This window comes from Stenella coeruleoalba (assembly GCF_951394435.1).
Source record: "Stenella coeruleoalba genome assembly, chromosome: 6".
NCBI classification, from domain to species: Eukaryota; Metazoa; Chordata; class Mammalia; order Artiodactyla; family Delphinidae; genus Stenella; species Stenella coeruleoalba.
Window position 1 is genome coordinate 120,649,396 of NC_137151.1, and position 62,506 is coordinate 120,711,901.

At 52.0% G+C, this 62,506-nt stretch overlaps 4 protein-coding genes across 9 annotated transcripts; all 4 read left to right on the top strand.

The window, feature by feature from the left end:
* Positions 1-578: 578 nt before the first annotated feature.
* PRSS56 (serine protease 56) lies at positions 579-5,784 on the top strand (the record flags this gene model as incomplete). Its single annotated transcript, XM_079924376.1, has 11 exons — positions 579-678; positions 1,323-1,425; positions 2,021-2,681; positions 2,769-2,928; positions 3,170-3,312; positions 3,559-3,721; positions 3,919-4,095; positions 4,181-4,345; positions 4,425-4,487; positions 4,866-4,972; positions 5,322-5,784. 11 exons carry the CDS (start codon positions 579-581, stop codon positions 5,517-5,519), a joined length of 2,040 nt encoding a protein of 679 aa, XP_079780502.1. The 3' UTR covers positions 5,520-5,784.
* A 541-nt stretch (positions 5,785-6,325) lies between these two features.
* Positions 6,326-12,836, top strand: CHRND (cholinergic receptor nicotinic delta subunit; the record flags this gene model as incomplete). Of its 3 annotated transcripts, none has more annotated exons than XM_079924451.1 (12): positions 6,326-6,377; positions 6,607-6,761; positions 7,174-7,218; positions 7,622-7,731; positions 7,899-8,054; positions 8,271-8,380; positions 9,177-9,377; positions 10,446-10,557; positions 10,636-10,750; positions 11,561-11,765; positions 11,855-11,973; positions 12,654-12,836. In XM_079924451.1, the coding sequence occupies 12 exons, from the start codon at positions 6,326-6,328 to the stop codon at positions 12,834-12,836; spliced, it is 1,563 nt and encodes a 520-aa protein (XP_079780577.1). The 3 variants fall into 3 exon arrangements, with proteins under 3 accessions (XP_079780577.1, XP_079780578.1, XP_079780579.1); XM_079924452.1 differs by having other exon boundaries at positions 6,616-6,761; XM_079924453.1 differs by lacking the exon at positions 7,174-7,218 and having other exon boundaries at positions 6,616-6,761.
* Positions 12,837-17,607: 4,771 nt separating this feature from the next.
* Positions 17,608-23,486, top strand: CHRNG (cholinergic receptor nicotinic gamma subunit; the record flags this gene model as incomplete). Of its 2 annotated transcripts, XM_079924098.1 has the most annotated exons (12): positions 17,608-17,662; positions 17,860-17,999; positions 18,211-18,255; positions 18,426-18,535; positions 19,071-19,226; positions 19,996-20,093; positions 20,419-20,619; positions 20,795-20,909; positions 21,127-21,241; positions 21,971-22,187; positions 22,397-22,530; positions 22,814-23,486. In XM_079924098.1, the coding sequence occupies 12 exons, from the start codon at positions 17,608-17,610 to the stop codon at positions 22,985-22,987; spliced, it is 1,560 nt and encodes a 519-aa protein (XP_079780224.1). In that variant the 3' UTR covers positions 22,988-23,486. The 2 variants fall into 2 exon arrangements, with proteins under 2 accessions (XP_079780224.1, XP_079780225.1); XM_079924099.1 differs by lacking the exon at positions 19,071-19,226.
* Positions 23,487-24,784: 1,298 nt separating this feature from the next.
* On the top strand, positions 24,785-54,985 carry EIF4E2 (eukaryotic translation initiation factor 4E family member 2). 3 transcript variants are annotated; one of them, XM_079923600.1, is made up of 8 exons: positions 24,785-24,983; positions 32,039-32,153; positions 33,111-33,245; positions 37,526-37,630; positions 39,082-39,234; positions 39,334-39,470; positions 46,189-46,267; positions 51,478-51,615. In XM_079923600.1, exons 1-7 carry the CDS (start codon positions 24,964-24,966, stop codon positions 46,232-46,234), a joined length of 711 nt encoding a protein of 236 aa, XP_079779726.1. In that variant the 5' UTR covers positions 24,785-24,963; the 3' UTR covers positions 46,235-46,267; positions 51,478-51,615. The 3 variants fall into 3 exon arrangements, with proteins under 3 accessions (XP_079779726.1, XP_079779727.1, XP_079779725.1); XM_079923601.1 differs by lacking the exon at positions 46,189-46,267 and having other exon boundaries at positions 24,787-24,983; positions 51,478-54,985; XM_079923599.1 differs by lacking the exons at positions 46,189-46,267; positions 51,478-51,615 and adding an exon at positions 41,200-46,134 and having other exon boundaries at positions 24,791-24,983.
* The last annotated feature ends 7,521 nt before the right edge of the window (positions 54,986-62,506 follow it).

The window sequence follows — 62,506 nt, forward strand, 5'->3', positions numbered from 1 at the left end:
AGACACCCCCTGTCTCCTCTCTCCAGGAGCGTCTGCCCCCAGCATAACTGTAAACTCCTCGGGGAATAGGGGCAGATGGGAATCCCGCCCCCCGCCCGTCCCCCCCAGCTCTGAGCCCTGGAGACAGGGCCAGCCCCTGCCCACCAGCCCCCCTCTGCCTGGCCCCCAGCCCAACCGTCAGCTCTTCTGGCCTGTCCAGGCCCCTTTGATGGAGCCGCAGAAACAAGGGCTCCTTTGACAGAAGGGGGGCCTCAGAGCCCGGATGATGAGACTTCAAAGGTGAGGGTCGAGCCCACTATCCCGTTCCCTCCCCCCACCCTGGCCCTCCTCCCGTGTCCCCCCCCAGTCTGTCCTCTATATAGCCCCCCAAGCCCCATTTCCCCTGTGGGCTCCTGGGAGTTAAGGGCCAGGTGAGGAACAGACCAAGGGAAGCCAGTCATTTTGATGTAAAAGAATAGAATCAGATGATTTGAGGAACAAGAACTCAGCGCCCAGGGGCAGGCGCCAAAGGATAACGCCTGGAGGGTGAACCCCGAGGGGGAAAGAGCACGGGCCCGCTTGCCGGGGCCCCGGCCACCATGCTGCTGGCTTTGCTGCTGCTCCTGCTGCCCCTCCCAGACCCGCGGTCTGCCCACGGGCACCCACTGTACACGCGCGTGCCCCCCAGCACCCTGCAAGGTGAGCCCAGGCTGCTCTGAGGGAGAGGCCGAGGTGGGAGGAGCACAGAGCAAGTGGGTCTCGGGCAGGGGGACGTGAGCTTGCCCTCCCAACTCACAAGGACCTTTGGCCCTTTCTGCCCACCCTGCTGGGAGAAGGGGCCAGGCACTGAGACACAGGTGGGAGAAGAAAGGGGAGGACGAGGGTGGAAGGGGAAGGGGAGCCGGCAGGCACTGCCCAAAGGCATGCTTTCCAGAAGGTTCTGGGTTTAGCAGGGAGGAAGGGGCCCAGGGGGGCATCACCTTGGCTATCTGGACCCCAAGGTGGGCAACTCGGCCATGGTTATTTTGTGTCAGTAAGCCTGAGTTCTGTAATATCTATACCTTTGGGGTGCTGTTTTTCAAGGTTTCTAAGGAAAAGCTGTTTGCAAAGATTCCAGCCCAGCTCAGCTGAAATTACAGAGATACCTCGGGCTGAGAATCTGAGACCGTCCGCTCTGTGTGCCGGGGCCTGGGACCGTGGGGCTCTCTGACCTCCCCATTCTGTCCCAGGGCTCCTGGAGCCCAACCTGCTTCCCCACCGGGTCCCCCAAGGCAGGGCACAGGGCTGGGGCGAGGCGGAGGAGCTCTTCCCCCACGGTGCATGACTTGTGCCCCATGTCCTAGCAGCTCTGTCAGCCCAGGGGACGAAAGTGTTGCAGGCTGCCCAGAGGAGCGCCCAGTGGGCAGTAAACCGGGTGGTGATGGAGATCCAGCACAGGCTGCATGAGTGCCGAAGTTGTGCCAATCACACCCCTCCATGCCCGGGTGAGCTGGCGCTGACTACCCTGGGCCCGTTCTCCTGTCCACCCCGCCCCCTCCCTTCAGACTTGACCCCTCTTGGGGACAGAGACTGGGTGAGGCTGCAACCAAGATGACGCTCAGGAAGGTCTCCTCGAGTGGAAAGGGCACACCAGGCACGGGCACAGCGTGTGCAAAGGCAGGAGGGCAGGAACAAATAAGTCTGGGCTTACTTGCTGAGCAGTGAGAAGTTTATGGCAGCTGAAACAGACCCTGAGTGCTACCGGGCAGGGTAAGGGGGGTGGGTATGTGTGCAGGGGGTGCCGGGTGAGGTGGCCGGAGGGCTCGGGCCCAGCCTGGGCTGGAGAAGAGTGGAAGGCCGTCCGTGAGGCTCAGGGGTCTGTTTCTCAGCAGCACCTGGGCGTCCCGGGCCTCGAGCCCCCCTCCTCCAGGATCCACCTGAGCCAGGTGAGGCTGAAAAGGCTCGAGGCGGGCAGGGCTGAGAGCAGGGTGGACCCTGGAGGGGTCTCAGTGGTGAGGATGAGCGGGACTCGTCCCTCCTGACGCCGCTTTGGCCTTTGTAGGGCCGTGTGGCGAGAGGCGCCCCGGCGCTGTCAACGTGACGCGGGCGCACGGCCGCATTGTGGGGGGCAGCGCGGCACCGCCCGGGGCCTGGCCCTGGCTGGTGAGGCTGCAACTCGGCGGGCAGCCTCTGTGCGGCGGCGTCCTGGTGGCGGCGTCCTGGGTGCTCACGGCGGCGCACTGCTTCGCGGGGTACGTCGGGCCTCAGGCCCCTGCCCAGACCGGATCCCCAGTGCGGGGTCCAGCTCTTCCGGGGTCGGCTGGCGGGCACCAAGCGCGAGGACCGGTCTCTGCTGCCCCCTGGCGGCGGCCGTCCCCTTTCCCACCTCAAGGCGCCCAGGCCGCCCAGCCAGGGCGCGGATTCTCCGGGGACTCACCGTCCTGGGCCTTCTCCCCACTCGGCGTCGCGGCTTCTCCCGGGCCCGCCCTCCCTGCCCCCAGGCGGAGAAACAGCCCGGCGCGCGGGCTCGCTGGGTGGTGCCTGTGGGCGGAGGGCAGGGTCTCCACCCCTGGAGACCTCTCTGCATCCTTGTGCTGCGTGTCTCCCGCCGCTCGCCCCGCAGCGCCCCGAACGAGCTTCTGTGGACGGTGACGCTGGCCGAGGGGCCCCGGGGGGAGCAGGCGGAGGAGGTGCCGGTGAACCGCATCTTGCCCCACCCCAAGGTGAGAGGGCAGCCCCCAGGCCCTCAGAGTTGGGAACAGCACCCCACCCCCACCCGCGCTGACGCTGCGCCGCCACCCCCTCCCCAGTTTGACCCTCGGACCTTCCACAACGACCTGGCCCTGGTGCAGCTGTGGACGCCGGTGAGCCCGACAGGGGCGGCGCGCCCCGTGTGCCTGCCCCAAGAGCCCCAGGAGCCCCCCGCAGGCACCGCCTGCGCCATCGCGGGCTGGGGTGCCCTCTTCGAAGGTACTAGGCAGGGCAGGGCCTGGGTGAGCCGCGCGTGTGCGTGGGAAGATTGGGGGGCTGGGGTGATGGAGTTTGGGAAGGCTGGGATGTAAGAATTCTGACCTACACCCAGCTGTCTTCACAAAATGCTGCCCATCTCGCAAAGGGGGGGGGGAGTCAAGGAGGGCAGTGGGGGGAGGGAGACCTTCGAAGCAGGACCCCTGCCCTCCAGGCCTGAGCCCCTTCCACTGCTTCCCTGTAGATGGGCCTGAGGCTGAGGCGGTGAGGGAAGCCCGTGTACCCCTGCTCAGCGCCGACACCTGCAGAAGGGCCCTGGGGCCAGGGCTGCGCCCCAGCAGCATGCTCTGTGCCGGCTACCTGGCTGGCGGCATTGACTCGTGCCAGGTATGAGCCCCGACCGATCGGAGGATAGTAGTGGGCCACTCCTCAGGGGCGGGACGGCCTCCTTTCCTTCTACAATCAGGCTGTCACTCAACTTCTCTGAGCCTCTATATCCTCATCTCTAAAATGGGTCCAAGAGTGGTAACCCCAGTAGAGCTCAGAGCTGCTTTACCCTGCCAGCCATAAGGCTGTCATTGAGGGTGACATGGATCGATGCAGTGCCCTCTCTCTTGGCTCGGATCCTCGCAGGGTGACTCTGGAGGCCCCCTGACCTGTTCTGAGCCTGGCCCCCGCCCCAGGGAGGTCCTGTACGGAGTGACCTCCTGGGGGGATGGATGCGGGGAGCCAGGGAAGCCTGGGGTCTACACCCGTGTGGCTGTGTTCAAGGACTGGCTCCAGGAGCAGATGAGCGGTGAGCGCCCCGTCCCTATTCCCCCCTCCCCAGAGTGCCCGGCAAACTGCCCTGGGACGAGCGCCTTTCCACCCTGCCCGCTCCCAGCCTCCCGCGTCGGGAAAGCCTATTCTCCTCCCGCGGAGGGCTTTGGGGGCTATAGGACCTGAAGAGGGGAAGCGGGGGTGGAGTAGGCTAGCCCCTGACGCCCCTCGCAGCCGCCCCCTTCAGCCGCGAGCCCAGCTGCAGGGAGCTTCTGGCTTGGGACCCGTCGGAGGAGCCGCTGGCAGACGCCGCCCCGCCCTGTGCCTTCTACGCCCACCTGTGCCCGGGGCCCGCGGGCGCCTGTGCGCGCCTGGCGCACCAGCAGTGCCTGCAGCGCCGGCGGCGATGTGGTCAGTCCCGTTCCTGGGGCTGGGCCGGGGACCCGAGGGTCTGGCCCACGTCTGACAGCCGCTCGGACCCTTGTCGCGCCCGCAGAGTTGCGCTCGCTGGCGCACACCCTACTGGAGCTACTGCGGGGCGCCCAGGAGCTGTTCGGCCCGCGCCCGGGGGCGCGGCCCCTGGCCCCGGCCCTGGCTCGGCCCGCTCCGTCGCTCCGGGATCCTCCCAGGCACCTCTCCCGCGAGCAGCGGCTGCACTCAGGTAACCCAAGCGCTCGCAGCCCAGCCCCCGCCCCACCCCAGCGCGGCCGAGGCGTTCCCCTAACCCTGCAGCTCCCCAGGATCGCGGGCGGCAGGCACTGGGTTCCCGAAGCGGAGGTCGGAGCAGCGCGGGGAAGCGAACGGTAATGACGTCCCCTGCCGGCGGTCTCCAGTGGAGTAGGCCAAGGGTGGGCCGAGGCCCGCAGGGGATTCTCCCGGGGTCTGCAGCTGGGAAGCAGTTTCACCCCGCGGGCAGACCCGGTCTCCCCCTCCCTGGCAGCAGGGCGGATGATTCTTTGGGGGAACTTGTGAGTTTGGGCCCTCATCAGTGTCAACAGATGCTGGGCTTTGTGCTATCATTTAACCTCTCTGAGCCTCGGCTGCCCCTCGGCTGCCCCATCTGTAGCAGGAGGAGAAATCTGCCCACTGGGAGGTGTCCAGAGGCACTGGTGGGAACACCACCCCGGTTCCATGCTAGTGTCAGTCCCCTCGTATTCCCAAAGTCTCTCCCCTTCCTGCAGGCTGCCCTGGGCTGGAGCCCCTGTGGCAGAAGTTGGCTGCCCTCCAGGGCACCCATGCCTGGATCTTACAGGTCCCCACTGAGCGCCTGGCCATGGACTTTCACGAGGTGGGTTCCTGGGCCTCCCAGACTCCTTCGCAGTGGCCGTGGAAGGCCTGATGGGGAGGGAGACAGGAAAGACCCTCCCCCAGCAGCCTGGGGTGGAGGTAGTGGGTGGTGCCCAAGGGGAAGGGGATGGGGAGGGTGGCTGTGTGTGAGCTGGGTGCTAGCTGGGTGTGAAGGAGTTGGGGGAGGTGTGAGTGAAGGAGCTTGGGGGGTGTCCACGTGAGCAGAAAGTGTGCAGGACTGGGGGAGGGGGCTGGGGAAGGGCTGGGTCTGAGTGAGAGTTTCTGGGGGCGAGGAGGAAGGGGACCAAGAGGGGGGTTGTGGGCCCCTGAGTTGTCTCCTCCCTCTGCAGGTCCTGGCAGACCTGGGTTCCAAGACACTGACCGGGCTCTTCCGAGCCTGGGTTTGGGCAGGCCTGGGGGGCCGGCACGTGGTCTTCGGCGGCCTGGTGGGTCTGGAGCCAGCCACGCTGGCACAAAGCCTTCCCCGGTTGCTGGTGCAGGCCCTACAGGCCTTCCGCTTGGCAGCCCTGGCGGAGGCAGAGCCCTAGGGACCCCGGATGGCTTCAAGGCAGGGCCGAGGGCTGGGGAGGAAGGGGCACCGCCCACTCAGCCCTCAGGTTCCCCCAGCCAGGTGGCCCTGAGCCGTGTCTCCACCCGCAGCCCCTGGTCAGGACTACTGCTCCCAGGGCCTGCAGAGGGTCCAGGGAACATGATGACAAACTGTCATGGCCAGAGTTGGGTGTGGGCGGGGGCGTGGGAGGAAGGGGTCCTGGGCCCAACGTACCTTCCCAGATGTACCATCGGAAGATCACAACTGCTTTAATAAACGTTATTTATGATCTACGGAGACCACTCCAGAGCTTTCTTAGGATGGGACTGGGGTGGGTGGACATGGAATCTTTGGGGTTAGGGCCCAGCCTCCGGAAGCAGTTAGTTGACAGAGGTCACAAAGACACTGGAGAGGGGCTCCAGAGCCCCCCATCTCAGCATATCGGTCTACCTCCCAAGAAATGGCAGCCACCCTGCTGTCCATGGCTGACCAGTGCCGCCCCCGATGTCCCGCCTCTCCACCCGGCCCCCACCCTCATCACTAGCGGTGGGGAGGCCCAGCCTGGGATCTTCGCCTCGTGTCCTTGGGCTCCTGCTCAGCTGGCCAGTCCCTGTCCCCACGCCCGCATCACCTGCCCCAGTTTCTCCAGCCTGCCACAGAGCCTCGAGGTGTCAGATTGCGCTTCCGGCGGCCTCTTCCCTTGGCGCCGCACCCCACCCTGCACCTGTCCCCTCGGCCACCCGCCCGCATTCCCCAGCCCTGCCGACAGGAGGGGCCGACCCAAGACCCAGTCAGAGGAACAGGATGCAGGGGCCCGTGTTAACGCTGGGGCTGCTGGCTGCCCTGGTCGTGTGTGGTAAGAGTGACCATCACCCCTCCCTGGAGGGTCCCCCAGGACCCCTACCCAGGTCCCCCACGGCATGCTCCCCTCCCGTCCCCTCCTACGTGGGGCTCCCTCTCCCAGCGTCAGGCCCATCTCCCCACTTCCCACTGCCATTCCTCCCTGGAAGGGCCACCGCCCCGGGGCCCGCTCCACGCCCAGCAGGACCTCAGGGCGGCGTCCCTCCCGGGCCCCTGTCCCCGACCCTCCCCAGGCAGCTGGGGCCTGAACGAGGAGGAGCGGCTGATCCGGCACCTGTTTGAGGAGAAGCATTACAACAAAGAGCTGCGGCCCGCGGCGCACAAAGAGGAGACCGTGGGGGTCACCCTGGCCCTCACCCTCTCCAACCTAATCTCCCTGGTGAGTGGCTCCTCCCGGCTGGGCTGGGGAACGGTGGCAGGGATAGCTTCCTGGAGGCCTGGCTGTCTCCTGGCCTGGGATGGCCGTGGAGGAAGGCCCAGGCCCCATCCCGGCCTCTGGTAGCTCCTCTCCCTGGGAAACGTGCTCGGGGCCTCTCCGTGCCTCTGCATGCTGCCCACAGGCCTTGGGCCGAGGACGCCCCTTTCCCTCCAGCTTCAGTTCTGGGTGCCCCCGTTGCGTACCCATGACACACGTGAGAGGCCATATGCCCACCCAGCTTCCTGGTCCATCCATCCACTCCTGACTGCTGGGGGCAGGCCATTGCCGTGGTTTCCCCTGGGTGGCAGCCGAGAGTAGGTGCCTGGTGAAAGGGTGCAGGCCCCGGGGGGACAGTCCTCCTGTTTGATTACAGAAAGAAGTTGAAGAGACTCTCACCACTAACGTGTGGATTGAGCACGTAAGGAGAACACCCCGCACAGAGCTGGGGGTGGGGAGGGTGCAGGGCCCAGGTTCGCCTGTGCTCGCTTCTGCTTGGGGACCCCCAGCCTGCCTCAGACGCTGTCCTCCGGGAGGGACTGGCTCCTGCCTACAGACGAACCCCAGGCCCGACCCCCTTCCCGTCAGCTGGTGCTGCCACCAGCCCAGACAGAGCCTTCTGTGGGTTGGGGTCGTCACCTAGGGAAGATCGTCACAGTACCTTGATGTTATTAGAAGACACTGTCTGCTACCCAGCCTCTTTTGTCCCAGCCCCAGCCCCTGTCCAGTCTTCTGCCAGGGAAGTGGTTGCTCGGGGAGCGGGGGGAATGGGGGAGCCCGGACAACAGCAGAGCCCACTGCTGACATTTCTTCTGGGCTTCCAGGGCTGGACAGACAGCCGGCTGGAGTGGGAGGCCAAAGATTTTGGGAACATCAGCGTCCTGCGTCTGCCCTCTGACATGGTGTGGCTCCCAGAGATAGTGCTGGAGAACAAGTTGAGCTGCAGCCCTCCCTGGCTTCCCTCCGCCACTCTGCCTCCCTTCGTCTTGAGCGTCCCCCTCCAGTCCCAAGCTTCTGACTGCCCGCCCTCCTCTGCCTCCCCCAGCTCGGCCAACTCCCAGCTGGCCAGCACTCACTGTGGCCCTTGTCCGTGTCCCGCAGCAATGACGGCTCCTTCCAGATTTCCTACTCCTGCAACGTGCTCATCTACCCCTCAGGCTACGTGTACTGGCTGCCGCCCGCAATCTTCCGCTCCTCCTGCCCCGTCTCCGTCACCTACTTCCCCTTCGACTGGCAGAACTGCTCCCTCAAGTTCAGGTGCACCCACTTCTCCAGCCACCCCTCCCCCCAGGGCACCCCGCAGGGGCTGAGGGAGGTAAACACGCTCAGGCAGAGGCCCCTGCTCTGTCCCGATTTGAGCTTCCCCTCCCCACCGTGGCCCCCTCCACCCGTGAACCCCCTGTGCTAGCCTTTCCCCCATCGGCGGCACCAGCCAGCGGCTGAGGACCACCCTCTGCCCACTGCCCTCCCCAGTTCACTCAAGTACACGGCCAAGGAGATCACCCTGAGCCTGAAGCAGGACGAGGAAGACGGCCGCTACTACCCCGTGGAGTGGATCATCATCGACCCCGAGGGCTTCACAGGTGCGGGAGCCGCAGCTGCTGGGCGGGCTGGCCCCTCAGAACCCCCCCCCCCCACGGATACAGTCACACTGACATCCCCACCCCAGAGACGCACGCGTGCATACACACACCCAGGACGTGGACACACAGGGACACAGACGTGCAGACAGACACACACAGGCCAGACCCTTCCCCGTCGGAGCAGGGTCCCTGGGGATGGTGTGGCCTACAGATGAGGGGGCGGTTAGCCTTCCTGCCCCCAGAGGGCCCGGGGGATGGCTGGGGCTTTGGCTGTCGTCCTGACGGTGTTTATGTTGCCCCCTCCCAGCGCCCCCCTCCCCTGTCTGTGATCAGGCTTAGATCTTTTACTGGGCCCTACCGCTCGCCCCTGTCTGTCAGAGGAGACCCACAACCCGCTGGCCCCGAGGCTGGTACGTCACGGGGAGGAGGGTTCTTACTCTCACTGCCTTGTTATCCCCAAGCCTCCTTATTTGAACCACATATGGTCTCAGCTTCTATTTTTCCCAAGGAGAAAAAAAAAATTCGGTCCCAGAGGAAAACTTCCCCCTTGTAGAGTGAAACTTCCATCCCAACCCCCAGGGAAAGATACCCAGAAACAGAGTGTGAACCCTCGTCCGTGCCCCCACCCCACTCCCAAGCCTCGCAGGCCCCTGCCAACAGGCCTGGCTGCGGCTCTGGGCTGGCTCACTCCACCCAGCGCCCCCCCCCCACCACCCCCGACCTGCCCCCAGGCCCACCCCCCACCCCCGGCCCCCTTGCCCGGCCCGACCCCAAGGCATCCATGTGCCACCCTCAGAGAACGGGGAGTGGGAGATAGTGCACCGGCCGGCCAGGATCAACGTGGACCCCAGTGCCTCGCCGGGCAGTCCCGGCCGCCAGGCCGTCACCTTCTACCTCATCATCCGCCGCAAGCCGCTCTTCTACGTCATCAACATCCTGGTGCCCTGCGTGCTCATCTCCTTCATGATCAACCTGGTCTTCTACCTGCCGGCGGACTGTGAGCCCAGCCCCCGCCCCCTCCCCGAGGGCCCTGAGCTCGGCCACCCCCGCCCTGCCCCTCACTTCCTCCTGGGGGTCACCATCCTGGTGCTCCCCGCCCAGGGTCCAGGAACGAGGGGCACGTGGCCTGTCAGTGGCAGGGCTCGGTGACCCTGTCAGACATCCCCCAAGTGGACAGGACCCCTGGGGGTTCCATCCCTCTTGGACCTCCCCTCTGCCTCTCATGATGGGCTTCCCAAGGACCCTAGGGAGGGCTACAAAAGTGTCCCTCTGTCAGGGCAGAGATCGGGCCTGTGTGGTCACCACTGTGTGACCGTGGGCCTGGCTGTTGAGCCAATGGGTGGATAACAAGGTCTCTGGGAAGCCAGGGCATGGGGCATGCAATCTACACACAGCTGGGTTGAAAAGGACACGTGTCATCTGTGGTCACTTGGCTGTGAGCAGGGCACAGTGAGTTCCCGAGACAAATGTGACCCCGCCCCGGACCCTGACACACAGGGTAGAAACTACAAGCCTAGGAGCGCAGCCTGGGGGGCGGTGGGGCAGGGGCTGGAGTCTGGCTGCGAGGCGCATTGCAGACCGAGAAGCAGCGCTGGGGCGGGGCCGTGGACCCAAGACCAACGGGGCCAGCACCGCACAGCACGCTGAGGGGCGCAGGTGGGAAGAGCAGGGCGGTGCTGGGCTGGGGTCTCTGAGCAAAGGGCTGAGAGCAGGAATGTCATCTGGGTATGAGGATGCCCTGGGGCTTTCTGTGCGGTGGAGGGACAGGGAAGGTCTGTGATTTAACAGGGCTGAGTGGCAGGGGATTGGCTAAGGAGGAAAGCAGGGGTTCCTTGAGCTCTCACCCAGTGGCAGGCAGCGTCTGAGAATTTAACACACGCTCTCCCACTTTGGCCTCCCAGCTTTTAGTGGTTGAGGAAACTGAGGCACAGAGAGGTTAGGCTGCTTGCCCAAGGTCACCTAGCAGTAAGTGGCAGCTCCTTAGCCCTGGGCACCATGGCATTGTGAACAGTAGTGCAGGGACCACCGTGGGACCAGAGGTCACAGCTAAGGATGGGCTCCCCAGGTGGCGAGAAGACGTCAATGGCCATCTCGGTGCTCCTGGCCCAGTCTGTCTTCCTGCTGCTTATCTCCAAGAGGCTGCCAGCCACGTCCATGGCCATCCCCCTCATCGGCAAGTGAGTGCCGTCCCTGCCTGCCTCACCCCGCCACTCCTCGCCCTGGGCGGGGGCTCCAGGCTGCACCTGTGCCCACAGGTTCCTGCTCTTTGGCATGGTGCTGGTGACCATGGTCGTGGTGATCTGTGTCATCGTACTCAACATCCACTTCCGCACGCCCAGCACCCACATGCTCTCTGAGGGAGTCAAGAAGGTGAGGGCTCAGTAGCCAAAAGCTGGAGGTCGTCCACGTGCCTCTCTGCAGTGAGATGGGTGAAGCCGCAGCGGTACCCACAACAGGGGGTGCTACCCGGCAGCAAAAGTGGCCCTGCTGCTCCCCACGCCCCAGGCTAAATATTACATAAAAGAAGCCCGATGCTAAAGAGACTGCAAGATTTCCTTTCTGTGAAGTTCAAGGACAGGCCAAACCAATCTTCAGTGCTAGGAGTCAGGATGGTGGTTCCCTCTGGGTGTGGGTAGGAATTGATGGGGGTGAGGCAGGAGAGAACATTTTTGACATACAGTTCTTATCTTATCTGAGAGGTGTTTACACAGCTGAATGCATCTGTTAAAATTTCACCTAGCTACATACTTAAGGAAGGTGAGCAATGTGGGGGCAGGGTGCCCAGGAAGGGGACTGTCCTTGCCTCCTGGCCTCTGCAGGGCCACCTGGTTGTTTTGGGACAGCTGAGGATACTTTAGCAACTTTTCTGGTCTTAGCTCTGCGTTGGGGGCATTTTTCTTACTTTTTTTTTTCATATATAATTCATTTTCAACAAGTGAGTTCTTCTCTGTAATGAGAGAGTTGGAAGCAACCTAATTGTCCATCAGTAGGGGATCAGAGTTCTTCTGCTGTAATGAGAGAGTTGGAAGCAACCTAATTGTCCATCAGTAGGGCATCAGAAGAATAAATGACAGCATCAGACTGGCAAGCACTTTGCGGCAAGCCAGGAATGGAGTCACAAATGTTTGGGTGTGTGAAGGTGACCCACGTTTGTAAAATGGCCCCTCTGACCTGCCATAGCTCTTCCTGGAGACACTGCCTGAGGTCCTGCACATGTCCCGTCCGGCAGAGGATGGGCCCAGCCCTGGGACCCTGGTCCGGAGGAGCAGCTCCCTGGGCTACATCTCCAAGGCAGAGGAGTACTTCTCGCTGAAGTCCCGAAGTGACCTCATGTTTGAGAAGCAGTCAGAGCGTCATGGGCTGGCCCGGCGCCTCACCACCGCACGTGGGTCCCTAATGGCTTGGAGTTCAGCCCATCCATGGGAGATGGGGTGAGGGCAGGCCTCATGCCCACCTCTGGCCTGGTGTCCACAGGTCGGCCCCCAGTAGGCTCTGAGCAGGCCCAGCAGGAGCTCTTCAGTGAGCTGAAGCCAGCTGTGGATGGGGCCAACTTCATCGTCAACCACATGAAGGACCAGAACAATTACAATGAGGTGAGTAGCCACAGGGTTGCTGTGTACAGATGTTCAGGTAGTGCACTGATCGAACACATATCTTAAGGGGGCACAGTTCCCCTCAGAGATACCTATCGACTTAGTTGGAGTGCACAGTGGGTGCAGATTCCAGGCCTCTCGGGGAGGGGGATCCCATAGCAGTGTGCGGGGTCAGGCACACACTCAGATATACACACAGGCGCACAGCTCTGCCCTACTGGGGCCACACTCTGGACCTCCCTTAGGGTCCCTTTTTTCTCCCAGCTGCCAATCACTTTCTGTCCCTGCTCCACTCCCAGCTGGATACTCCAGACAAAGCCAGACATTTAGAAGGCGGCCCTATAGGGTTGCTCAGTACCACACAACTTTAAAAAATTCTCCCCTGACAAAGGGGCATATTTTCCTGGTTCCCATATAGGCTAGTGGCAGCACTGAGAGGCTGGGAGGGGGTCTGCGGGCCTGCTCTCTGTCTCCTGGACAGACAGAATGACCAGCCCCGCCTGTGGCTGGAGGTGGGCCTGGGCCCTTGCTGGGGACTTGGCAGCACATCCCATCTGCTGCAAGCCCGAGGCAGGCCCCACAGATACGCCGAGGCCGTGGGCCCCAGCTTGGGGTGTGAGTATGTGGTTTGAGGGCCCTTCTTACCCCACTGTCTCTGTCTCTGTCACCCTTGCCCCCAGGAGAAGGACTGCTGGAATCGGATAGCCCGCACAGTGGACCGACTCTGCCTGTTTGTGGTGACACCCATCATGGTGGTGGGCACAGCCTGGATCTTCCTGCAGGGCGCCTACAACCAGCCTCCACCTCAGCCCTTCCCTGGGGACCCCTTCTCCTACCGGGAGCAGGATAAGCGCTTCATCTAGAGTGGGCGTGCCCTCCCCGGCCTGGCCCAACAGCCAGGGGAGGCGGCTGGCCTGAAAGGGAGGTACAGGGGGTGCGGTGGATAGCTGTGTGGACAGGGGTGTCTGCGAAACAACCAGCTCTTCCTGGGCAGACCGATTCCCAGCCCTGAGACTTTGAGCCCAGTTGGTCCTGCCAGGCTGGGGCAGAGACAAGCTGAGGTCAAGGGAGGGAGGGGGAAGCCCTAATTCTCAACAGTGGTTCCTTTGCAAATAAAGCCAGGAGCCACCGGAGAAGGGCTGAGAGTGGACATCGGCTGGGGGTGGGGCAGGACGATTTGTGGGGAGGCAGAGGGCTGGCTCAGGGACCAGGGAGGATGCCACTCAGGCTGGCCTCTTGGGACCCCTCTGTGAGGGGTCAGAAAGACAGAGACATCTTCTTGCCTCCCTCTCCCTCAGGTGGGGATGGAACAGGTGGGATCCTGGGCCTTTACTTCCCAGCTCCTCCAGCCGCCTCCTTCTGCCAACTCCTTAGTCTTGGGCCTCTGAGGCCCCACCTGGAGCTGAGGTTGGGGATGCCTCTCTCTCCAGGCCCACTAGGGAAGGAGTCTTTTGGCAGGTTTGGGAGCATCAGGATTGCAGAATGGCCTTCCCCAGCCCTTTCTGCCTTGGCCACTCTGTCTGGGTCCCCCTGGGAAGCTGAGGATGGGGGTGGAAGGGTCAGGTTCAGCATCCACAGAGACTAGAGGTCAGCCTGTCAACCTCAGGTCACACGCACCATCCTAAAGCCCCAGAACTCGGCCATCCCCCCAGGCTTGTCCCCTTGAGCACCTACTCCTCTTCCCCAAAATAGGGTTACCAGACAAGACTTGGGACATACTTATACTAAAAAATGATTCATTGTTTACCTGAAATTCAAATTTAACTGGGAATCCTGTATTTTAATTGGCTAAATCTGGCAACTCCACCCCAAAGGGAGCCCCCGCCACTGCTATCCCAAAGGCCAAGGGCTGAGGTTGCAGGAGCCAGAGGATGTGGTTCTGTGTGGTAGCCCACCTCCAAGGTGGCCCCAGTGAGCCACACCTCCTGGCATTCATACCCTCCCACACGGTACCAAGATTGGTCTGTGTGACCGATAGAAGGAGGCAGAAATGACAGTGTGTCACTTCCAAGATCAGGTCGTAAAAGACATTGCAGCCACCCTCTTTCTCTCTCTCTTGCTCTCCCTCCCTCGTTCATTCTTAGTTGGCTCTCTGACTTTGGGGAAGCCAGGGGCATGATGCGCAGCCCTGTGGAGAGGTCCAGATGGCAAGTAACTGAGGCCTCCAGCCAACAGCCCTGTGAGTGACCTTGGAAATGGATCCTCCAGCTGAAGTGGCTCCTTCAGCCACAGTGGAGCCTTCAGATGAGATCACAGCCCCATAAAAGGCTCTAAGCCAGAGCCACCCAGCTAAGCTGCTCCTGGATTCCTGACCCTCAGAAACTGTGTGAGATATTAAACATTTGTCATGTTAAGAGACAAAGCTTTGGGGTGGTTTGTTACACTAGCAGTGTGACCTTGGGCGAACCACCCGTCATCTCTCAGCTTCAGTTTTCTCATCTGCAAAGTGTGGATAAGTCCAGCTCATGAGGCGTCTTGAAGATCAAATTTGCTAGTAGGAGTAAAGGTAGTTACATGTGTCCTGCAAATTGTAGGGGTGGTTATTTATCTCATTCCTCATTCGTGGGCCTCAGTCACTGAGGACAGGCCCTTAGGGCCCTCACAAGGGCCTCCTGCATCCAAGCCTGGCGTGGTGACTGACAGGGGACTGGAGCAGGTTGGAGGACCTGATTCTTCACCTCCTTGATATGCAGGCTTGAGTGTCCCAGCTGAACCCACATCCCTCAGAGGGAATCAGTGACCTCATGAGCTCAGGTATATAGAAAGCAAAATGTTTGGCCTTCCCATGGAACTGAAGAAAAGATAAACCATTTAAAACCAAAACTGACCCTACTTACTTCTGCTTTCCAATATGAACCTTCTGAAAATTCGAGGTACAAATATTTAATTTTTTCCCCTCTGAATAGTAAAACTAGCTTAGACTTACACCCTTCAGATGAGCAGGCAGTCTGGGTCTTCCCTGGAATTTTTCACCAACTCTGGGGTGTCCCTTTCTCGTGCCCAGAGACAAGAGGGCCCAGATCTGATCCCTCAACCACTGTCGTTGCTTTTCTTAGCCACATGGTGGCGCTGTTGGCAGCAGATTTTACACAGTCAAATAGTGAGGCCTCAGTGTGTCAAGCCTGCCCAGGTGGCTGTAAACCTTCCAGAGAAGACAACCCCCAATGCCCCACTAGACCAAGGGCGCCTCTTTAGCAGGTTACCAGGGTTACAGTGGGTCCCCCGACAGCACCCACTTCCCCAGCACTCCAGCCCCAGGGTGCTGTCAGGACTGGTCCACCCTATGGACCAGTGGCTGCGTGGGGCGGCTTGGTTCAGGCGGTGATGTGAGCGATGGGGGGGGATGGGAGGCGATGGGGAGCGATGGGGGGCGAGGGGGGAGCCATGGGGGGCGATGGGGGGCGATGGGGAGCGATGGGGGGCGATGGGGAACGATGGGGGGCCATGGGGAGCGATGGGGGGCCATGGGGGGCCATGGGGAGCGATGGGGGCGATGGGGAGCGATGGGGAGCGATGGGGAGTGATGGGGGCAATGGGGAGCGATGGGGAGCGATGGGGAGCGGCAGATGACGCTTCGCTCACTTGCTGCTCACCTCCTGCTGTGCAGCCTTGGTTCCTAACAGCGCGGACAGCTACCGGTCCGAGGCCCAAGGGTTGGGGGCCCCTCTCTTAATGGGTCCCATACTTCTCCCCTTAACCATTCCAAGGCTGAAACTGCCACTCCTCAGAGATGCCCCACCCCCCTGAGAACACCAAAGGGACCTCTCAGAGCAGAGAGAAGGGGAGAAAACAGGGTTAAAATGTGCATCCAGAGAGAGGTGGCACAGTTCCTACCAGAGGGAATTCAGTCTCCAGAGTCTTCCTTTTCCCTCCCAGACACGCGTAGGGAAGGGGAGAGAGAAAGTCAGAAATGTCCGGCGTCAGCTGACTACCTATGCCTGGGGTGGTGGAGGGGGAGGGCGATAGGTGGTCCATGATTTAAAGCCATTAACTATCTTGGGCAAAGAGCCATCCTGGAGGAGAGCAGAGAGGAGGAGAGATACTGCTCCGCGAAACGGGTGAGGGAATTGAGTCCAGGGGACACCAGAGGGCAAAGTGGGGAGAAGGAGACATTGGCTTCGTATACTCCAGGGAAAGTGGGCTACACAGCTAGATGCGGGGTGAGAGCGAAGTTTGGGGGGGCAGGTGCTGGGGGCGGGCTGTCCAGGAAAACTGAGTGTGGAGCCCAGAGCAGGACCGAACGCAAGGACCGAAGTAGATCAGGGAAGACAGGGGCCGCCACTGTCATCCCCCTGCCCACCCCAAAGTCCTGGAGAAGACAACAGAGACTTGTGGGCCCGCTGCAGGGACTGGGGTCTGAGCCAACCTCATTTGGATCTCCAAGGACAGGGCACGTGGGCTGACTTCTAGTTTGCTGACATGTTAAAATGCCACAGACACCATTTGCTTGCGGGGAGGGGGACACGTCCTCAAATGGTGCTTTCCCTCCAGCCCTCAGAGGCCTCCACCACCCTGTCCCACAGGATGCTGAAGGGTGGGCGGCACATATGGGAACCTGCGTTTTCCGTCTTGCCCACGTAGTGGGTCATGTTGACCTGTCTGCTTCGAATAGCTGGTCGGAAGACAGGTGGGCAGCTGACAGCAGGGCCCTCGGCCCCTAGATCAGCCTCAGCCCCACTCTTCCCCTGACCACAAACCACAGCGTGGATGGAGCTGGTTTTCTGGCCCCTCTAGGTCCCCTCATCTGACTCTACAGGGGCCAGGACCTTGATCTTGCCCGCCTGCCCCCCTCGGACTGTGAGTTCCTGTGAGCGGCTCGGGCTTATCCCTGGGTCCCCCTGGCCTAGAGCTGCCCTGCCACACACTGGGGACTCCGTAAATCTGTGGATGGCTTAATAAATACTGAGGCCCCCCTGAGGAGCCCCTATTCAGGGGCTGTCCTATTCCCTGGAGCCTGTGTTCCAAATCTTCCTCGGCTCTCCTTCCTCTAAAGCTTACCAGACCTGAATTCCATGCCTCAGAGACCAGAGAACTCTGACCTGACCCCCTCATTTGCATTAAGGTGTCATTGCCTGGGGGCCCTAGTGCATCTCTCCCATAGGCACTTGACCCTCCAGTGTCTCGGTCTAGTGGAGTGACCCATGAAGATGTCAGGGACCATGTCATAGAGAAACTCAGGAACAAAACACGCTTCCCCAACGGCCTTCACGCCTCCCCAGATCCTGACCCGCTGGAGGGGGCAGGAGGAAGCGTCCTCGGTCGGGGCCCTTCCTCAGCGCTCTGCCTTTCTCTCCCACACCCCTCTGTCCCCGGCTGCGTCCTCAGTGCCCCCGGCTGGAACACGGACGGAGGACTGGGTCGGCTGAGCCTAAGAGTGGGGATGGAGGCTGGACCGTCTCCGTTGGGACAGACAGGGCCCCTCTGTCCTCCCCAGCCCGGGTAACCTGAGCCCGGCATTGTGTCCATCCTGGAACAGCTGACAGTGCTGGGGTCAGACAGCTGGTGGGGCTGGCCTGGCTGGGCTGGCTGGGGAGGGAGTGTGGGCTGTTACATGAGACCCAGAGGCTGCATCCCTCTATCCCAGTCCTGAGGAGCTGCAGTCCCACCCCTGTCACTGCAGAGAGCTGTGGCACCATGCACGGGGGCCAGAGGCCGCTGCTCCTTCTGTCACTGTTGGCTGTCTATCTGGGTGTGGACACAGGGGGTCTGGGGCCTGGAGAGGCCAGGAGCAGGGGTCCAAGGCCTCAGGGGATGGAGGGTCTGGGTGGCTACTGGAGCCTGTCCGCCACACCCGGTTCCCTACTTCCCCATGTCACACCCTCCCGTGGCCTCCCCCTCATTCTGCCCCAAAGCCCCTGTACCCAGGCTCAGCGCTGTCTGTCGCAGGAGCCCAGGGCCGGAGCCAGGAGGAACGTCTGCTCAGAGACCTGATGCACAGCTACGTCCCCCACCTGCGGCCTGCCAAGCATGATTCAGACGTGGTCAACGTCAGCCTGAAGCTCACGCTCACCAACCTCATCTCCCTGGTGAGCACAGGCCTGTAGGACGGGGGCGGGGAGGGGATCCCACCCTGCCCCTGGGATGGGGGGAGAGGAAGGGGCTGGCGCCAGCAGCCGGGAGCAGGCAGCGCCCACCGGGGAGACCAGGGAGCTGGAAAACTCCCATGGGGCCGCCCAAGAGGCTGGGGTCTTGTAGGGACTAACACCTGGGGCTTAGCCCTCTGTTCTGTGCCCGCAGAATGAGCGAGAGGAGGCCCTCACCACCAACGTCTGGATAGAAATGGTAAGAAGCCGCCCTGCCACCCTCTTTTCCTCTAGCAGCTCCCACCCTGGGGCCCCAAGGCCCTCACAGCTGCCTGTTTCCCTCCCATCCCATCCCTGCCTCTCCTGCCCCCGCCCCCCGGGCTGGGCCCCCCTGGGGGTCGGGGGGCCTGGCAACCCCTCCCCCTGCAGCAGTGGTGTGACTACCGCCTGCGCTGGGACCCACGTGACTACGACGGCCTGTGGGTGCTGCGGGTGCCGTCCACCATGGTGTGGCGGCCGGACGTCGTGCTGGAGAACAAGTGAGGAGGCGGCGCGGGCGTGGGGGGCGGGGGCGGACAGACAGACGCAAGAGCGGGCCCAGCAGGACAAGGGTGTTCTGGGAGAAAGAGGCAGGGGAACAGAGGGTGCAGCCCGGGGACACTGCGGGCACTGGGGCGCGGGGGCTAAGGGTAGGGCCCGCGGCCAGCAGACCTGACCCCAGACCTGGCTCCACCGCCTCCGGGCTGGGCCGCCTGGGTAGGGATGAGGACAGCTCTCTCGGGGGCCCACAGGACAGGCGCAGGAAGGGCTGCCCTCCGGCTCTGGCACTCTGTGGGAGCTTAACTGCTGTCAGTTGCTGCCATGACCATTAATGAAGGGGGGAGGGGAGAGCGGCAGCGATTAGGAGCTGGGCCGAGGGAGCCTGGCGTGGGGGGGGGGGGGGAAGAGGGGCGGGGAGGGGGCCGGGGGAGGAGTGGTCCCCAGGCCAGGAGGAGAGACCGGTCAGGGGTGTGGCAGGCTGGGAAGGGTTGGTGGCCCCGGGCCCCATCCACACGTGGCCTGCCCTGTGCGCAGCGTGGACGGCGTATTCGAGGTGGCCCTCTACTGCAACGTGCTCGTGTCTCCCGACGGCTGCGTGTACTGGCTGCCGCCCGCCATCTTCCGCTCCTCCTGCCCCGTCTCTGTCACCTACTTCCCCTTCGACTGGCAGAACTGCTCCCTCATCTTCCAGTGAGGCCATTGGCTGGGGTGGGGATTTGGGGAGCCGCTCTAAGAGGGGCCCTGGTCGGGTGGGGACCCAGGGGCCTAGCTCCACCTCCCTGGGGCCTCTGCGTCTGTCTCAGGCCCAGATGCCTGAAGATGCCTGTGTCCCTCCCTGCTAAGCCTCGGTCCCCTCACTCATCCTCCTTCGCTGCCTCAGTTTCCCTGCCTGTGCCAGGAGGAGAGACATCAGTGACTGGGATGGGTGGGCGAGAAGGCACACACACGCCGACACACATGCACACCCACACTAGACCACTACGCCCTACAGCCCCACGGAGAGGACGGCGCTGTCTCAGTATCCTCGTCCATTGATGGGGGAAAGGGGGTCTGTGAGAGGGTCTCCCCGGCTTCTAGAGGAACAGTCTTCCTGAGACCCTCCTCAGTAAGCAGACCCAAGAGGTGCACACTGTGTTTCCTCTGTTCTCACCATCGGCCCCTCCTGCCCTGGAGACGGTGGGAGGGAGGAACACGGGGTGGCCCTGGGCTCTTGCCACCAGGGCAGCACACTGAGCTGCAGTCTCCTGGTCCTTCAACTCAAACTTCCCCAGACCCCAAAGAGCCTGACTCCCCGCCCCTGCCCCATCTCGTGCCAGGGTTTTGTAGAGAACTCAGAAATTCCTGGCTGCACTTTTTGAGGCAAAGCAGCCCACAGTTGCCCTCAGGTGATGGTCTATGTGACCTCATGCGTGAGTCTGCATACACTCAAGTCTATCCTCTTTCCCTCCCCATCTCCCAGGTCCCAGACCTACGGCACCAACGAGATCAATCTGCAGCTGAGCCAGGAAGATGGTCAGACCATCGAGTGGATTTTCATAGACCCCGAGGCCTTCACAGGTAACCTCCACCCAAGGCCCCTGCTGGACCTGGCTGTGCGGGCAGGGCCAGGCCGAGATCACGCCCCCTCCCGTGTAACTCAAGATGAAAACTACAGTAAACCACAAAATACATAGATTTAAAGGCCCGGCAACCTCTGATTTTCCCCATGATAATTACTCCAGTTTGGGTGGGAGGGGGATCAAGCATCCATCTCCCCACACTGTTCCCATCCCTCGATGGCGCTCCTTTGGCCACATGCTGGTTGCCCCGTAGCTGGGTCACACGGGCTGCAGGGATCTGCCCGCCCGCACTCCCTGTGCCCACCCCAGCCTGCTGCCTGCAGAAAATGGAGAGTGGGCCATCCGGCACCGGCCAGCCAGGATGCTGCGGGATGAGGCGGCACCAGCCGAGGAGGCCGGCCACCAGAAGGTCGTCTTCTACCTGCTCATCCAGCGCAAGCCCCTCTTCTACGTCATCAACATCATTGCGCCCTGTGTACTCATCTCCTCTGTGGCCATCCTCATCTACTTCCTTCCTGCCAAGGGTACCTAGCGCCTGTGGGAGGGGAGCCACGGCCCCGGCCGGCGGCACAAGGGGTAGCTGGAAGGGCAGAATGGCAGCATGACCTGGGACCAGCGACATGGACTCCTTGTGGGGAGGGGGGTGCCCCACGGTGGGGAGGTTGAAATCCGCTCTGAAGGCCTCTTGGTCATGGGCAGCGGGTGGTCAGAAGTGTACCGTCGCCATCAACGTGCTCCTGGCCCAGACTGTCTTCCTCTTCCTTGTGGCCAAGAAGGTGCCCGAGACCTCCCAGGCGGTGCCACTCATCAGCAAGTAAGGCCGGTCCTCATGCCTGTGCCCACCTCCTCCCCTCCCTTCTCAGGAACACAGGGTACTGCCCTCCTGCCACCCCCACCCCCATCATCCTCAGTGCCAGCCCATCACCCCAAGGGATCTGGGGGAATCAGCCACTGCGGGTGGGGATGTTGTCTGGGGTGGAGTGTTGAAGGGCCAGCCCCGCCTCCTGCCTGCCCCCCCGCCACCCCGGCAGGTACCTGACCTTCCTCCTGGTGGTGACCATCCTGATTGTTGTGAATGCTGTGGTCGTGCTCAACGTGTCTCTGCGGTCCCCACACACACACTCCATGGCTCGAGGGGTCCGCAAGGCAAGCTCCCCGCCCCCGCCCCCTCCAGCATCCTCCTGCCCTTTCCGCTTACACGCACCTTCCCCTGCACTCCTGTCTCTGGGCATATTCCTCACCTGCCGCATTCAGCAGCTAACCTGCCCCACGTGCATCTAGAAGCACGTGCCCAAATGGATCAATAATAACACCAAGCGCTTACTATGTGGCAGGTGTATTACATATACTAACTTACTTAATCTTCATAAATCCCCTATGAAGTGGGTATTAGTATCATCTCCAGTTTACACATGAGGAAACTGAATCACAGAAAGGTTAAATAGCTTACTTGAGGTCGCATGGCTAGAAAGTGGAGGAAGCAGGATTCGGTCCAGGCAGGCTGGCTCCAGTGCCCGTGTGATCTGCAGCCCACCTGCAGCAGTCAGCTGGGACCCTTGTTACAAATGCAGATTCCCAACCTACCCCAGGCATCCTGGGCCAGGGGTGGGGCCCAGGAACCTGTGTCTCCAACAAGTGCCCTGGTGATTCTGATGTGCACAAAAGTTTGGGGGCCCAGGTTCAGTGTCTGGCGTGGAACAGGTAAGCTGTACCGGGGCCAAGCCACTGCCCCTGAAGTGCAGCCTCTGGGCCCCCAGCGCATGAGCCCTTCGTGCCAACCATCACCTTCTGTTCCGAAGCCAAGCCTGGCCACCCAATCACCCAGGAAGGTCTGCTGGCCGCTAAGCTAAGCCACCCATGACATCCCCTCTTCAGGTGTTCCTGCGGCTCCTGCCCCAGCTGTTGCGGATGCACGTTCGCCCGCTGGCCCCAGCGGCTGTGCAGGACGCCCGGCCCCGGCTACGGAATGGCTCCTCCATGCGGTGGTCAATCACAGCCGGGGAGGAGGTGGCCCTCCGCCTGCCCCGCAGTGAACTCCTCTTCCGGCAGCACCAGAGCAATGGGCTAGTAAGGGCAGCGCTGGAGAAGCTAGGTGAGACAGGGGGTGTGACACTGGGGACACTCCTGCCCAGGGACATCAGACACGAAGGGTCTGTTGGCCAAGGTGCCTGGCACAGCAGATGAGTGCTGGGCAAGTGTCCAGGCTGGGGGGAGAGGGGCTGGGGTCTCTAAGGAGAGGCCACTTTCTCAGACTGTTTCTCCTCCATTCTACTCCCAAACCTTTCTCTCTCTCTTCCACAGAGAAAGGCCCGGAGTCAGGGCAGAGCCAGGAGTGGTGTGGCAGCCTGAGGCAGGCCGCCCCAGCCATCCAGGCCTGCGTGGAAGCCTGCAACCTCATTGCCTGTGCCCGGTACCAGCAGAGGCACTTTGACAGTGTAAGCCAGTCGGGGGTGGGGCTGGGGTTTGAGTACCTGGTGAGGGACTTGGACCTGAGATGGGGCAGGATGAGTGGTGTGGCCATGGTAGGGCAATAGGATGGAGAAAGTGGAACTGGGAGTGGGGCCAGGGGCCCGTGGAAGAAGCCAGGTTGAGGCCTGGAAGTAGGTGAGAAGGGCTCAAGGAAATGAAGAACGGAGGCCTGCTGGATGGCCAAGGGTGGCACAGGGATCCAGCTTGGTGCCACCGCTGGTCATCTCATCCCCTGCCTCTCACCCTCAGGGGAACAAGGAGTGGTTCCTGGTGGGCCGAGTGCTGGACCGCGTCTGCTTCCTGGTCATGCTCTCGCTCTTTGTCTGTGGCACTGCTGGAATCTTCCTCATGGCCCACTACAACAGGATGCCTTCCCTGCCATTCCCTGGAGACCCCCGCTCCTACCTGCCCTCGTCCGACTGAGCCAACCAATTGCTGCTAGCCATGTGGAGTCTTATCGGCTGTGTTCTGCTGCTGAGGTCATGAGTATGCTCTTTGGGAAGTACCCTTCGGGGCCATGTGAGCCAACCGTTCCTGAGAAAAGCTGGGGAAATAAAAAGACAGAGCTGGAGCCCTGGAGTGGCTGCGGATGGGATGCTGGCAGAGTGTGTTAGTGGGGTCAGCATCTACATGGCACTGGCTTGCTATTCCTGGCAATCCCCTCACTTGAGCAAAGTGTTATCAACTCCCATCATTTCTGAAGCCCTAAGGACTCTGTTTTATCTTATCCCCAACTAGGCAAGGTCCTATCCCTCCAGGCCTGGGCCTCCCTTCCCTTTTACAAGTTCCCTGCAGGCTCCTAAAGGAGGGAAGTCAAGAGAGAAGTGAAGCGTAGCAGCCAATGCTCTAGCGAAAGAAGGGGAGCAGAGCCCACTCCAGCTGGCATCTGCCTACTTTCTTGGGGCTGTACGCACCCAATACTCATGTGCACCAGTGACCTTTCTATTCAGATGCATTTTTTTGCCATCGATCACCAAACATTTTATGAGTTTTATTACCTTTTTTCATTATTAAGAGCTCCTCACAGCATTATGGATAAGCAAGAATCACTATTCCCCCATGTTTAGGATGGGCAAATTGGGGCCTAGAGTAAGAGGGGCGTCCCAGAACAATGATGGCTAAATAAGGGTTGGAGTCCACAATTCCCAACACTGACCCAATCTTAGACACTCTAAGAAAGTTCTATGGCCTGGAAAACGGATGCCTCTTCCTTCTCTTCTCAAAGGCCAGGGAATTTGCACTGGTTTCAAGGAAGAGCGAGGCAGGGAGGCAGGGAGGCTGGGAGGAGACCCTGACCAGGCTCCCTTTGCCCCACTTAGGAGACGAGGGCCGGGGTCTTCCAGGGGTGGGGGTGGGGCGGGGAGTAAGGCCATGCTTTGAGAGTGTAACTGGGGCCTGAGTTTTGTTGGTGACAAGACAACTTGGGCAAGTCATTTGTGCTCCCTGAGCCTGTTTCCTCATCTGTAAGTATGGGCACAGATATCGGTACCTACCTCCCCTCATCACAGGATCAAAGGTGCGGGTGAAAGTGATTAAAAAATGTTCAAGTGTCACATAAAGACCTGACAATGGGACATTGTTGCGGGGGAGAGGACCTCCCCCAAGTACAGGGTTGCTGGCTTTGGGGATCAGTCACCAGCAGGTTCATTTCATTTATTCCACTGTGTGTGTGTGTGTGTGTGTGTGTGTGTGTGTGTGTGTGGTGCCCGCGCTGCTGTGTATTTGGAGTGTCAGGCAATTTAATGACAGTGGGATCATTTCTGGTTCCTGTAAGCCTCTCTACTAGCTTAGTCACCTGGAGTGAGTCTCTCAATCTGACTGCCTCAGAAGGCAGAGATCAGCTCTGTAGCTCCTGGCACAAGTAAGCAAAGATTAACAATAGCCACCACTTATGAAAGGTTACTGTGTCTAGCGCCTGAAACTGATTATCTCGTTCAATCCACACGGCAACCTGAAGAGGCGGGTGCTACAGTATAGTATGGCCAGTACCAAAGAAGAAAGAGCCTCAGGGAGCTTAAGAGAGAGTCCAGGACCGTGCAGCCCCACCGGGGTCGGAGTCGGGAGCCGTGAATCCAGAGTCTGCGCCGTCAGCTACTCGGAGCTGTCTTTCTCGGAGCCAGCCGCGGGAGGGGGTCAGCACGCGCTCCCCTGGGCAGGGCGGGCGGGCGGCGGGCAAGAACAGGGACAGAGCCGAGGCCCGCAGCCCGCGTGGCCACCGAACCTGAGCAGCTCAGCGCAACCGCCCGACTACTGCGTCCTGGCGTACCCGCCCCCTTCCCGGCCAGCTCGCCGACGTTCCGCTGCGCCCCGCGCAACCGGAAGTGGTCGGACCCTAGGCGGAAGGACCTGGCGGAGCGGAAGTCACTCCGTGAGGCAGTGGTGACGGCGGCGGCGAGAGGATGAACAACAAGTTCGACGCGTGAGTGGCGCGTGGCCGCCTCCCGAGGCCCCTTCCCCCAACCGTTCCTCGCGTCCGCCCCCGCCGGGACCGCCGGCGGCGCAAACTGCGGCACCGGCCTTCCTTCCTGGTTAGGGCTGCGGGCCGGCCGGGCCTGGGCGGCCGGCGGGAAGGAGGGGTTTGGGGAGGAGGGATGCAGGGGTCTCAGGGACCCCAGGGTCATATGGACCCAAAGCGAAGTGCGGGGTCTGGGCGGGAGGAGGTGGCCGTGCCGCCTGGAAGGAGATTTTCGGACACCCTGCCGGGCGGGTGCGGGTTGCCAGCTGCGTGGAGGGGCGGAGACCGGAGGTTTAGGTGTTTCCGCAGCCTGGCTGCTCTGCTTCTGCGCCCAGCTTTTCTCACACACTCCCTCTGGCCTAGGCAGGTCATCTCTCCAGAGTCTCAGTTTTCTCATTCGCAAGGTGCGGACGGTAACAGAGCCCATGTCGTAGAGTTGCGAAGATGCAATGAGGTAACGTGGCTGCAGCGCTCAGCGCAGTGGCTGTTCAGTTACGGAATTCTCATCTTCCCGAGACTCCTTCCTGCTTCCGTTCTCTTCCCCCTCCTTTTCCCTTCTTCCAACACACTCTCCAAGAGCTGCTCAGTTTCTTGCCCAACGGGTATACTTGTTATTGCCTCCTCCTGCAGTTCTGTATGTACCCTATCTGTTTGATTTCTAGTTCCAGCATCAAACAGTTGGGAGGTGCAGAAAGGAAATACAAAGTATTTTTGCATATTTCCCTGCAGCGATTGTATCTGGAGGTAGATTATGTTTTGGCTTTCTTTTAGTAGTCCAGTAAATCTGTCTTCTTTTCCGAAGACCTAGATTTCCAGTCTCAGACCCACCAGTTACCAGTTATTTGACATTAGAAAAGTTACGCAGTCTCTGAGCCTCTGTTACCCAAACCGCATTAGTTGTTAGTGCTCTGCTGCCTTAGTGAGTGTGATAAGGATCAAATCACATTCGGCGATGCTTAAAGGTACTTTAAGATATAAAGTATCTTTTTAAGATACAAAGTACTACATTTAAGATATAAATGTAAAGTGGAATTACTATTAGTTTAGGTTGTGACCCACTGTTGCCCATGGGAAATTGGAGTTTTTCCAGTACCTTGAGTGCTGGTATGCAAATTCCAAGGTCCTGGACTCCCGCACTCCTGGCAGCTCCTCAGGAATGCTTCCTGGTTGCTGAGAGGGCTCTGCTACTTGAAAAAAGTCTTTGGGAGTTTGCTCCCGCCCCCCACCCCCCGCCCAGTCGTAAGCCCTGCAACTCCTAACTTAAGATCTAAGTCCTGCCTCAGAGGAACTTTCTGCCAACCCTGTACCTCCTTCTCCGCCGAACTGAAGAAATCAAAATTTCACTTTAAGGAGGTACTTCATGCGTAATCTGGCCCAGCCCTACCCAGATCATTTGGAGGTTCGCAGTAGCTAATTTAAACGTGGCAGTAATGGCTTCCACGGGCATTTCGCTATTTTTCACATATTATTTCTACTAATTCTAACAACCCTGTAAGGGGGTCATGTTACCTCCTTTTACAGATAAGGAAAATGAGACTCTGAGATTAAATAACTTGCCCACAGCAACGGGAAGGGCCATATGGTGAGATTCGAACCCGGGTTTGTTGTTTAACATTTGTTCAAGCACATCTTGACGTAAATTAACCTGGGCCATTTTTAATTAGTTCTAATTGTTAACTATTCATTATACTGAACATCTGTCTTCTAGCTATGCAGGAAAAAAACAAAGCTGTCTTTCATTCGAAATTAGCAATTGAAGACAGCACTCCAGCCCTTAGTTTTGTTTTTGTTGCCTTTGTTTTTCATGCAAAAAAGTGTGCAGTTTTTAGACCACGGCTGCATGTTTGGTCTCTGCATTCTTCACCACATGGCTTCTAAGGACATGTTCCAGTTTGCCAGAGTCCTAAAAGTCCAGTGCCTGGAGTTGAGTGCTGTAGTCTAATCTGACGGGCTCAGATTAAAGAGGAGCTCTAGTCTCCTTTTCTGTGTGGCCTTCTATGGACCTAAACTAATAGCCGCCACCCCACCCCCGCATCAAGTCATTAGCTACCATTGCCATTGATCCTATTCATATGTAAAAGCCTAAGATGCTTTCACTATACTTCAGTCCCTACGGTGTTGAGCTTGGTTTTCAAATCTAGATGCCATATTTGATTTTGTCCCTATTCTTTTTTCTTAGCCTTGGCCCATTCTTAATTATTGTCCGAACCACTTATTCGACATTCATCCTAGTCTGCCTCGTATTGCTTTGATCTTAGAAATCCATTCATTAAACGTGTTTGCTTTCTGCCACTGCCTGATGCTGGACATGTGAGGATGAATTAGACCAAGTTCCTACCGCAGTGAATCATCTAGTTAGAGTATGAGGATATACCTGGGCAGAAGCTTGGTGAGCTAATTAGGTGCCACTCAGCCTGGACATCTTCAGATGCTAATTGCCTGCCTAAGTGTATTGAGCAGTGATTTTTCTGTCTGGATTGTATCTTTGCTTCACATCCAGCTTCAGGCTGGTAAGAGTAGCCTCCAGAAGACAGGGTGCAAATGCCTTGCCTTAAGTGTAGGCTCAGAGAGCAGAGTGGTTGCTTAGCTCCACCCTCAAGAAATGACAGCATAAGATGAAGGTCCATTAGGGTTTCCATTTACTATCTTAGAAGGGAGTCAGGAGGTGGGGTCCAGGGATCACAGTAGCATTGTTTCTTCTCTGGCATAATTATTTTTGTTATTTTTCTGTTTCCTAGTGGTTAGCAGCAAAAGCACTAAAAAGAAAGGCACTTATATGCTTCGCTTGGGGCTAGAAAAATGTAAGATGCTGAGGTGACTGTGCCCCTCTTTAACCAAGATTGAAGGGAAAGGACCCCAAAGGATATAGTGGGGAGTTGGGAACTGAGAAGAGAGAAATGATGTGAGTCCCTGTGGTATGCCCTAAAGAAGAGAATTAGGAGCTCTCTTGGACCTGAGCAATTTTTAAAAAACTCATGAAATGTTCCTAATCAGGAGACAAAAAACCAGCCATGACAGTACAGCTGGGACAAGTACAAACGTTTATATGGGGATGTTCAGAAGAGGGAATCCCAACTCAGCCTAGAGAGAGATCAGAAAATATTTTCAAGAGAAAGTGGTCCTGGACTTCCATGGTGGCTCAGTGGTTAAGAATCTGCCTGCCAATGCAGGGGACACAGGTTTGAGCCCTGGTCCCGGAAGGTCCCACATGCCACGGAGCAACTAAGCCCATGCCCCACAACTACTGAGCCTGCGCTCTAGAGCCTGTGAGCCACAGCTACTGAAGCCCGTCCGCCTAGAGCTCGTGCTCCGCAACAAGAGAAGCCACCGCAATGAGAAGCCCACGCTCCGCAACGAAGAGTAGCCCCCGCTCGCTGCAACTAGAGAAAGCCTGTGGGTAGCAACAGAGACCAAATGCAGCCAAAATATAAATAAATAAATATTTTTAAAAAAGAGAGAAAGTGTCCTTAGTCTGAATCCTGAAGGACAAGTTAAGTAGGGGAAGAGGAGCTCTCTGAGCAGAGACCAGGTGATGAACACAACAGAGGGCTGAGGTCGGGGACTGCAAGTAGGCTGACCACTGGAGGGAAAGGAGTTGGTTGCACCATGCTGAGGTCAGACTGCGTGTCGGGTATTCCATAGGTGTTCTTATTTTTTGTTTTATTTTATTTTTGGCTGTGTTGGGTCTTCATTGCTGAGCGTGGGCCTTCTCTAGTTGCAGGGAGCGGGGGCCACTCCCTGTTGCGGTGCGCGGGCCCCCCATGGCGTCGGCTTCTCTTGCTGCAGAGCACGGGCTCCAGGCACACAGGCTCAGTAGTTGTGGCACACGGGCTCAGTAGTTGTGACCCGTGGGCTCTAGAGCGCAGGCTCAGTAGTTGTGGCGCACGGGCCCAGCTGCTCCGCGGCATGTGGGATCCCCCCGGACCAGGGCTCAAACCCGTGTCGCCTGCATGGGCAGGCGGACTCTTAACCACTGCACCACCAGGGAAGCCCTCCATAGGTATTGTTAAACACACAGTATGCTTGTAAATGTTGTGGGACTTGCATGCTAGACAGGTTCCTCTTGAAAAGGAAACCAGACCAGCTCAAGTTTAATGAAGGGGAAGGGGCATTGTAAGCACCATTAGGTCTCCCAGGAGTCCAGGGAGGGTGAACCAAGCCAAAGAGATGGCAGCATCACAGACAGAACCATTCTCCTTTCCACTCTCTGCTCATCTGCTCATTCCCTTTGCCCCTACTGACTTTCTGTGGTCTTGCTTGTTGTCTTTATTCCCTCATGGCTTTTCTTGTATGAGACTCATATGACTCCCTAGTTCCTGAATCCATATGATCTTTCATCTCCTGGATGAAAAGCCGAGGGAGGAATTGGCTCATAATTTTGAGCGAGCCCCTGAGGCATCGTTTATTGGCCAGGCTGGGCCACCCTTTAGTCTGGTGCCCTTCCTTCACAGTCATGTCTTGGCCAGGGTGGGGTTGGGGACGGTCATGGCACCATGCACGATCTCGGGAGTATATCCTACAGCTAGGGCTGTGAAGTGGGCAGAGCAGGCACCCCAGCCCATGCCTAGCCCATCCATTTTAACATTTGAGCACTTTTTATGTGGTAGGCACTGGGGATTCCTGGGCAAAAAGAAAAACAGTGCAAAAAACTTAGCAGCATGTTTCTGCATCTGTAAGGTAATACAGGCATACCTCTCATTTTACTGCACTTTGCAAATACCGCTTATTTTCTTTTTCTTTTTTTTTTTTTTTTACAAATGGAAGGTTTATTGCAACCCTGTGTAATTAGTGATGGTTAGCATTTTTTCGCAATAAAGTATTTTTAAATTAAGATACATACTTTTTAAAGACATAATGCTATTGCCCTCTTAATAGACTAAAGTACAGTGAAAACATAACTTTTATATGCACTGAGAAACCAAATAGTTTGCATGACTCAATTTATTGTGATAATTTGCTTTATTGCGGAACCAAACCCACAATATCTCTGAGGTATTCCTGTATCTGAGTTACAATTTGACCACTTCTAGTACCTTCCCTGAGAATTGCCAGATTCCATTTGACTGGATACGGTCGGAAAAGTGATTTCAGAAAAGATCTGGAAGTTAATGGTCCAGCTCTAGACTAAACAGCATTCTTACTATCTTTGTGAATTCACCTTCCATTTATCTTTTTGTCTGGATCTAGTGAACTTTAGGTTCACTGAAAGCCTTAGTATTGTGTTTTGGGGGCTGGCAAATTATGCTCAGAGACAGGTTTTCTTTGCCAGTAGTTTATTTACCACAGATTCATTGTGGGAATTACAGTAATTTCATAAGCCAGTAGCATGCAGATGCCCCTTATTAAGCTAATAAAGAAATAACATACCATACTCCAGACCAATGATAGGTTAATCACACTGTTGTTCCACGCAAGGGAAGATGAATAAAGTCCAGATTTAGTTCAGTTGTACCTTTATATGAATTGGTACTGGATGAGATGGCTTTGCCAACCAGCAGCTGAAGTCCAGCTGCCAGCTCAAAAATAAAAGTCACTTGTTGCTGGAGCACATCGCTAGGAAACTACAGCACTGGTGTTGACGGGCAGGCTGATCTCTGTGGGGCCGCTACATGGTTTGTCACCACTGCTAAAGGAGTCACCTCGACCACAGGAGGAACTAATGTCCCTTCTTTTCCTGAGACTGCTGCAGGGTTTAACATCACTGCCAACCAGGAGTGAGTGGCTTGAGATCTTCAGAGAGCAGGATCAGGAAAGGATAGCTTTGCCCGGACAGAGACGCTTGGATATTCCTCACACAACTCTCAGTATTTATAGTCTAAGTGTCCCCTCGCCGTAGTTCCTTCTTTATTTGTTCCTATTGATAAGGCCCCAGCGGTGCCACTCGGCAAGTGAGCTGCTAGTGCTTAACAATGACAGCAGATGAGATGACATCCTAACACACTTCATTCTTTTATTAAAACAACTTTACTTCTAAAAACAACTTTTTTTTTGTCTTTGTCATAAGCAGGTGGATTAAAATATCTTCATTTAAGTCATAAATAAGTGGATTTGAAATCATAGCAAACCACTACACAACACTTAGGGTGGTTTCACTGCTTCTGAAAGGGTGGCACCTAAAGTACATTTGACTTAAAAGGCAAGAAGACGTTCCTTTCTTTTCTTTTTCTTTTCATTTAACATCAATTCAGCATCTTCTGGTGCTACATGTTAGGGCAGCATCTTCTTGTCCTAGATGCTGAAGATACAAAGATTAATAAGACACTTCTAAGGGCCCCCTCTAGTAGGAAAAACAGATGTGGGAGGAATGGTACCTTAGGCTGAGGGGGTAGTGTTTGCAAATAACACAGATGTGGGAATATAGGTTGCTTGGGGAGGTGGGAGGAGGGAAGGAGGATGCCAGTTGACAGGAGTCAGATTCTAGAGGATCTTATGTTTCATTGTACTTTATCCTGCATGGTGGACATCAGAGGGCAAGGGACAGTTGAGAGTTTTAGGCATGGAAGTTAAATGATTAGATTTGCATTTAGAAGGAACATGCTGGTGGCGATGTAATTGAGATGACAGGGGAAGGCGGCCTAAACTAAAGCAGTAGCAATGGGGAGGGGTAGGAAAGATGGTTAGAAGGAGTGGCAAGAAAGAAAAGTAAGTTTTTTAGCTTCATTTGAAATGCCAAAGCAGTTATTTAATCCAGAAATTCTTCTCATTATTGACTATTTTTGGCAAAGAAAACAATCCCTTTCACCGTTTACCTCTCGCTTCTTTGCACAGCCTTTTAGAAAACTAGAATGTGGAGCTTTCTGGAATTCACAAGTTAGCTGATGGGCAGTTTCATTTTTGTTTAATCCTCCTAATTGCCACTCTGCATTCTTTGCCGTCTCTCATCTCATGTGCACCTCATTGCCTGTATCTTTAAGTGACTTGGGGTTGGTTTCCTGGTAGTTCATTTGACCTGGTGGCTTTGTTAGATAAGCAGGAATCAGCTCAGTCATGGAGTAACGTTGTTTTGCCTTTCCATTTAGATTGAAAGATGATGACAGTGGGGACCACGATCAGAATGAAGAAAACAGCACACAGAAAGATGGTGAGAAGGAAAAAACGGAACGAGACAGGAGTCAGAGCAGCAGCAAGAGGAAGGTGAGTTTTGTGCTGCATAGATGTGGTTGCCTTTGGACTTGAGACTTGGTTATCTTGGGAAATCTGGAAGATGCAGATTAACTTGATGGCATCCTGTTTTGTAATATCTGATTTTGTTCTCAAAAAAGGTTGTTGAATCACTGGAGTTCATTTTGGGACTTAGAACTTTTCCCTTGCCACACGATCTTGAGATGCTGCCTTGCTTTCCAACATTCTCCTAGCCTGAGGTAGGGGAGATAAACCCTGGAGTTTAACAAGGATGTTAATTGCTTCAGAAGCTGCTGCTCAGTATTTCAAATCCTGCACATCACTTAGAATTTTTGACTGTTTAGTTAGTAATAGTGTGAGCTGATTTATCCCACAATATTGAGTACCTTCCAGATGCAGGCATTTTAGGTGCTAAGAGGACACAAAGGTGAATGAGACTGTGGATGAAGGAGTTTACACTTAACAGTACCAGTAATACTAGTAGCTGTCATTTATTGAGTACTTACTCTGTGCCAGGCATGGTGCTACGCACTTTACCTCTGTTAATTAATTTGATCCTCTCAGCAGCCCCATGAGGAGGTGGTTATTATTTTCCCCACTTTGCAGATAAGCAGCTGAGGCACAGACTGGTTAAGCAACTTGCCCAGCGTCATTAGCCAGTAAGTGATAGGGTGTCATAGAGGAGGCCGACTTGGCCTGGGAATATGTTGAGATAAGATACAAACATAAATATCTATGATAGGAATTAGAAAGTTACGAAAGCATTAAGACCAGAGAAAATGTTAACAGGAACTTAGAATCAGTTAACCACTAACTTACTGTGTCAGCAGAATCTTGAGCCCACTGTAGGTAATTGAGGATGTATCCTTTTTAAGTGTGGAGGTGGTAAGGGGTGACACTGTAAAATGTTTTCTCAGTCTCAGAGCATGTGAAAAATGCCCAGATTAACACACCTTCTTTAATTCACAGGCTGTTGTCCCTGGGCCAGCAGAGCACCCCCTGCAGTATAACTACACTTTCTGGTACTCCAGGAGAACCCCTGGCCGTCCCACCAGCTCACAGAGCTACGAACAGAATATCAAACAGATTGGCACCTTTGCCTCTGTGAGTACTGGGTGGTTTAATGTAGCGAGCCTTGGTAGTACATTCATGCCTGTGTTTACATCGTTGTGTATATATACCCTCCTGGTAACATACTTAGGATTCTGGTTTCCTTAGTTGACTGACCTGAGTCTCTGAAGTCAAATTGGCTCGTTCTTAGATTTCTCATTGCACGTCCATAGGTGACATACGTCAGTATCAGTAAGTATGTGAATTGTGGAACTGGTCAGAAGGGGACAATACAGAAATACAGGCTTGTTTAAGTAGATATTTATTGAGTCCTTACTGTGCACAAAGTGTCATGAGGGATACAAAATTTTACAGTACGTGGTGTCTGTTCTCATGAAGCTTGACAATAAAGTTGAGAATAAAATTAGAGTTTTTGTGTTTAATAATCTCCCATTAGGGTTCCGGATATGTTAGTGATTATGCATAAAGTAGCATCTTTTTTCTGTGTTCAGAAAGAAAAGGAAGTCTATTTTTTGTGGGTACTGTCAGTACAGAGAGCCCACACTCTGTCTTATCTCCGTCACAGGTAGCTAGAGTTGTGTACCCTGAGAAGCTGTCTGCAACTAAAACCAGTCTTATTCAGTGAAGATTATTATATATTTTGTAGGTGCAGTACAGTCAATCTCTGGGCCGAATCAAATGCAGGATTTGTTATTTTCTTGAAATTATTGAGGTATTTGTCCTGTTTAAAATGCAGACACTGGAAAAGAAAACTATAATAGAAAATAAATTTTACAATAAATTAGTAAAGAGGAAGGACACAATAATAGGCACTTCGTGTGATTTCCTTCGATCGTTATGATAGCCCTATGAGGTCAGTGATGTTATCCATATTTTACAAATAAGAAAAATGAGGCTTGGTTAAGTATCTGATCTGAAGTCTCAAGTCTGTGATAATTTACTTAAGTGAAGGAACCAGTATTGAAACTCAAGTTGGGTAGGCTGTAAAAACCACCTTCCAAAGCCTATACTCTTTTACTCTTCCATATACCAAAATGCATGCCAAGAGGCTCCAGTTTTTTAAAATGTTTGTTTACTAGAAGCAGCTATATTTATCTGTTTATTATTAATCAGATATGCATATATAACTGATAATCAGATCATCTGATTACTATGCTGAGTTGATATAATTTCAGCCAAAAGCAAAGGTCCTGTTTTAGTTGGCCTGTGCTCTCTTACCACCAGTAAATTTAGGCTTTTGAATTATTAAAAATAGCTTGCGCACTGGTACATATTTGGTTCAAGAAATGTTGAATGAATTCAAGGCACTAATAGGGTTCTAAAATGAATAAAAAACCTTGCCCTTAGGGAAATAAGACATGCCCAGGAATTTCCAGTACAGGGAGGCAGTGGGAAGTGCTGTAAGCAAGGCATGGCTAGAGTGCACTTGGAGTGCAGAGGGAAGGAATTAATTTCAGCTTGGAGAAAGCCTCTTTGGGAGGAGATGGGTTTGAGATTGAATTTAAAGAATTTGAACATGTGATAAGAAGAGGAAGGAATTCTTGGCAGAGAAAACAGTAGAATTAAACTTAAAAATATCCACGTAGTCCTTAACATTCCTGAATCCACAGAAATTTTGATGGCTTGCTAGACATTACAGGCTAAATGGCAGCCATTATGTTGTAAACAACTGGTTAAGCGCTCAGAGGATCAGAGAAGAAACTGAACTGGGGAGGAAGTTTTCGTTCAGGAATTTGTTCAGTTATTTTAGCATAATTATAACTATTCTAGCATTTTTCTTTCCCTCTTAAGAAAGGTATATATGAATTTACCCAACTTGCTCAAGGAGGGTTTTTGTTTTCTTTTCTTTGGGCGTGTATGCTGAGTTGAACAGTTTGTCATCAGCATCATCTTGGGTTAATGCTTCTTTATACTCACCAGTGTCATGTAATTCAAGGCATTGGGAAATGCCTCACAATATTAAATTCCTCACAAAGAAATAATTACATTGTAAAACCAGTGATGCCAAAGCAGTATTTCCCATTTGTCCTCAATCCTAGTGTTTGACAACATTTAAAAAGTTCTTGAAGTTCAGGTAACTAAGAAAGCCGTGTCTTGAAATGGAAAGAGCATTGGACATGGGGATCACAAGTGCCATCTGTTCTACTGCTTGACTTTGTGGGCTAGGGCGAGTTCTGAAACCGTTTCCTCAATTATAAAATGAAGAAGGTAGTTGAGATGATTTCTGAGGTCTTTTCTGCACTTCGTATTCTGAGTCTAAATGTTTATTTTTTGGTTTCAGTTGGGAGTTCCAAAAATGAAAATTGCCTTAAGAGAAGGAAAAAAGATAAAAATTTAATGCTATTTCTCGATCTGCTTACTATTTCATCTCTCTTATGGTTTGGATATAGGATTCTGGCTATGAGATTATATAGGATGGCTTTAAGATTGGTGGAGACCAAACGGTTAATAAAGCAGTGCTCAATTGGAGGATTGAGAATGGTTGGTGTACTTTGTCCCCACCACCCCCTCAAGTCCTGATTCACAATGAGCCGTGGTTTCTAGTAGGCGTACTTCATTTCTTTGCACTGCGTTAGGGTGGGAAAAGATTATTGCTCATTGTATGCATATGACCACTCACTGTCCCAAATCACTGCGTGTAATTAAGCATGGCAGTGGCTGAGATGAAACACTGCATTGAAGTCCTACAGATGGCATTCATTCCTAATTTCTTTGTAACCTGAGACATTTCCCGTGTTCCTGCTCTCTATAGGAATGGAAGGCACATCCATTTCACACAGCCTGAGGTCTGTTTCTCCTCAGTTGCTATCCATATCTGGGAGTATGACCTGAGTCTCTGTCTGCTTGGTACCCATTTTCAGCTGCGCATTATGGAGTCTTGCTTCATGTTTAATTTAGAGCCAGCAGTGTCTTGGCAAATACCAACTGTTTCTTCAGACTGTTCCACATTTTCTCTTTCCTCCTAAAGTGTGCACTTCACTGGCCAGTACTTTGTAGCTATTCTCCATGAATTGCAGAGGAATAGGGAAGTAATCTCTCCTATCAAATCACTAGTGAGAGAAACAGAAATGGCATGCTGAATATAAATAAGCATACATTTTATAGAGAAATATGTCTGATTTTCTAACAGGACTGTGAAGGAGGAGCGAAGAGAAAATCTCTAGCTAAGAAAAGGGACTTAAACCCTAAGTGAGAGGCTAAGTCCTGCTTGGTTTTTGGACCGTCCTGGCCTTAGCAAGGGCACCATGGTATGGAGTAGTGCATGTGGTTGATTCTGTCACTTAATGCTCAGTAACTAAACAAATAAAATGTATTTCATTGTAGCTAATGCTATATTTGATGGTAAACATCTTCGATCAAGAAGTGCAGTTTGGGCTTCCCTGGTGGCGCAGTGGTTGAGAGTCCGCCTGCTGATGCAGGGGACACGGGTTCGTGCCCCGGTCCGGGAAGATCCCACATGCGCTGGGCCCGTGGGCCTTGGCCGCTGAGCCTGCGTGCCTAGAGCCCGTGCTCTGCAGCGGGAGAGGCCACAACAGTGAGAGGCCCACATAACGCAAAAAAAAAAAAAAAAAGAAGAAGTGCAGTTACAGGGCTTCCCTGGTGGCACAGTGGTTGAGAGTCTGCCTGGCGATGCACGGGACGCGGGTTCATGCCCCGGTCCGGGAAGATCCCACATGCCGCGGAGCGGCTGGGCCCATGAGCCATGGCCGCTGAGCCTGCGCGTCTGGAGCCTGTGCTCCACAACGGGAGAGGCCACAGCAGTGAGAGGCCCTCGTACCGCAAAAAAAAAAAGTGCAGTTATAAATATAAGTCATGAGCATGTAATGTACAGCACAATGACTAGTTAACTCACACAGTTAATAATACTGTTTTTTTTTTTAAGTGATTTGGTTCTAAAGAAATACATTCAGGCTGAGGTTATGTGGCATTTAATCTGTCTCAAGACTTAAGTGGTTTTTATTGTGTAAAAACAAGGTCCTCTTACACCATGTGATGATTATCCTGTGATTTCTGCAGGAGAGTATGTATTGACATTGACCAACTAAGGCTCCTAGCTGAGGCTGGCATTTCTCACCTAAAGAGTTTATTCTTGTATCAACAATATTACATTATTCTTTTATCAAAATATACAGTATGCTTTCCTCTAACATGCCTTCCTTCCCACACAGTCCCCCAAATGAAAACCTAACCTCCAGAAATTAGAGCCTCTAGCAGAGTGTCTTCCATGTTTATGCTCTTCTCTTAAATAAATCTCACATTCATTCAAAGAAGCACAAGAAACATCTTTTCACTCTGCTGTCTTCTCACTGCAGGTGGAGCAGTTCTGGAGGTTTTACAGCCACATGGTACGTCCCGGGGACCTGACAGGCCACAGTGACTTCCATCTCTTCAAAGAAGGAATTAAACCCATGTGGGAGGTGAGGACTGAAAGCCTCAGACTGCTTTTCTGAGCAAGTTTTTTATTTTAGGATTTTTTTGTTTGGTTTGTTTTTTTTTTAATTTTTAAATTTTTTTTTAAAGCCATGTCAAAATTAAAAGTAGTTTATAGTTTTCTCGGGACTTCCCTGGCAGTCCAGTGGTTAAGACTGTGCACTTCCACTGCAGGGGGTGCAGGTTCGATCCCTGGTCGGGCAACAAAGATCCTGCATGCCTTACGGTGCTGCCAAAAAATTTTTAAAAATTTATTTTAATTCTAAAGAAGTATTTTAAAGTCTTCTCTGAAAGCTGTGTCACTGTTTGGTCCGTTGGAAATGGGACCTCTAGGAAAAGGCACTGATTCCATTGTTTGTCTGTGTGGATGGTTTTCAAAGATTGTTTTATCACTAAAATGGTATTATAACAACATTAAAGGATTTTTAAAAATTACTCTTCCCATAGAACTGGTTTTGTGTGTGTGTAATATATTACCATAGGGTACATATGATTGAAGTGAGTAAAAGTAAGATTATGGGCAGCAACTGGAGACCCAGAGCTGAGCTCTATGATCTCTTTGCTGTAACCCATCTTCTCTATTCTGATGCCAGAGTGTTTTTCTAGAAGACAAACGGGATCACCCACACATACCCCAGTTAAAAATCTTATGCAGCTCTCCATCGCACACACGATCTTGCACCTAATTACCTTTCAGGATTTGTCACCCATCATCTCTAAGTCCTCCCTTCACTGTAGCTAGACCTTCCTCTTTGCGTCTCTGTCTCACAATCAGAGTTTGCACACTGCTGTGTTCTTCCCAATGCCGGCAGAGCCCTTCACCTGCTTTACCTGGCTAACTCCGGTGTCCCTCAAGACCCGGCTTAAATGGTTTCCTCTTCTTGGGTGTTTCTGTCATGTTCTTTCTGAACTTCCTATGCATATCTCTGTTACAGCAGTACTTGTCAAACTGTACTGCTGGAATTAATTTTCTTGTCTATCTTCTTCACTAGACTGGATCTAGGTAGAGACTGTGGCTTCATGTCTGTATTTGGGACATGGTAACTCTTGATAAACTTCTAGCGAATGAAGTAAGGAAATCTGTTTGAAATCTGACATTTCATTTTGATGTAGTTCCGAAAAAGGATGATGATGATTATTATTATCATTTTGGCGTATATTATCATTTTGGCTACGCCGCGGCTTGCGGGATCTTAGTTCCCCCACCAGGGATCAAACCTGGGGCCCCGGCAGTGAAAGTGCCAAGCCCTAACCACTGGACCGCCAGGGAATTCCCAAGAGAGGATTATTTTTAAAGGGTCCGTTTGGCCATTTTTTCCTATAGAGTTGAGTAATTGGGAAGCAACAAGACTTCTTAGTGATCAAGGGATCGTTGGCCCTAAAGCAAAAGAGCTGTGAAACCATATTTTAACTTTAAATGCTTTCTCTCTTTTCACAGGATGATGCAAATAAAAATGGTGGCAAGTGGATTATTCGGCTGCGGAAGGGCTTGGCATCCCGTTGCTGGGAGAATCTCATCCTGGCCATGTTGGGGGAACAGTTCATGGTTGGGGAGGAGATCTGTGGGGCTGTGGTCTCTGTCCGGTTTCAGGTAAGCCACCCCACGGGCAGGTCTGCTCCTCATGTTGCCTTTACTCTTCTCACTGCCTCCGATTTGCTTTGATGATTCCTTCTGTCGTTCCTCCTGTAGGAGGACATTATTTCAATATGGAATAAGACTGCCAGCGACCAAGCCACCACAGCCCGCATCCGGGATACGCTTCGGCGAGTGCTTAACCTACCTCCCAACACCATTATGGAGTACAAAACCCACACCGACAGCATCAAGTATGTGTTGTGGGGGCTTGCGGGGGGCGTGTCCCTAAGTTTAGCAAAAGTAGGTCCTTAGTTGGGCCCAGAGGAATGTGGTCGTACAGAGACTGACTTCAGGAGAAGGGACAGACCAGTCTTCCCCTAGTGCTTCTGGCCACCTGTAGCAGTTCTTTGCTGGCAAGGTTCCCTGTCCACCTACACTGTGGGGTGCTTTTTATGAGAGAGAGCCCTTCTGCAGAATCCCAGTTGCACTGCCTGGGCTTGCTTTATTCACACAGGCTGTCTTGTCTTTCATGCACTAACCACTGTCGTAGAATGAAAGACAAAGTGCTCTTCTTTTTCTTGCTGATTTTTAAGATAATTTCACTGAACAGTAAGGCCCTCCTCCCTGTCTGCCCCTCACTCCACTTTTGCATGTCTTTTTAACCTGTTAGCTTCAGTCTGTTTTCTTTGTCCTGGGAAATCGACTTCGTATCAGGAGTGATGACTCCATTTCCTTGTGTGTAGAGCTGAACTCGTAGAGGAAGCAGAGTAGCGTGTTTGTGGGAGTAGAATCTAAGGGGAGCATGGATGCCAAAGAGGAAATTAGCTTTGCAGTCTACCTAAGACTCAAGGAAGTGGAGCTGGACGTCCACAAATGAGAATCACTGGCTAGGGTTGCTCCTTCAGTGATTGAATGTCATAAATAAATCCAGGTTATTATGAAAACGTTGTGGGGAGTGGCTGTTAGATTTTCCTCACAACTGGAGGGAGAGCGAGCCAACTAGGAGTCAGGACTTGGAGGTTTAGTTCTCTCCTTTGACTCTAATATCAGTGTGTGCCTTTGAAAAGTCTCTCTGCCACTCTGCTTCAGTTTCCCCATCGGTAAAATGGATAATAACGCTTTACCCAACAGGGTTGTTCGAGGCTGATTTAATCTTTGTAATTGAAGGTCCTCAGATGGAGAATGCTCTTACAGGGCCAAGTATTATTACTCTCATCATCATCATTAGTAATAATATCATCATCCTGCTTATTAAAAACATTACTAGTAATGAGCCCAGCCATGGTGTTCAGCAGGCAGACCATTTGGGAATCTTTTTCCCCTGAATTTACAGATCGTATTGTGGGTGGAACTGGCTTAAACTAGCTAAGCGCCAGTTTTTAATTGGGAATGCTGCCATAGGAGGTGGTCTGTATCGCATGGCTGGGTGTGGCTCATTGTCGCCACCAACAGTTATTAGCTAGCCATGACCCTGATTGCTTGCCTCCAGTCCCCGGGTCAGCATTGTTTTTCTCTAGGCAGATTTTTCCTATTCTTTGTTCTGGAATACAGGTAGTTTCTGCCCTCCAGCCAGACTCAGTCTAGGCTGGAGAGACCCACACCTACCTTTTCTAGGACTCTTACATTCAAGGTTCCCAAATGCTCCCCACCCCCATCCCCCCCAGAAGCAACCTTTTCACCTGGATAGGAAAGGGAAAGAGGTATTTTTCAGCTCTCCCCTCTCCACTGTTCTCCCGCTCTAATACCCTGAAGCAGTTCTTCCTGACTTTTGTAGAAACACGTACAAGTCCTTAGAGTCTAGGAGAGCCTTGGGGCTTATTGCCTTAGCCTGCTGCTTGCTGCCTTGTCCAGAGGCCTGCCTAGTACTCCAGCCCTGCAGCTGCAGGGACCAGAAAGCCCTCCTTGATACCTAGATGCTACTTTTCCTCGCGTCTCCCTCTCTTTCTCTCCCAATGTGCCAACATTTTGCACTTTCACTAGAATGCCAGGCAGGCTGGGCCCCCAAAGGCTCCTTTTTCAAAACCTCTGGAAGCCGCGGTTGAATGTGCCGTGACCCTCTCCCTCTCTGGATGGCACCGTCACTGAAGCTGGCATCGTCGGAGTCTCTTGCTCTGTTGGCGCGCTACCTGGAAGACCCTTCTGTCCCGGACAAGAGGAACCGGAAGAGCATTTTATGTTTTAAGAACAGGCTGACACGCAGCAGCTACAACAACAGCTGAGATCACTTAATAAATGGTGCTAAACTAGCTTGTCTCATGCTCTTGCTCTTTATGGTGCATCAAAGAAGTGGCCTTTCAGACTGACTGTCACCATATTAAGGAATGGCACAGACTTCTCCGCGGAGGGCCATCCGGGGAACGCAGCCTCATTTCCATAAGACCATTGTATAACGTCACATGGTATTTTGTTCCAGTTCTGCTGAGGTCCGACATAATGAGGTGATATCTAGCTCTCAAAATGAGACCCCATTTTTTTGGTATTTGAATTTTAGTTTCCATCTAGTCATGCCGATGACCAGAACAGAGTGATTTCTGACTTAGAATTCAGCTTGAAAGTCCGTACGGTTGGAAAGGGGGATCCTTGGCCTTTGCTTTGCTGACTTTGTATGTCTTACTTCAAAGAAATCTCTTGCTTGGAGGTAAAGCCCTGCTTCCGTCTGTGTGCGGCTGTACGTATAGAGCTCCCTTGCTTTGTGTTAATGAGGTTTACTCACTGTGCTAAAGCCGCCCAAGCCACAAGCTCTTTGCCAGCCTTCTCCCTTCTGCTGTCACCTTAGAGCCAGATCATCTTCCTCTTCGAGCTCGCCCTGCTTGCACGGTCTCAAGGTTCTAGCCCTTCCCTTCCTCCCAGTCCCCAGGGTTGTTGTGCATCAGGACCTGGGGTGGGGAGATGTCTTTGTCCTGCTTGAGTGTGCTCCTTAGGGCATCTGACCACACATAGCACATACCAGCCCCTCATGTGCTTTGTGGCTTGGCATGTATGTGCTACAGCTCGGCCTTCAGGCCCCTAACCTGCATGTAGAATTTCAGCAAGCCTTACGTTACTTTAGGCTTTCTGAGGAGCTACCACCAAAACCAGAAGTGAAACACTTGGCCCGCACCAGGCCAGGTTGCCTGATCGCGCCTGTGCAGGTGGCTGTGGGCGTAACGTGGAGTTTGCCAGAGTGGCTGTGCGCTTCCATTATGGCAGCAGCGCCCTGAGCGACACCATCCTCACTGACCATCGGGCTCCACGTGGCCTGGGATCCCACAGAACACACACTGGGACTAGAGCGCCTTGGGCTCAGCATCCTGGAGGTGTTCGTGTCGTTGCTTTTTTCTGTTATGTACCCCAAACTGGGTGAAGGACCTAGAAGATGGAGACTTGTTGATGTATGGAAATGCCTGTTCTCTCTGTTTTCAGCGTTTGTCAAAGAATTACCTTCTATGGCCCTTTCCCTCTTGCCTTCCACTATAATGTTACATGTATTGACCTTAATTTCAGCTAATGTAACTGGTCCAGGGGATGAGCTTGATGTCACCTTCCAAAGTAAGAGTTGATGAGAAAGCACCAAACTGACCGTGAGACCCCTGTGATCCTTGCCACATCTGAGCAGACACCGGAACTGTTCTGCTTTGTTCTGCTCCTTGTGGCTCTCCCACAGGTGTGGCTCTGTTTGAGCCAAGGAACTGGAGCTGCTTGGACTTGAGAATTCCGGGGAAATGAGGAGGAAAGAGCCGCAGTTCTCTCCCAGCTGCTCTGGAGATTAGGGCTCCTGGAAATGGTGAGGGGAATTTTTTAGGGGTGGCTTAGATTTCTCAGTCAAGCGTACCTCCACCTTGCTCTGTTTCAGTCCAGTCTCCGGTGTCCTTTTTCAACTATCTGGTTTTCCCAGGCTTCCCCTGATCACACTGCTTGTGGCCTTTTCCTGCTGCACTCCCGAGAGGCTGATGCTGCGCACAGGGCGTGACGAGCTGCTTTGCTGCAGAGGGGATGCTGCCTGCTGCCTCGTACCCTTGCTTATTGCCAACAGTTAGCCCCTTAAGGGTGCGTGGGTCCCACTGTGAAACTGGTTCAGTTGAGTGTTAGCTCAGGGGTGTGGCTCTTTCTAATGAGGCCAATCATAGCTGAGATTTCAGAGATTTGGGTCCTTGCAGGCATCAAGTGATTCACTGTATCTGCCACTTTGAGGACAATCTCATAACACAGCCAGCCTTGCAACCCAGAATCACGGGACCACAGGATAAGACTTGGGGCGCAGAGCCATATAGAGCAGCAGTGCCTCTTGTGAGGAAATTCCTCTTTGGAGTAGTCTCTTGAGTGCCTTCGTGCCTCTGGCCTGGAATGGGAGAGGGAAGACAGGGCCAGCTGCACTCAGTGGGCCACAGTGTTGGGAAGACTGACCAGGCCCCTCTGCAGAGAGAGCTGAGGGTAGATGACTTCTCTTTATTCATTTATTCTAGAGGAGAAATGGGTCGAATCACGGGGACTTCACCACATCTAGATTTCATTGTATTTAAACATTGAACTTCGTAGGCAAGAACCAACCATCCCTTCTCTTGCCATGGCTAAATCATAGCCAGGTGGCACTGGGTCATACCAGCATAATTGCTGGACTTTGCATTTGTGAAATGTTCCCCCATGCTGATGTTCAAGGTAAAGCCCAGACTAGCAGGAGGCCAAGTTCGTCCATGAGTATGAGGGCCAGCTGAGTACAAGGCTGTGAACTGAGATTTGGGCCAGAGTAAGGGCAAGTACAGAGTTACACAGAAATGAGATCTCTGCTCTCAGAGTTTGCTTTCTGGTAAGTGAGCTGGCAAAAGGTGGTCTTTAAAGGACTCATGGTTATCCTGTCATTTGAATCTGTTTAGAATGCCCTGTAGGCTATATTAATCTCATGGTAATTTAAAAAAGAATATTTTTTTAAGAAATTCAATTTACATGACAGTTTTAACATTTAACTTGTTCTTTCTTTACCTTTAAAAGAAACAAGTTTTAATATTACTAATATGCCTGATGGAAAATAGCTAGAACATTCGCACCTAGTTTTAGGCGTTTGATTTGCCTCTTAGTCAAGCATTGGCCTGTGAGAACCAGCGATTGTACCAGTGACTCTGACCAGCTATCTTATCTCCACTGAATCCATATGAGGAAACTTCTTTGCCCACATTCTTCATGTTGAAGTTTTTACATATGAAGAAAATACTGCTGAAGAAAATGGGAGGGCAGTTTAATACTAAACTGGATTAGAGGGGACTCTGACATCCACATTTCTGAAGGTTCTTGACACAGAACTTCTGTTTGGACTAGTGTAGGGCTTTCTGGAAACAAAAGGATAAATGAGGTGAAGCTTCAACACAGCCTTGTAATTTCTTGTTGACACCTAAATTGCTTAAATAGAATTTAAGTCTCACCTTTAGAGCAAGAGAGGGGTTTCCTGGGTCGTTGCCCAAGCGTCAGAGTTTGCTTTCTCCTTATCTCCATTTGTGAAGAGTGAAATGACCTTCTGACATCACTCGTGGACTCTCAAAGTTCATCACGTTACCATCTCTCCAGAAGGAGCTGTGAAGCAGATGTCTTTCTGTGGAAACTGAGTTTGTGAATTGATAAAGACTGGCATGCTTATTGGGTGCTCTTCCATTTTCCTTCAGTTAACGTACGTGTATCAGTATTTTGGCAGTACTCTCTCTGAAGAAACCATTAACTTCAGATCAATCTCTTATTCTGAGAGATACATCATTAACTTATAAATGCTGCTGTTTACAAGAGGGAAATACTAATGAAACTGATGTGAATATTGCCTGGAAGAATGAATTTGTTGTGCCAGGTCTCTGTATTTAATCCCTTCCTATTTAAAAAAAGAAAAGCTATCTGTAGGAGACCTACTGATAAAATATATTTTAGTGGTCATAATATTAAACCTGCAGTGAGCTAATAATTTAGCACATTAAACCCTATATGTTGTCACCATGGGTATATCACCCCTTTAAACCAAGAATGGAATAATTGACAGTAAGGAGTTTTAGATTTAAAGGCACCAAATTACCCATTTTATATATAATTCCCAGGGAAGTTACCTGACACTTTGTCCCTAAGTGGCTGAAAAATGGTTAAGGCAAACAGGAAGGACATAAGCTCCTCTCAGAAAACTTGAGGTGCGTTAGGGCTTCCAGATACACAGGGCATCTAGCTTTCTCCTGGTTTTTGGCCAGCAGTCACCAAGGCCCTGGTCTTTGTGGAGCATCATTCCAAGAGACTCTACCCTCAGTCACATTTCTTATCCCTTTCTAACTCCAATTTCTAAATTAAGTTAATAAGCATTAAAGTTGTGTTGAGCATTGGCCCTTGGAAATTTTGAGCTGCTGTGACATAATACAACTTAATTTTAAGATAATAGTTACTTGGGTATTATCAGAAACACGTAACCTGATAAGAATTTGGGTCTGAGTTTAGAAGGGTCAGAAGGTTGGAAATACGAAAGCAGATGAAGTGGTGTAATTTCCTCATTGCGTCTTTGGACACTGTAATGCTGTTGGGTACCTGCCTTTACCGTCAGGGTGAGGCCTGATGAAGAAAGATAGTTTCTGCCACCTGTCCTCACGTCCCCAAGGCAGAAAGCACGGCTGCCCTTCGCCTCAGTGAATTGGAGGTGTCTCCCATGGTGGGTGAGCTTAGCTCTGACCTCACTGGTCTCCCCTGTAGACTTGTTGAAGGAGTGGCTAGAAGAACGTGCAAATCCTCTAGGGAGTAGTAAGGGCCAGACTTAGCCAGGAGACGAGCCAGCTGCCCCTGAAAGGTGCCGGCCACCCCGCTAAGCTGAGAGGAAACTCTAGGAGGGGAACCTCACTGCTGTGCTTCCAGGTATCGGTGGGCTCCACTTGACCTTGAGGGTATCTGAAATGGGGTGTGGGTTTATCTTGTCTGTTCTCTCTTTGTTAAAAAGCCTTTGATCTGAATGTACTATTGTGTTTTTTGTCTCTGGTTTGCCAGGGCCTGGGAGGAGTTTCATGGCCTGGTGAACAGCAGCGGCCGCTGATCGGACGCTCCCCCTCTGTCTCTCACACTCAGGGTAGGGCCTTGTCTACCTTCTCTGTAACCTTGTGACATACCTCTCAACCGTAGGACCCTCTTCCCAAGGGAATGCCCTCTCCCCACTTGTCCCCAGGCTTGCCTCTGCCAGCATTGAGCCTGCTTCAGCTCCTCCTCATGGACTGATGCCACAGTCTCAGAGGAAACCGCTGAGTCCAAAGCCACTGACTTATCCTGCCTGGGTCACATGCCTCCTGGTGAAGCCCTGGGCAGGTCGATGAGCCTCGCTACACTTCTGTTTTCTGATTTGGAAAATGAGTTTCCACGGACTGACATGTCTCTGGTGTCTTTGGATGCCAACATTCCATGATTAGAAATGGCCCAGAGATCCATTTTCTTTTGCCTGGACGTGGCCATTTTTAAGCCGTCTGACAGTGTCCTGTGACTAATAGGACAGTTCCACAGGCCACAGTATGGGTTAGGTGAGAGGTATGTCTCGTTTGCTGGTGGTATTTGTCAGTTGCGAGGAAACAAGTGATGGAACTTCTGAGTTTCAGCGGTTAAAGTGAACTGGGGGTAGATGTCAGGGCTGTGTAGGAGGCACGGTTCCAGGTTGTATTGTGGCTAGACCACCACGTGTTTGCTGGCAGAGAGAGACCCTGGGATATCGAAGGCTGGGTCAACTGAAGCATTCACTTTAAGAATATTTGTATTTCAGTTAAGGGAGTTCCAAGTCCATGTGTGTATCTTTAGCAGAAGGAGTTGAATTGGGTAAATTTACTCTGGATGAGAGGAATGGATAAAAGGACGGTATCTCCACGTGCCCGACCCGAGAGCACATTCCTGGACAGTAACTGTCCCCGCCCCAAACCCATCCCTAAGAAATGGAGAATTTCTAAAATGGAAAAGATCATGTCAGCTGTAGTAGCTGCTTCAGAACTCCCCTCTCCCGGGAAGGAAGGGAGGCTTTTTAAGGAATAGGAGACCTACATTGCTCAAATGAGCTAAAGAGATGGCATGACACTGTGAGGGACAGAAGCGGGTGGCCAGGGGTCTGAGTAATAAACAGTCCCAGAATTCCTATACACTCATGCCACTCATATCTGTTTTTTCAATAGTTTAATTCCTTTATTATAAATTCAGCTTCTAGATGATAACATTAGATTTTCAAAATTGCAATTTAAAGAGTTTCTCTGTATAGTCAATATAGAATTCTGAGATGGATGAAAACCATGTATCAGCTCTAATACTGATACATTGATGTGTAGGCTGGAAAGCAGCAGATACTCAAAATAAACCAGTTACATTCCCAGAGGCCTCTGGTGCTATAGTGGACATGTTGTAACAGCACTACCATAGTTAATTCTAAGGTTCCTTTTCTTTTGCTTTTAATGTCCCTAAAATTGGGGTGCTTACAGTGAATGTGATAAGAAAGGTTTTTGTCGTAGTTTAATTGGCAGCATTTACCTCTTAATGGTGGTGCCTTTAAAATTCAACAGCATCTTAGGTTCCATAAAAAAAAAAGCTTTAAAATGAAACTGGAATAGACAGAATGGAAGACGTAAAATTATTCCCTCTCCTCTCAGCTAACACTAAACTCCCCAGGAAAAGATCTTTGAATTGCTTTGAGAAGTCATATAGTTGCGTAAGTTGCATAATTGCTGTTTTGTAGTCTCTTTGTTCTTTTTGTTGCCCCCCCCCCCCCCCCCCCCGCCCAATATCTTTTTTATAGGGCAGATTGAAGGGAGCATTCATGGGTTAGGTGTTCTCCTTGAAGCACAGACTTGGGAGAATGAGAGGAGTATTAGAGTCTAAACAAAAAACCCAACTCACTTCATTGTCCTAACAGACTTGAGAAAGACTTCATATTTCACCTTTATTGATTTAACCTTGTAAGTGGTAAAAGGGGTGTTCCAAGGAGATGCGCATACCCAGCTTGTGGTGGTTTGAGCTGCCGTTTTAGAGGCCCCAAACTTTAGCCTTCTTGTCCTCCCTCCCTCTCCTCCCTTCCAAGTAGATCACTATCTATGAAGAAATTAAAAACTGCTATTTAAATAATTCTTGAACCACAAATACTTTTCCTCAATTTATCTGATGTTTTGTGACGTTACATGTGGCTGCTAATATTTTAGGAGTATGTCATTTGACCTCTATTACCATTACAAATAAACATTGCCCTTTTAACCATGGCTTCGGTAGAAGTCCCAGTTAGCTGCTGGTTTGGGGCGGTTGGGGAGAGGGGTAGATTCTGGGTCCCTGCATGTCTAGGCTGACATGCACAGAAGCAGTGATCTCTCTTGATGGAGAATGAACTTGGTGTGGTCACTCGGTGGAGATGAGAGATTGAAGTTTGCCCTAGTAAACCTAGGGGGTTTGCAATTTTGTTTGCTTTGCAGGGAGGGAGAGAGGAGGAAGCCAGAGCTGGCCTGGGCCGGACAGCTGGATAGCCAGAGAATGATTCCCTGAAGACCGTGATGTAAAGATGTTATCATTTCCTTCTAAACGATCTGTTATATCATTGAAAGCCATTGAACAAACCCAAACCCAAAAACCTTCCCAATAGTCTGCACATTGCTAGGTGCTTGGAGGGTCTAGCTTTCCGGAGCTCAGTCTAGATTGTCTAAATTTTAGTTTGCTTTTAAAAGAAGAGAAGCCCATCTTTTAAAAAGAAAAAAAGAAAAAAGAAAAATTGATTGTGGCCTCTGCCACTTCCTGTCTACCGTCTCTCTTTCTCCTAATCTCTCTGTGCCCTGCAGCCTGGGGTGAGGGACATAACTGAGGATTAGTTCCCAGCTGGCTTGAGGTGAACACATTCCTCAGACTAAATTTGGCACCAAGCTCTTCTCAACCCACTTTTTTTTTTTTTAGAAAGGCTGGACCTGAGCCGCCAGCTGCCACCCGCCTGCTTCAGCCTGTCATTGTCAGGAGCCTGTTGCCCACCCTCATTGCTCTTTGTTTTTCTTTATATCAGACTCTTTTTGGAAAAACTCAGCTGGATTCTCCTGGCTCTGTTACTCTGTCACTCCCCATTTCCATTTTACAAATAAACCTTAGAATGATTCTGACTTCTTAGAGATTTCTGACTATGAAGAGATCTGTGGCAACAGAATTAGAATCAATATTACGTATCTTAGTGGGAAGGTGCTATAGAGCCCTTCAGCTTACCTGCCACCGGGAGGGTTTGTTCTGGCCCAGCCCCAGCACAGTGCAGGAGTTCTCCAGAACGTAGGTGGCCTGCGTATGGTGATGATTAATCCTAAAGATTCTCTTCTTTACATCACTAAACAGCAGAAAGGGCTGAGTCCAGATATTTGCCTGCCATCTCTCTTACTCCAGATAAGACAGATAATTCTCCCACAGTCAGAAGATTCTCTGACTCTACCTTCCCGCACCCCTGGCTTTCTAGTCTCCCTTCTGGTTGACTTTTGTGATCCAATTGATCTGTAGGGACAGAGATGGCATCAAAGGGGAAGAAGGAAGCAGCAAATCCTTCTTCCTGACCACTCTTTGTTATCAGAGGTGTCCTCCGTTGTGCAGACTGTCACAGCACAGCGTCCCTAAGGGGACTCAAATAGCACACCTCAGTTAACGCCTGCTTTTCTCTGTCTTATGATCAGATGCATTCTTATTCTTTGTTAGCTTCTTGCGGCCCCTCAGTGGGGTCTGCCCTTTTGAAAGGCCCTTTAAAAAGATGATTACCCCACTAAGTTCTCTTTGTATTCAGTCTTCAACTCCTTAGATGGAAATCATTGAAATTCTCAATAGCATTGATCATTGAGCTGCATGGTCATGTATGTCAGTTACAAAAAATACCAGTGGGCTTTTGAGATAACATCAGTTTCTTCCCAGCCAGAGTTCACCCACGCCAGCTCCATCCAGTTTCCCTCTCAGTGTGCTTGTCTGCAGTTATTGTCTGTGTAGTGAGGGCTGTGAGTTACTGTCAGCCTGCCACCATCGTGGAGGAGAATCTGTTAGCCAGCAGCAGGAGAAAACTGCTGTTTGGCTGGGCTGAGCATATTCCTTCGTCAGTATTAATTCATTCTGGACCAATTGCCAGATACCCAATCAATTGTAGCAATTTTAAGACAGGTCAGTTAAAACCAAAGCTTCTAGAATGTTCCATTAAAATTAAATGGAAGAAATCATTCCAAAATCAGGTTAATGAGAATTTTTCTGTCTCAAAATTTCAGACGAGTTTAAGTCTGAAGCGCTGGGCCAGAGCAGTAGATGCAGTGACCTCTAAAGCCCCTTCCAGCCCTGAGATCTGGGGATTAAAGTGGCGACGCGAACTGCCAAGGTGTTGTTGGATTACTAGGCTGCAACAGGAGAGGTACTAGTGGGCGGCCAAACCTGTCTGCATCCAGTAGGAGGCAACTAAGAAGACATCACAAGATCTGTTACACACACACACACGCACATGCACGCGTGTGTGCACGTGCTAAGTTTCTAAAGTAAAGTGTACTCAGGTTTCACCTCTTAGAATATCCTTTCATAAGCAGCTATAAGTTTTGAACCAAGGGATTTTTGGTTGGTTGGTTGATTTTTTTGAATATGTAATACAATCTGTCGTTCAATTTTTTTTAAAAAATGCATGTGCGTGAGTGTGTGTTTGTGTGTAAGAGAGAAAAAGGTTTGCGTCCCACTCTTTCTCCATCTGCCCAGCTTCCAGTGTCCCTTCCCCTGCCACCACACTGCCCCAGGTAACAGCGTTTTATTACGTATGACTTCTTTGAGGCAGATATGAGCCTTATTTCCTCACTCACACAGGAGGCAGCATATCAAGTCCACACACTGTTCTGCACCTTAACGTTTTCAGTTTCTCTTGGCGATCTTTCTGTGTTAGTAGAGAGTTTCTTTTCCTTTCATTTTTTTTAAGCTGCACAGTATCCCTTTAATATTTAGTCCCCTATTAATTTTTAGTCCCCTGTTCACACGCGTTTGGGTTGTTTCTGACCTCTTGTAGTTGCAACCAGTTGAGTCCAAGTGGCTGAAGGGACTCGGGAGGCAGGTTGCTGTGTTGGCATTAGATGAGCAAGGAAGGAAGGTCCTGGGGTGTCAGGAGGGCCCGAGAGCTGCCGAGGCCAGGTTTCCCCGTGTGTGTGTGTGTGTGTGTGTGTGTGTGTGTGTGTGTGTGTGTGTGTGTTGCCTAGAGGTGTGTGTGTGTGTGTGTGTGTGTGTGTGTGTGTGTGTGTTGCCTAGAGATGACCTGTGTATTGAATGCTCTCTTTTCTCCCATTTTTTTTCTTTCAGGGACAATTCAAGCTTTCGAAATACAAAAATCACATTGTGAAAGTACACAAGCTGGCAATAATCCTTTTCTGTATGTGTGTGTTTGTCTGAAACGGATGGGAGGTCTCCGGCTGGCCCTTCCATCTGCTCACTGAGGGGACGTCCCTGAGCCTCGTGCTCCCCTTTTGCACTCATTCCTGGAGGACGGATTCCGCTAGACACCCTCCAGCATCGCTGACTTTATAAAGCGGAAAAAATGGAAAACGTGACTTTGTAATAGACAAACTTTTTTTTTAATGGGGTTCTGTTGGGGGAGTTCAGCCTTTCCTTTTTCTGTGTGCTGTCCAGATGCCTCCCGGGCACCCTGTCGTGCTCTCCTCTGCTGTACAAAGGGCGTCGTGACCACGTGTACAAGCCAGAGCTGTCAGCTGAGCGTGATCAGTATTATGAATGTCTGTGCATCCAGGAAAAGCTTTTTGTTGGAGAGTCCCGGAATAGCTATAAATGCTGTCTTCTAGACCTGCCATTAAATTATTGGGACGTTTTGTTTATTTCACGCCCCTCTTCCCCCAAGCCCACCACTTTCGGAAAATGTGTTACTGATTTTGTATTGTCTCCTGCCTTATGCCCTCCAGTCTTCCCTCCTGTGGGACTCTTTCCTTTTAGGCACTGCTGCACTTAGAAGTTTAATCCAGTGGGCTACACTGGTTTCACTGAGGCGACTTAGAAGGTATGACTTCATAAATTAAACCAGAGCAGAATCCAGTTTAATGAGGAGCTAGATTATAATAGAGCTTCCAAGTACAGGATGAGGAGCTGAGGGCAGTTTCTGAAACCGTTTTCCCACATATGAGCAGGGCCTGTGTGTCCATCCTGTTTCTGTGGGTTCTTGCATGCCTCTGACTGAGGAAGGGAAGCAAAAGCTGGTTGTTGCCAGGTGTTAACACAATATGGTGAATTCTATGATCTGGAAACTGGGACATCTGAAGAAAAGCTGACCATGATGGATGGCTTTCTTTGCACGGCTCTACCTGTCTGCAGTGGTTGGAGAAACCTACTTTCAGTCCTCATCACCTGGTGTGCGTGTTAGCAGATGCGTGCTGATCCAGGATGCCCGGACAGAAACCTTGCAGCTGCTGCCGCCAGGCTCTGAAAATGACCAGGCACACATCAGAGAAGCTGGGTGATCTGACTCCAGAAGGACTGAAATCAGAGAGGTCAAAGAGCACCTAGGGTTGAAATAAGTACCGAGGACCAGTCCTACGGCAGCCTCCAAGGATCACTGGCTTACTTGGCTCTTGTGAGCAGAAATCGCAGTACCTTAAATTAAGGCCTCTCCTAAAACCTGTCCTTGCAGGCCAGGGGGCCTTAGCCACCTGGTCTCAGAGAAATCATATGAGAGTAACAGGCATTTCCTTATTGTATTTATATTACTGTCTTCCTACTTTGCAACTCCTGAACACCCTGGAATTACCACTGTCTTGGGATGTTTTTTCCTGAAAGAACAGGGGAGTGTAGAGCCAAAAGGGAGGTGCTTCCATTACAGGTGAAGTTAGATGGGATCTAGCAGTGACTTAAACTCCAGGAATATGAAGAATAAATTCTAGTGCCCGGACAGTTGTGAAGGGCTCAGACAAATATAGGAGCAACATTGGCTACAATGGGGAGCAAAGGCGGCCTTCTGAGTTTAGACCCAGAGAGGTCTTCACTTTTGCCTAAACTCAGATTTGCCATAAAAATTCCAAAGAGAGTAGATGATTGGATTTGCCCTCCTTTGGGCATCTGCCTGACTATTATTAGTGTGTGAGTGTGGGTGCATATGTGTATAACGTGTTCGTGAGTGAGGGTTTCGTCAGGCCGAGTGCTATGGTGTATTGTCCATATTTGTGTTTACTTTTTTTTTTTTTGATCTCATTTGTTCAGATGTTTTAATCACTTGTGTTTCCTAGAGCTGCACATGCCTCCCCCACCAACTTTTTCTTTGCAGTATTCAAAAGTTATTTTTTTCCCATCAAACACATACTGGCTAGAACAAGAGTTATTTCTGCTAGGCAGCATCTTACCCCTAGAGCTCTCCAGGTCTGCCTAACAGCTTTAAATCGGGGATTGAAGAGTCAGTTTTTCCAAACCACCTGTTTTCCACGTTAGCTTGCGAGGTCTTTTCAATTCTTTTTGACTCCATGCGCCTCTGCTACACTGAGATAGGACACGGTTACGGTATCACCAGTTGTAAAGACGAAGGCGAAAAGGTGCGCCAGAGCCAACCTAGCAGACGTATCAGGTTGCTGCTGGGAGGTGGGGCGTCACAGTCCCCTTTGCACAGGCAGGCTGTTTCCAGGACCCCTCAGAAACTGGTCCCCACTCCTCTCCAGGGCTCTTCTCATCTTATCCCTCTATTCACATCTTATCCCTCTTATCCCTGTGTGTGTTTCCCTGTGATGTTGGCAGTGACAATAATTTCCCACCCAGAGAGAAGCTTGTGGTCCACGATACTCCAAGAATGAATTTCCAGGTATTAGCCAGTGGAGGCACAGAAGCTGTGACAGGAGTGAGTCAGTGCTGCACTTTCAGAGCAGTTGTGTACTGCAGTAATAAATGGAGAACATCAAGAACCTGGTTGTGGACTCTTGAATGCAGTGGAAATGGGGACACGGGTAGTTTGTTACTACTGCTTCTGCCCTTTGGTGTGTGGGTCTTCATTTTAAACGCGTTTCAGAACAAAATAATGTGGGATAGTCCGGACGCTGCAGTATCATTGACATAAGTGTATCATAAAACTGTCCTCTAATTGACATTAATCGTTGCCATAGCAATTTACATTTTTAATATCAAAATAGTTGTTAATTCTAATTCTTCTAAATTCGGGATGAGGAATATTGGAGTGGAAGGGGGTTCAAAGGAAGGTTTAGATTTGGAAGTAAGAAATCACCCCAGGCCTTAGCTTGGAATGTTTTATTTAGCCCAAGAATGGACATATGGGGCATTCCAATGACCAGTGCCCATGTGAAACACCACGGGAGGATGAAACTTAATGCAGAGCCTCAGTGACTGTTGATGGAAGATTTAAAACTGTAGTTTTGAGACTTCATTTCAATATATAGAAATTTCCTTTCCGTGTATATCAGTCACAGTCCAAGTGGAGACAGAAAACATGCACGTTATTTTAACAATATGGTAGAATTGTTGACTCAGTCGTTAAAAAGGCCTAAAGGAGACACTAAAAAACCAAGGCAGTAGCGACTCCAGGAGGAGGTGCCTCTGAGGATGGAAGCTGCTCACCTGGTGCTGGTGTCTGAGGACCGAAGGAAGCTGGGCTGAGCTTGTTGGGAGCGGCAGCTGGCTTCAGCTGTGGGAACATGCTGCTGTTGCAGAGCTCCACGAGGCTGGAGCTCGTCCCTTTTCCTTCCTCCAGCGCTGAAGTGCACCCTGTTGGGGGAATCCAATGGTCTGCCAGCTGGCAAAGTAGAATTGTGTCCAGTTCTATACCCAGTATCACAAAAACAGTTAAAAACAGTGAGTGTGAAACAGAGGTAAGGGCTTAATCATTGGTACAGTCCTCTCCTTTAGCCACTCAGCATCCATCCATACCCTTCTACACATATTTGGACTTCAGTAGTATTACAAAAGCAACTCGGTTTCTGCCCAACTTACAGCTAACTAATTGTAAGACGGTCTTAGCCGCTCCCCAAACAGGAAATGTAATGCTTAGCAGTGAGCGTGGGTCTCTGGGCTACGCTGATTCCTCCAGTTCAGTCACAAGCTCGTCTGAATAGAACCTAGAACAATGAAACTAAAGGGGAAAAACTTCCCCCAAACTTGCATGAAATAACGAGGAAAGAGGAAAACTATGTGTGTGTTCACGCATAGCAAGCCAGACTATGTATAGAGTCTGTAACTATCATGAGGCTGGAGCCGATACTTATTTACAACTTCCTTTGCCACTGCGGAGTCTATTCCCTTCGCTCTCAGCGAAGATCTCAGCTGGTCAGGATTCTTGATTTGGTATGGTTGATCCAAACCTTTATTCCTGAAAGATCTGAGTTAATCATCCAGCCTTTATTTACTACAGTTTTCCATTCGTTCTTGCTATTTCTAAAAGAGGCCCTAGAGGCCTCTCTGGCTTCCGGCCAGTCCTCCCTACCCCTTCTGTGTAGCAGCGCCCAGGTTTCCCTTTGAGGACGCTCCCCAGGCAGTAGAATAATCCCCTTATTCGCTTGTTGGTTCAGTGTCCTGAACAGCCCAAAATAGCCAGGTGAGCGGCAACTTGCAGTCCAATGGAGCCATTTCTCTGTCCCCTGGTAGGCGCAGACCTCCTTGTTGAGGGGACTGGTGAGAGGAACCCCTCCCACCTCTATTCCTTGATTCCTGGGCACGTGGATTCTGGTTATGGGAGAGACTCGTGCAAGCACATACTGCAACCTCTAAGACACCTCTGTCCTTTCAGGACACATGGCGCCGTAACTGAGTCTTCCACGGGCCATTCCAAACCTGTTTACCCAGCTGCTTCTGCCACTGGGTAGTGAAGGATGTAAAGGTAGTGAAGGAGGTAAACCTGTGGGTCATAGGGTCACAAGTCCACTGCCTCACCTCATTTGCTGTGAAATGAGTTTCTCGATTAAAAGTAACATGTGGAATACCATGCTGGTGAATAAGGCATTCCATTAGTCCACAGATGGTCACGATGGGAAAAGCATTATGGGCAGGGAATGCAAATCCACATCCCGAGTATGCATCGACTTTCATGGTTTGCCAAAGGGCAATGGAACGAATCCAGGCCTGTTTCTTTTCTTTGAGCTTTGGCCACCTGGATTTCCCCAATGTTGGTATTTCTCATCTCATATCTCTGCGCATGGGGTCCACTTTCCCTTGGCTACAGTCCTGTTTGGTGTTAAGTGTCACATCCCCCCAAGCTTAGTTCCATGTGACCGTTACACTGAGCTCACCTCCAAGATCATTTTGACTCAAGCTCAAATATCTTGGACACGTAACCCATCTCCGTTCCAACAATTCATAGAAGTACAGCTAGCTGATGTGTCAGCTCCAAGAGAACAGAGCCCACAGGAGGCTTCTGCTGTCCTCAGAATATTCATCCAACAAACACTAACCTCTCGGGGCGGGGTTGGGGGGCAGTGGTTGGGCAGTGTTGCGGCTATGGTGATAGATGAATAGGCAGTCTGGGGCTGTACCCGTGAGGAGCTCAGGCTGGAGGGGAGAAGCTCCAGAGCACAGCAAGTGAGGTGTGCGGAGTGTGGTGGGAGAACTGAATGGAGCTCTAGCGTCCTGGGGGGCCAGGGAGGAAGGAAGGCCTCCCGGAGGATCTGCGGTTCAAATGTAGTCAGTGTGGGCCCAGTCCAGTGGGGCTGGTAACCTTCGTGCACCCAGACTTTGAAAATGCAGACGTGAGACGACCGGTGGGCTTTATGCTGGAGGTGTTCCCTCTGGGTGAGATCGGTATCACATGTAGAAAATTGTACCAGTTATTAAACGCTCTCAGTGCCAGGTGCTGTGATAGCTTTATGTGTATAGTTAACTTAGTCTCACAGCAGCCCTATGGGTAGGTTATTATGGTCCCCATTTTACAGATGAAGAAACAGGCAGAAAGACAGTAAGCAACTTGCAGAAAGTCACGCATGTCATGCAAGGGCAGAGATGGGGTTTGACCTTGGGTCAGTTGAGTCCCGAGCTCCTAAACCTTCTAGGGCAGGGGAGGGAGGGCTCGCCCAGTCTGCAGTTACTTGGATGGATAAGAATGATGGTCTCCAGAGCGCACCCGGGCCCTTTGGCTATAAAATGACCCCTGCTGCTGCAGGGTGGTCCCAAGGGGTGAGAGGCCCCACCCAGCTGGTCAAAGAGACTCAAGAATAAGTGTGCAGGGTAGTTTCCCCTGCGGTCCCTGTGAGGGGCAGGAGGGCACAGTGGTTTACTTGTCAGGTGACACTTTATATCCTTTCCTCATCCTGCACCACCCTTCTGACATCAAGAAAGCCTGAGTGGGGCTTCCCTGGCGGCCCAGTGGTTAAGACTCCACGTTTCCAATGCAGGGGGCACGGGTTGGATTCCTGCTTGCGAAACTAAGATCCCACATGCCATAGGGTGCGGCCAAGAAAAAAAAAAGCCCGAGTGCTGGCCTCGCACCAGACCACACCATGTAGGTCCTCAGCATCTCCATCCCTGTTTCCACAGCCATGAATATTCCTGCAAAGTCACTCTGCCCAAATCATTCTCTCCATGTTAGTCCGCCAGGCCCATTGTCTCATCAGAGCCCCTCCACTAGCCGCCTGGGAAGCAATACTCCCACCCTGAGAGCAAACACCCAATGTTCTACCTAATCCGCCCCCACCCTTCTGCCCCATAAACACAGACAGTGAGGTTTTGTGTCCTGGGACTTGATCTCCACCCTGACCGCCATCTGTGTGGCTGGGGGCTCAGGACACCCCTCACCTGCCACGCACTCAATCAGGAAAGTGAAAGCACAGAGAAACGCGGATTGAACTTGGGCTCTTCTCACGAGTCCAAGAAGGCAGGTGGGTCAATCAGATGTCCCTTGGCCAGTCCATCTTCCCCTGTCACTGACAAGAGGACCCGGAGGCCCATCTCCGCCTTGGCCTCATTCTGCACTCCCTGGGCCCCGCTCACTTCCTGGAAGGTGGTGAGAGTCCTACAAAGGCTGAGCACGTCTGTGGCTGGGCTAGCCTGGCACCACCGAGCACGGGGCTCCTGGGGGTTCTTTCTCAGGTCTGTTCTCCCTGCTCTCGGGCTCGCAGTGCCCCCTCTGGCCATCCGGGCTGCAGGGCCGGCCAGCTCATCCATCGCCAGGCTCCCTGCTCACTAATCCCGCCGCCTATTTGCGTGTGCCCATTCCCCACCCTGCACACGCCCTCTGCCTCCTGACGGCTCCCGCTTTGTCCCTTTGGCCTCCAAGACCCTTCACATAGGGCAGGTAACTGGTCCTTCTTCCTTCCTGCCTGCCTCCTGGTATGCCCTGGCCTCTGGTGACCTGATATCTCGCCTCACCCCACAGCATCTTCCCCTCATCTAATCAGTGTGTTCCTCCCACCTCCTCCTATAACACCCTCTGCTATCCACCCGTGTAGTAGCTCACTCTACTAAGCCTGGTACTGTTGAAGACCTGCCTGTATTTCTTTCTTTAATACCCTCCCTGGTAGTATTTTGGCCAGACTGAGTTCCTGGGGTGCCCCGGATATGCCCTTTTTCTTCCTTCTATGCGGCCCCTACACATCTCTCCACACTTTGCCCACCTCTATCACCCTTTGGATGCTACTTCCTCCAGGGAGCCCTCCAGACCCCCTTCTGTCTGAATTACAGGCACTTCCTGTGTTCCCACAGCCCTGGGTCTATGCCAGTGCCCTTGTCCGTCTCTCCTGCTGGGTGTGGGTTCCGTGACAGCAGGAGCCACTCCTTCATCTCTGAACAGGGCTGGCTTGGAGCAGGCATCCAGATGCTGGCTGCCCGGAAAACTTCTGCTGAAAGCAAAGTTACAGAATGCCTTAGTCATTGTGTGGTATCCCACACAGCACTGCTTCTGACAGTACACAGAAAGCATTTTACAGCAAATGCAAGGCAGCAAAGGGCTCGTGCTCCTCGGGTTCTCTGGTCTTGCCGGCAGCCATCATCTTGAAGCAGTGGGTGAGACTGCTGACTACTGCGTTTGAATTTTGTTCGCTGGGAATTAATAAATTGTTGCTCTAGTTTTGCAGATGATTCAAAGGGTGCTGGCAACCAGTAACTGGAGTGATTGGTCAACGGGCCTAAGGCCTGCAGGGAAGAAAGTAAATCACGGCAGAGTAACAGGGAGGGCTGGAGGCCTCCGTGAGGCCAAACAGCAGGTGGGGTAGGAGTCAAAGAAGATCAGAAGGGAAGGGCTGCAGGTACAGGATTCCAGAAAGAGAGCGATCCAGATGATGGCAAAGAGAGAGGGGCAGGGAGGTCAAGGAACCACGAAGGAGGGGAGATGCGCATGGGCTTTGATGTCAGAGGAAGATCAAAGCTGGTAGTGAAGCTCGCCCACATCATCTCTTTTTTTTTTTTTAATGCAGTACGCAGGCCTGTCACTGTTGTGGCCTCTCCCGCTGCGGAGCACAGGCTCCGGACGCGCAGGCTCAGCGGCCATGGCTCACGGGCCCAGCCGCTTCGCGGCACGCGGGATCCTCCCGGACCGGGGCACGAACCCGCATCCCCTGCATCGGCAGGCGGACTCTCAACCACTGCGCCACCAGGGAAGCCCCCCACGTCATCTCTTAACTCCGCTCATCTCAGCCCCAATGCTGCACTATACTCACCAGTGTCGTGGCTCAGGCATCAAAGATTCTAACGAATCACTGTCCTAACTTAAGTCCCTATTAATTTACTTTATACTGAAATGGGGGAGCATGAATTAAACAAGACCGAGAGGACCAAGAGACCCTGTCGGGTCATCTTAGGCCTAACCGCATGGGTTTCCCAAACTTTGCCCGATGCCGCAACTATCACAATGCTAACAGGCCCCAGCGCAGGGCCAAACCTAACTCCCTAGTCCTTAGCTGCCATTATGTGCAGCCTCAGGGTGGATCCAGGCATAAGCTGGAGCTCAAAAGTGTCATTCTGTCAGCATGTCGACTCATCTTGATGGGTGAGACCAATGTCAGGTAGCTAAGTGTCTGGCAGGTAAAGGGCATGTCGAGATGAAAGACTGAAGATGAAGTGACTGGGGTAACTGCAGTTTACCACAGCCTTCCTGCAGCATCCAGCGTGTATCACTGCCAGAAAAACAAAACCTGTGAAAATCAGATGAGATGCTGGAAGGAACCCTGTAGTGCTGGATTAGGGTAGGAAATATCAGGATGAAATCATGTTTACTGTAATATACACACATACATAGATACAGAACTAAAAATAGATATGTGTCTATATATGTATATATATTCCCTGGCTTTATCCTCTGAGAGGGACCAGAAGCAATGACACACCAGTAGCAGCAAACACACCTTGCAGCCAGATCTTAGCATCTAAATACATGATTCAGTACAGAGAGCCACAATCCTGGGAGGAATAGCCGATTCTAGGGCTGGGGCAGGAAAAATGCAAGATGAATCTGGAGCATTTTGAAGTGCCTGAAAGAAGGAAAGTAGTTTTAAAAAACCACGCAAAACCTCCTATTAATGGAGGTATGTCAAAAGGACAAAGGAGCCGAGTGAAAGAGCTCCCAATGGCCAAAGATGAAACAATTTGAACAACAAAAAAGTCCTACTGGATTATAACCCAAAGTATAAAATAAATATCCATGAATCCATACTGATAGAAATAAATTATTTAATAAATAAATAGATGGAGGACAATAGATAAATCCCCTGTGGAGAAGAATTCCAATTAATTTATGGAATAACTCCTTTCTTCTTAAGTGTAGGCTGTGCATAGTGACTTCCTTCCAAAGAGTACAGTATGGAAAGGGGATAAAAAGAGTACCTTTACAGGAGAGAAGCGTGATAAACATGACGTCAGCCAGGTGATCCAGGTCAACATCGACAGGTATGTCACGTTGTAGTGTGTACCCTTGATACGATAGGATGAAAATGGCATTTTCTCCCTGTGGTCTTCCTCCCAAAGACCCAGAACCGCAGTCTAACCCTAAGGAAAAAAATCAGACAAATTCCACTACAGAGGTATCCTGCAATATACCTGACAAGTACTCCTCAAAACTGTCAAGGTCGTCAAAAACAAGGAGAGTCTAGAAACTGCCACAGTCAAGTGGAGCCTAAGGAGACAAGATGACTGACCCTGGTTGGATCCTGGGATAAAAAAAGGAACATTGACTAGAAACCGAGGAAATCCAAATACACTGTGAACTTTAGTTAATAACAATGTGTCAATATTGGCTCATTGATTGTAACAAATGTACCACAGTAATGTAAGATGTTAATAATATGGAAAACTGGGGGACTCCCCTGGCTGTCCAGTGGTTAAGACTCTGTGCTTCTCAGCAGGGGGTGTGGGTTTGATCCCTGGTCAGGGAACTGAGATCCCACATGCTGCATGGTGTGGCCAAAAAGAAAGGGGGAAAAAAAAAAAAAAGAAGGAAAACGAAGTGTAGAGAATATGGGAATTCTCTCTACTATCTTCTCAATTTTTTAATACATCTAAAACTGTTCTAAAAAACAGTCTATTAAAACAAACAAAAAGGACATACGAGCCAACCTGAAAGAGTTCCTACTAGCCAAAGCTGGAAAAATGTAAGCAACAAAATAAGGTAATATTGCACTATAATGCAAAGAATAAAAGAAGTATTCATGGAGCCATACCAACACAAATAAATGATTGAATTAATAAATAAATGAGGGAGAAGGGACATCCTCCTTATAGAACAATTCCTAATAATGAACATAGAAGGAATGGGGGGAATAGAAGTCACCATTATTTCGCCATAGTGATTCATAGTGATGAATGCTAAAAACTGTGAGCAATTTTAAGGAGAAACAGGATATCACCCCCCAAATATTTATTAATTACATATTACAATTTCACAGATTTTAACATATGTTCACAAATTTTGATACCTGCTCTCCAGGAGGTAGAGCTTAATTCACCTTCCCATGAGTGTGGATTGAATTTAGTCACTCCCAGGAATTCCCAGCGGTCCAGTGGTTAGGACTCAGCGCTTTCACTGCCAGGGCCTGGGTTCGATCCCTGGTCAGGGAACTAAGACCCCACAAGCCATGAGGTGCAGAAGAAAGAAAGGAAGGAAGGAAGGAAGGAAGGGAGGGAGGGAGGGAGGAAGACTCCCTTCTAACTAGGGAGTGTGGAAAAGAAAAAATAGTAACTTTGTCGTGGAGAAATCTGGCAGAGACCCCCTTAAGGCAAATGATCAAGGTTAATAGAATCATTGGGGCATGTTGGCATCATGTACCCTGATATGTGATGAGGACACTTCACCTCTGATGTCTTCTTCCCCCAAATCCATAACATATCTACTCATGAGAAAACATCAGACAAACCCACACTGAGGGCTATTCTACAAAATACCAAAATACTTGACCAGTACTATTCAAAAGTGTCA

Coding starts and splice junctions, on each gene's coding strand:
- EIF4E2 (XM_079923599.1), top strand. CDS start 24,964: ATGAACAACAAGTTCGACGC. Junction 24,984..32,038: donor ATGAACAACAAGTTCGACGC/GTGAGTGGCGCG, acceptor CTTTCCATTTAG/ATTGAAAGATGATGACAGTG. Junction 33,246..37,525: donor AGATTGGCACCTTTGCCTCT/GTGAGTACTGGG, acceptor TTCTCACTGCAG/GTGGAGCAGTTCTGGAGGTT.